This window comes from Protopterus annectens, chromosome 14.part0, assembly GCF_019279795.1.
Source record: "Protopterus annectens isolate FY-2018-M chromosome 14.part0, PAN1.0, whole genome shotgun sequence".
NCBI classification, from domain to species: Eukaryota; Metazoa; Chordata; order Ceratodontiformes; family Protopteridae; genus Protopterus; species Protopterus annectens.
In genome coordinates, this window is record NC_056748.1 from 694,734,356 (window position 1) to 694,806,444 (window position 72,089).

Here is a 72,089-nt window from a genome sequence, read left to right on the forward strand (position 1 = left end):
AGTTCGGGTTTGTAAAAGGCAGATCATGTCTCCTAATCCTGACAGACTTCTTTGAAGCAGTCACCAAAGCTGTAGATGAGGGTAAGGTGGTACACACAGCCTATCTAGATCTCGCCAAGGCTTTCGACACCATCCCCCACTCTGGAAGACTCACTAAACTAGGTATAAATCCCTATGTCACAAGATGGATTGCCAACTGTCTCACTGACCGAACCCACACTGTGAAAGTAGCAGACTCTAAATCCAGCTTCAGACAAGTGGAGTACCACAGGGTTCAGTCCTAGGTCCTCCCCTGTTTGGTATCTACTTCTCTGAAGTACAGGCTAACACAGAAGGGCTTTGGCTAACAAAGTTTGCAGATGACTGCAAACTAGGAGTCTTAATCAAATCCAATGATGTGGACATCCTACAAAAGGGCCTCACTGAGACAGATGCCTGGTGTCAAAACCATGGCCTCAAGCTCTATGCGAAAAAGTGCATTGTCATCCCTTTTGGTAAAAACTCTGTACCCATGAACTTGCCACATAGGCGGTAGTCTACTTAACATGAAGTTTGAGACCTTGGGACACAGGTGGACAGTAGTCTCTCCTTTGATAATCACATCACCACAGTAGTCAGGAAATCCTATGTGGCACACCTCATCACAAAAGGTTTCTCATCCGGGAAAAAGAGGTCATTGCTCCACTCTACTCATCACTCATTAGACCCAGTATAGAGTACAACGGCCCTTTTGATATGTACCTCACAAGACATCTACAACATCTCAGAGGCAATCTCTGCCTAACATACAAAACTGTCAAACCCGGAGCTGTTGGACATGTTCCACATAAAGAAATCCCAATCCCTCCGAGCTACACATTCTAGGGACTTAAACCTTGTCACCACATTAAACAGGACATGCTGGAGGGATAGATTCCTATCTCAGATACTTCCCATACTCTAGAACAAACTACCTATCTATATCAAACAAAGGCTCCTCATTAGCACTCTTCCAAGAACAATCTTGATGATTGGATGGGAGATGGGAAATTCAACCTGGGGATCACTTCTGTGGCTCTGCTTGACAGGGGCACAGGAAAATAATTTTCTTGGGTGGCAAAAGCCAGGGTACCATTTTGGCTAGGCTTATATAGGCCTTAGGGCCAATAGCCTAGTATCCTACCTATGAGTTCTTTAAACCATGGCTTTGACAACAGTCATTTGTCTTTCTGCAAGATGTTTGTGTCTTGTGGGAATTCAGTGACTACACCTAGTTTGCAGTCACCTGCAAACTTGGTCATTCAGAGGCCCTTGGCTTTGCCTTTGACATTCGAGAAGTAGATCCCAAAAAGGAGTGGACCCAGCACAGAGTCCCAAGGGACTCATGGGTGATTGGGTAGACCACCTCCATTAAGAGACCAATCCTAACTTTTTGGAACCTATGAGCCGCTTGGCTAGCCGGCAAGTTATAGTGGCTTATGCCTAATTCTCTGCGTTTAACATGTTAAAAGACTATAATCTCAAGATCCTTCTGGGATTTTACTGCTTTGCCTACTAGCCCTATGTAAACACTTTAAGGGATTATGATGTGCAACTACTCTGAAGTGTCTTCCATGTAGGTAGGATTAAGACTTTAGCTTAGCGTATTCCCAAATATTTCCTTCTTCACGCTACATACAATTTTTCTTGCTGTTGATATCTACAGCTGAGGTACATTATTAGCCGCCGTTCTCCCTTTCAATAGACCTAACTAATTTTAGCCCCCAGACTGTGATTGAAACATATTCCAGCACAATAATCACTTAACTGTAATCAGGAAGTCCACCCAAGAACTTCTTGAGCTTCTGGAATGCATGTTTAAAAGCTGGTGTCTTAATGACTTTACCTGTTCTTTTCTCTTTTAAGGTCTGCAAGTGCAATAGCTACTGTGCTATAGTGAGGGACACATTTCCTGCAATATCCCCATGTCCTTGGGAATGCCCTTTTAACTAGTTAAAAAAAACACCTTTATATATTATTTCTGACACAGGCAAACTTGCATTTATTACAAAAGTAACCAAACCATATTAAGTTCACATTTATAAACATACATCACATATGTTTTATACAGTATAATAAAACATTAAATTGTTCAATTCCTCTGCATGTATTGTTCCAACAATTTTCCATTATTTCTATGTAGTTTATTCCATCCCTTTTCTAATGATCTCCCTTCCTGTTTTTTTTTTTTTCTCTGTTACAATATTCACTGCTTGTAGTGTAGTTGATTTAGATGGTAATCTCCAAGTGTAGTGTAGTACCTCGCAGGTAGTTCTGCGCAGCTTTGGGCTGGCCTAACTGATTGGCAGGGGAAAAACGAGTTTGAGTGACAGGCATGCTAATTTCCACAGTCTTGATACTGTCTAGTCAGTAAATCACTACACAAACGTTCCCAAAACAACCGGAATTACTAATGCAGTTATAAGTCCAAAAGAACACCAGTGATAACTGGCATTCATCGCTAAAATAATGCATATTTCCACATTCTACATACTGTGCAATCACAAACAGGCATCAGCATATGAAACCGGTATTAGTAACGCTCCCAAAACAACATTTATACTGCGTATAATACACAAAGTCCAAAATAATATAAAGTTCCCAAAACACAAGTAATAACTGGCATTAATCGCTAAAATAATAATGGAGATTTCCACATTCTACATACTGTGCAATCACAAAGTCCAAAACCTACTAGGCATGAAAGTGGAAAAATAATAACACTGTAATTTGAGAACTCAGACTGCATCTTTGCGAGTATGTGTATGCATCACTGCATTCTCATTCATAGAGCAGTCAGAATAGATAGTCAGTTACCCATATTCTCTACAAAATTTGTACAAACAGATGAGAGGCTTATTTCTCAACTTGCATATGTTGTACAGTGTTGCTTTTATACTTGGACTCATTAAAGTGTGGCATTCTTCTTAAGACGTTGACAGCTGTTTTTCCCCAAGTAGCTGGCTTAGTTAGCTGTGGCAGAGTCTGATAGAGTTGTCAGTGTATTATTTTTTGAGTATGTGAGTGAAAATGTATGTTTTACTTGATGAATAAATAACTACATTGCGGTTACCACCTGTCCCACTTTGTGAGGGACAGTCCCCCTTTTGGCAGTTGTGTCCTGCAAAGTAGTTGAAAAAATGGCATATATGTCCTATATTTTCTTTAATAGTTGCTTAAAACAGTTATACTGTATCTGAAAGATTTAAATATTATAAGAAACAGAAGAAGGCGATGTGAATATTCATGTGGGTGTGGGTCCGTGCGGCTGGAGGTGTGTTTGGGAAGGGATTTGCTACTGTGCATCCTGCGGGCAACTACACTTGGTGATTACCATTTAGACTTTGATTTGCATTTTAGTTTTGTAGTAACTGCATTTTTGGCAGCCACCAGAATTAAACTTCCCAATCTCATCTGACATCCTCTGATTCTTACAATTCTTGTGCAATGTGTTATATATATCTCCTACTAATTATTCCATCTGAAGTAGTTAACTTCATTTTATCTTCAACCTGTGGGTATTCTGATCCATATCGGATCTGAGCCGGCAACTTTACAAGCATCTGCTCCAAGCTCCTCCCCCTTACCCATAATACACCACCATCTACTGCCTTCCCTCAGATCTTGTCTGCTGCTTCATGCATCAGCATCGTGATCTCTGCAGCTCTGAGCTTTCAGTGGTACTGTAAGTGCTTTTTGGGATTGTTCTACTGAATTTTCACATCTGTCTCTCTGTCTCTCTGTCTCTCTGTCTCTCTGTCTCTCTGTCTCTCTGTCTCTCTGTCTCTCTGTCTCTCTGTCTCTCTGTCTCTCTGTCTCTCTGTCTCTCTGTCTCTCTGTCTCTCTGTCTCTCTGTCTCTCTGTCTCTCTGTCTCTCTGTCTCGTGTGCGTGGTCAGGCTAGTTTTTTATTTGTGATTGGGTAGGGTTATTTTTGCTTTGTTGGGATGTCTGATCAACCAAAACCCACCTTTAAAAAATGCACAGAGTGTGGCCATAAGCTTTCACCAGCAGATGGCCACACTCTTTGTGTGTTGTTTGCTTGGGTGTTGCACATTGTTCCGTCCAGTGCAGCATTTGTGCAGCATTTGTGCAGGGTTCGTCAACGGCCTCGGCTTCTTCTACTGCAACTCCCACCCACCCCCGGCTGGGACTCCCCCTCTCGCTAGACCTGCTGAAGGGGATGTTGTCAAAAGGAGAGAGAAGGACAAAAAGGACAGACACAAGGATTCAGAGAGAGGGAGAGATGAGAAGAAAGGGGATAGGCCCCATAAGGTCTCCTGATCGGGAGGCCTTCCCTAGCCCGCCTACTAAAGTTTCGAGAACTGTTTCTCCTTGGCTCAGCTCCCCTAGATTTTCCCCGGAGTAGAGGCCTTCTTCCAGATCCTCCCAGCGACCAGCCAGATCTGAGTTGTTTGCTTCCTCACGCTCGACTCGGAGTCTTTCTGAAATGGACAGGATGATGAGATTCATTTGGACCCAAATCCAGATGGAGTCTTGCCAGGCCCCTCTCCCTCTGGCGGGGGGACCTCCATGCCTTTCTGATTTCTCCTTCCCTGATCCGGCCTTCGGTTTTGGGGTACATGGATCCGAGGATCTTCTGAGCTGGAGATTCGGCATCTATGGTTCCACCATCCTCCTCTCCGGTGTTAAAGTTTCTCAGATCTGAGCAGCTCTCTGGGCCGAGGATGGGGAGACAGACCCAAGGGGATGGATGTGTCTTCGGCTCAGACCTTGTCGGATCCAGGCCATTCCTTTGGAGCTCTGGCTACCCTAGCCTCTGCTCTGATCCTCACGACGGACCCGGGGAGAGCTTCCTTCTTGTTGGGCTCTAAAGAGGTACGCTCTCCCTCAGCGTTCAACGTGGTGGAGAGGGTTCTCTCCCAAGGATCAAGATATCAACCTATTCCCTTGGATTCTGCCCAGACTCCCTCTGATTCGGTTGCGACTCCCTTCATCTTGTCTCGGGGACAGCCTGTGCTAGAGGAGCCCCAGGCAGTTCCCCTGGAGGAACCCCCCTGCTGCTCACAAGCCCTCTTCAGAGTCCCACTGAGGAGGGGCACCATAAGCACATGTGCAAAAGGAGGCACTTGGACTCCCCTGAGTCCCTTACCAAGGACAATGATTGGGATGGAGAAGGTTCCCCCAGGTCACCTTTTGAGGATGTCTCCTTTGGAGACATCATGGAGATCCTCCGCCAGAGGGGAGGTTGGTCAGCCCCAAAACCTTCTACGGATGAATCTGTGTTCCTGGAGGCTTTTGGCATGGACCCATCTACTTCCTGGGTGTCCCCGCCGGCGGATCCTTTAGTGGATCTTATCACCACGCGGGCATGGAAGGAGCCTGATACCATAGAGCCGATACCAAAGCACACGGACAAATTTCTCTCTCCACCCTCTGACAGACCGGCATGATATAAAAGATCCCCTGTGGATGCTATGGTGGTTGCAGTAGCCATCAAGAGAGAATTGGCTTGAGAGTTCCTCTGTCCACCCTCCGGGTAAGGAATCCAGGACGGTGGATCGATTTGGGAAGCGAGTGTATTCTTCAGCGACACTTTCCATCAGAGTGCTGAACTACTTGGCACACGTCATACGACTGCAGTGAGAACTAGTCATGGAGTTAGCTGAGTCGCCTCCAGAGTCTTTGTCGCAGGAGGACAAGCATCTGTTCTCCGCGAAGATGTCTACTCTGAAATCAGTGTCGAACACGTCCATGCGCCTCCTTTCTCATGCTATAGAAGGATCAGCTAGGGTGGCTGGGACTGGCGTTGCTATGAGGCGACTCGCTAGGCTCAGACTGTGTAGGTTTGCGGACCCCTTCAAGGAGTCTCTTATGAATGCTCCCTTCGATGGTTCTTCTCTCTTTGAGAAGACAGTCTGTGACACCCCTGTTCCAGAGTGAGAAAGATGGGAAGACCTTGTCTGCCTTCTGAATCTGCTTCTCTAACCCTCAAAGATCCTTTTCCCGGAATTTAAGAGGGGAAAAGAAGATCTGGTTCTGGAAATCTGTTTTCCCGGGACTCTTCGGACAACTCGTCCCCTAGAGGCAGAGGGGACATGAGACGCTGGCCCAGAGGCAGAGGGGGTTCGAGGAACTTTGGATCTAGGGAGCCCTTCTCGGACAGGCCTGTGCAGCAGCCCTGAGGGGTTGCCCAACTGTCCTACTCTGGAGGCAGTCGGGGGAAGATTATCATTTCACCCAACGGCATGGGAGTCGATAACTGCAGATCGTTGGGTGCTTCAAATCATATCCAGAGGTTACACCATCCCGTTTGTTGCCCCTCCCAATCCAACCAAAGTGCCTCCCAGATGTCCCACCTGCTCAGAGGGAGACGGCAGTGCTAGAGGTTTCTAAGCTGCTTCAAAAACGAGCCATTGAACCGGTTTCCCCCGGTCAGTCCGGGTCGGGCATTTACTCCAGGTTCTTTTTAGTGCCAAAAAAGACGGGGGACCTCAGGCCCATTTTGGACCCATCAACCTTAAACCTGGCTGTTGCCAAACACATTCCGGATGGTCACCCTGCAGTCCATTCTACCTTATCTTCGAGAATGCGACTGGATGTACTCTATAGATCTCCAGGACGCTTACTACCATATCAAGATACACAGAAGCTCCAGGAGATTCCTTTGCTTCCGTCTGGGAGCCAGTCATTTTCAGTTCCGAGCCCTACCCTTTGGTCTCGCCACAGCCGCCAGGGTGTTCACCAAGGTAATGGCAGTAGTAGCGGCTCACCTGAGGCTTTAGGGGATTCGGGTATTCCCTTACCTAGACGATTGGCTCCTTGCTGCTTCCACTAAGCGTCGTCTTTGCCAAGCCAGAGACTTCTTCCTACATCTTGCAGCCTTGTTGGGGATTACGGTCAACATTCCCAAGTCACTTTTTTGAATCCTGTACAGATCTTGGACTTTGGGCACTGCTGGACACCCTTCAATTGAAAGTCTTCCTAACTCCAGACAGGGTCCAGAGTCTTAAGGGCTCATGTATCACTGATTCTTGGTCCCAGGTTGCTGAAGGCGGCGGATGTTCTCTAGAGCCTTGGGCTCTATGGCTGCCGCAATTTTATCCTCCCCTGCGCGTGTCTTCACATGCGTGTTCTACAATGGACTCTAGCCGTACAGTGGTCTTGGCTGGATCTCCCCATGGAATACCCAGTTCATATCAGCAAAGCCTGCAGGGCATCAGTTCTCTGGTGGGTCCAGTCTCCAGAGATTGTAGTGGGACGCCCCTTTGTTCCATCCACAGCCCAAGCCACAGTGACAATGGATGCCTCCCAGCTAGGGTGGGGGGGGGGTATTATCTGGGGAGGACGGTCCAAGGCACGTGGTCCCAGATTGAGACCAGATTGCACATCACTGTACTGGAGATGAGAGCAGTGTTTTTATTTATTTATTTAAATTTGTTGACCGGGAGTGTCCGACTGGACGTAGGTCCATTTTCAGCGGAGGCCCAGGGAGAAAAGCTCCACAGTTAAAATAAACAGACAGTATATACATTAGATTACATAGTGAATAACAATTTACATAGCAATTACTTACAACATATTTACAGATGAACACAGTACATCAGTAGACAACTAGAATCTTTGTCTGTGAAGTGCATACCAGACATTAACAAATGTTACAAGAAGAAGTTGTTCGTGCTGTATAATAAGTACTGGCTTATGAGCATCTGAGCTTGCTATAATCAAGGTAGTTAGTGGAATGGAAAGAAAGGTAGTGGTTGGATGGGGTGGATGAGAGTGGGAGTTGCAAGGGCATAGCCAGCATGTTTTTAGTTGCGCTTTTAGTGAAGTTTTGAAGTGGGTGCATGATGGTATGGAGGTAATTGTGGGTGGGAGTGAGTTCCATAATTTGGCTATGGCGCAAGAGAATAGTGCTTCACCAGCAGAGTTATTGGCTTTAGTGATCTGCAAGTGATTTTTGCTGCTGGATCTTAGTGGTCTGGTGGTGCGATAGGGTTGGAGTAGATTCTGGAGGGATGGGACATTTAGTGGATGGTTTACTAGTTTGTGGGCGAGTGAGAGTTGATACCACTGAAGGAGGTGAGGGAGTTCAAGCCAGCGCAGTTCAGCAAGTGAGAGACAGTGGTGACTATGGTAGGATGCCCCTGTGGCAAATTTGGCGATTTTGTTGTAGCAGGTCTCTAGCTTGTTTAGATCACATTGCCTTTGGTTGGTATATATTGGAGAGGCATAAAGTAGGGTGTAGATAAGGTGGGAATTTGCTATTGAAATCTTTGCTGCTTTGGTGAGAAATTGCTTAGTTCTGTATAATGCTCCTAGTTTTTTGTGGACTTTTTTTATAGTCATGGATATGTGAATGTCAAATTTTAATTTATTGTCTTTTTCCACTCCTAGCAATTTGGTGTGTTCAGTTGGGTATATAGTGGTGTTGTCTTTTGCCGTGATGTTAAAGTGAGTTGTTTTGAGTATGTTTGGTGGGTTGGAAGATGAGTAATTTAATTTTGTTTGGGTTGAGTATTAATCTGGCATCGGATAACCATGTTTCAGCAGAGGAAAAGGCTTCCTGTGTGACTTTTTGCAGTTTTGGTAGGGACTGGGCTGTGCAGATGATGGTCGAGTCATCTGCGTATTGTAGGAGTGTGCCATGTTTGGTGGCAGAGGCTAGATTATTGGTGTAAACAGAGAAGAGTAGGGGTCCAAGGATGGATCCTTGGGGAACCCCTATGGAGACAGACAGTTGGGGAGATGTGTAATTCTGCCATACAATGGATTGTTGGCGGTCAGACGGGTAACTCTGAAACCAGTTGGTGACCGATTGTGAGAAGGATAGGTTAGTGACGACTGAGATAAGTTGTTTGTGTGGGACCATGTCAAATGCTTTAGATAGGTCTAGGAAAGCAGCAGAGGCGAGAGAGCCATTGTTTTTATGCTGAAGGATAGTGTTAGTAAAGGAGAGTAAGGCAGTGGTGGTGCTATGGTTTGGTCGGAAACCGTGCTGAGTACTGGAAAGGAGGTTGTTAGTAAGGAGGTAGTCTGAGACCTGAGAGTGTATGCATCTCTCTAGTGTTTTGGAGAGTGGAGAGAGAATAGCTATGGGGCGGTAATTGGTTAGTTCTGTGGAGGGTCCGCCTTTGTGGAGGGGAATTATATGCGATACTTTCCACAGTGTGGGAACGTAGCTTTCTGACAGAGATCGGTTAATAAAGATGGATACTGGGTAGGCCAGAGCATCAGCTGCGATTTGTAGGTATTCACTTGGGAGGCTGTCTGCTGCTAATTTGGTGGGTTTAAGTTTAGTTAAGAGTTTTTTATGTTGGAGGTAGGTACAGGAGAAAAACAGAAGGCAGTGGAGAGATTACTAGTTGGAGGGGAGGGGGTTGTGTTTAGCTAGTGATAGTATGGTTTGGGTGAAGTGTGTGTTGAATGAGGTAGCAATATTTTCTGAGGAGTGAGGGATGTTAGGAGGAGGGGTACTGACTTTTTACCTGGATGGAGGATGGAGTTTATGGAGGACCAGAATTGTTTGGGGCTGTGTTGTGAGGAGACTAGGGCAGACTGGTAGTATTGGGATTTGTCCTGTTTTATTAGCTTTTTGACTCTATTGCGTAGTTCTAGGAATTTCTGTCTAGCTGAGGGGGTTTTGGTTTTGCGCCAGTGCTCCCAGGCTTTATCCCTGTTTTTAATTTCTGACTTAGTGGTTTTCTGTAGCCATGGGGAGGGTTGTGCTTTTGGTTCTGGAGAATCTTATGGGGGGCATGGTAATTAAGGATGTTCAGGAAGGTAGTATTAAAAATTTCAACTGAGGTACTTTAGAGGATGCCAGTTACATTCTTTGAGGGATGAGATGAATGTGAGTGGGTTAAAGTTGTTTTTTACGTATTTGACAGTAGATTACAGGTTTAGCTTGGTATAGGTATTTTTTGAGTAGGAATGTTGGGGAGTGATCACTGAGGCTATCTGATAAGCAGCCTGTTATATATGACTGGGGGTTCTTACTGACTAGTATCCAATCCAGGGTAGTGTGCTTGGTGGAGTTTTTATTTATCCTGGTTGGTGACTGGACTTGTTGAGTGAAGCCATGGAGGTGTACATGATGGGTTGGATTGTTGCTAGAACAGGATTGCCAATCAATATTGAAATCACCTAATATGATAGTTTCTTGGGGGAGATGGTGGGTAGACCAGCTGAGGAGGTTTTCTAGGGGAGGGATGTTTTGGCCAGGTGGGAAGTAGCATCCAATTATGTTGATGGTTTTGTTTTGGTTGGTATATATTTCTTCATTGCCTATTTGTGGAGCTGATGATTTTAAGATCTGGATGTTTAGATGCTGTTTAAATATTATAGCTACACCACCTCCTTTTTTGTTTAGCCGGTCTATTCTTAGTATGCCGTAACCTGTAGGGAGTATTTGCTCACTGGTAATGAGGCTTTAGCCAGGTTTCTGTCAGGATGACTATATCTGAGGAGTACAAGTCTATGGTGGCATGGAGTTCATGTACTTTGTTGGATATACTTCTAATATTTAGGCATAGTATGAAGGAAGTCACTTGGCTTTCTATTGGCTGCAATATGGGAGAAGTGGTTTCTAGTCTGATTATGAAGATTGGGGTTGGAGATGGTAGGTCCAGGGTTGGGGTGGATGTCTCCACTTAGGGCTAGTTTTGATAAGCATGAGATTATTAGTTTTCTCAGTTTTTGAATGTGTTTGTTTATAAGGGAATCTTTATGATCTGAAGTAGGATATTCATTTGTCTGCAACCTGTGGGTTATGGATCCGATATCGGATCCGAACCGGCATGGTTTTCCAGCTATGGATCCAAGCTCTCAGCTCCTCCCCTCACCCATAATGCCCTGCTCTGCCCTCATGACCTCAAATCTCGTTTGCCGCGCTGGTGACTGGATTTGCATTCATAGCTCTCAGCTAAGTGGTGATTTATTACCTGTTAAAACAGAAAATTTTAAGTTTTTTGTGTAATTCTGTGTGAAAGTTTAGGTTTCCCTCTTTGATAGTTTTATTTTGAGTTAAATTAAGTAATTTTTTTCCCTCCCCTCGCTGTTGCGTAGAGTGTGTGTGTTGGGCCTGTGTGTCTTTTTGTTTAAGTTACTTTTAGTAGCTTTATAGATTATGGCTGATCAGCCTAAATCTATTTTCTCCAAATGCTCCGAGTGTGGCCATAAGCTCTCACCGGCTGATGGCCACACTCGGTGTGTTAAGTGTCTCGGGTTGAACACCTCACATCTGGTTGTTCCATTTGTGCAGGGTTCAACCCCAGGGCACTGAGGAGCGGAGGTCCAAGCTTGTCTTGGCGGGTCTTTACCGCCAGACTCTGCTCCGCCTCCGCTCCTTCGGGAACAACTGTGGCTACGGTTGTTCCCCTGTGGCACCCCTCCTGCTCCTGGGACTCAACCTCCCGCTTCTGGAGAGGAGAGGGATGCTAGTAAAGGACCGGAGGGAGAAGCACCAAGCGGCGGGCCGAGACCTCTGTTTCGCCCCGCCAGCCAAGTGGGCTTCTCCCGCCCTGTCGGTTCGGTCTCCTCCTTCGCCCGGTCCCCTGTGTGCTTTTCACCGGGTCCTGAGGAGGAGGAGACCCGATCTCCGCCGAGGCTATCGAGGAGGCACTCCAGGCCTACCTCGGTAGCCTCGCCGAGATCTACATAGCCTTTCTGATGCTGATCTGGACCGGATGATGAGAAGGTTCATCCAGGCCCAGATGCAGATGGGAGTGCTCTTGCCTCCCCTCCGGGGAGCTCAACACCCTTTTAAGCCTATTGCTCCTTCTCCGACCCGCTATCCGGGTTCGGAGCAGCTGGAGCCGAGCAGCTTCGAGCCGGGGTGGGTCGGCGCCGATAGTACTGGTACCGGATCCGACCCTGCCCTCGAGTGCGTCGGATCCGACCTCTCGGAGCCTGGATCCGAGCCTCGGATCCGGGGGGATCAGTGCTCCTTCGGCACCGTCTGTGTCGGAGCGCACTGTCCTTCGGATCCGAGCGCCGGCTCGTCCACTCGGATCCGAGGGGAGCCGATTGTCGGATCCTTTGGTCGAGGTCGGCTCCTTCGGCTTTGATGTAGTGGAGAGGGCTCTGTTGAGGGTCTCCGGACCCCGGCACTTGTTCCGCTCCGCCCGCTCCCTCTGCACTGGGCCAGGCTTCCACCATCCGGCCCCTGGGACAGCCCGCTTGTGCCCCAAGTTGCTCCTATGGAGCAATTGCTGCTGCGAGGACTCCTCTGACAGCCCCCAGAGGAGGTCCCTCGCAAGCATACGCAAAAGGAGGCACATTGACTCCCGAGTCTCTCACAGAAGACACGGACTTGGAGGAAGGGAAGGCTCCCCACGGTCACCCCGAGGATGTCTCCTTTGGAGACATCATGGAAATGCTCCGTATAAGGGGGGGGTGGTCTGCCCCCAAGTCTTCCTCGGACGAGTCCGTGTTCTTGGAGGCATTTGAAACGGGCCAGTCTACCTCTTGGGTGTCCCCCCCTGCCGACCCCCTGGTGGACCTTATTACCACCAGGGCGTGGAAGGAACCGGACACCGTGGAGCCAATTCCCAAAAGACCGGATAGGATCCTTAGTCCGCCATCCGACCGGGCCCATTGGAGTAAGGGGCCTCCGTAGATGCCATGTTGACGGTGGCGGCCACAAAGAGGGAACTGGCTCAGGAGAGTCCCTCAGTCCACCCACCGAGCAAGGAGTCTCGGATGATGGACCGCTTGGGGAAGCGGATGTTCAGTTCGGCGACCTTCTCGGTAAGGGCGCTGAACTATTTGGCACATGTCATTAGGATGCAGCGAGATCTTATTAAGGAATACGCTGCATCCCCAGAGTCCATTTCGGAGGAGGACAGAGTTCTGCACTCCACCCGTATGGCCACTCTTAGGTCAGTTACAAATACTTCTATGCGGCTACTCTCCCATGCAACGGAAGGCGCCGCTAGAGCTGCGGGGACAGGACTGGTCACTAGACGCCAGGCCTGGCTCCACTGCGATTTTTCTGAGCCCTTCAAAGCGCCGCTTTAACGCCTTTGATGGTTCTGCTCTGTTTGGCAAGACCGCTCACAGACGTTGACCCAGAGCGAAAAGGACGGGAAGACGCTGTCTGCCGTCGAATCCGCTTCTCTGCACCCCAGAGGCCCTATTCTAGGAACCAAAAGGGTCAGAAGAAGATGTGGTTCCGGAAGTCGCAGCAGTCCCAGCCTGCTCCGGACAACCAGTCCTTCCGTGGCAGAGGAGGACAGGGAGGACGCCGCCCTAGAGGCAGAGGGGCTCCCAGAAACTTCGGGTCCAGGGAACCTTTCTCTGAACGGCCCGCGCAGCAACCCTGAGGGGTTGCCCGACTGCTCTACTCTGGAGGCAGTCGGGGGACGTTTTTGGGGGCACCTAGCGGCATGGGAGTCCATAACATCGGACCGCTGGGTTCTCCAAATCATATCCAGGGGATATCGCATTCCTTTCCTTCACCTTCCAAAGTTGAAGTCCCTCCCAGACGCCCCACCCGGTCAACGGGAGGCCGCTTTGGCAGAAATTGGCCATCTGCTAAAGAAAAGAGCCATCCAGCCCGCTCCCCAGACCAGATCGGATCAGGGTTCTACTCCAGATTCTTTTAGTGCCAAAAAGACGGGGAACTAAGACCAATCCTAGACCTCTCTCTCTTGAATCTGGCAGTCCCCAAAGAAAAATTCGAATGGTCACTCTGCAATCTATTCTCCCCTTCTGGGAGAAAATCACTGGATGTGCTCGATAGACCTCAAGGACGCTGCACTACCACATCCTGATGGGACAGGCGCCCAGGAGGTTTCTCCGCTTCGGCTGGGAGCCAGTCACTACCAGTTCCGGGTCCTTCCCTTTGGTCTCACCACAGCCCCAGGGTGTTCACCAAAGTATTAGCAGTGGTAGCGCCCACCTGAGGCTTCAGGGGTGCAGGTCTTTCCCTACCTGGACGACTGGCTTCTTACCGCCCCAACAAGGCATCTACTTCTATTGGCGAGACTCCTTTCTCCATCTTGCTCCCTTTCTGGGCATCACAATAAATACAAAGAAATCCAACCTGGCCCACACAGCTCTTAGATTTTATAGGGGCCAGGCTAGACACAAGGAGTTTACGAGCCTTCCTCACTGCGGACAGAGTTCTAAATCTGCAGCTCCAGGTGCGGGCCATTCTCCATTCAAGTTCTGTTCCAGCGGAGTTGGTCCTGAGGGCTCTAGGGTCCATGGCATCGGCTATAGCACTTCTTCCTCTTGCCAGGCTCAATATGCGATTCTACAGTGGACGCTCTTAGTACAGTGGTCATACCTTGCTCTCCCATGCATCATCCCATAGCGATCAGCAAGGCTTGCAAGCGGTCCCTCTTGTGGTGGCTCCACTCCCGGATCTCCACAAAGGCCACCCATTTTGTGCTTCTCCCCTCTCGCCACGGTGACCACGGACGCCTCCGCCTCGGGTGGGGGCACTTTGGGCCGGACCCTCCCAGGCACGTGGAACGGGTCAGAGACCTTACTGCCTATCAATGTTCTAGAGATGAGAGCAGTGCTCTTAGCGTTGCTAGCACTTCAGGACTTTCTTCCCTTGGGAACAATTGCGATTCAATCGGACAACATGTCTGTTGTCTGGTACATCAACAAGCAAGGGGAACAAGGTCTTACCCTCTTTGTCGAGAGGCCATGAGAGTTTGGGAATGGGCAATCTCCACCAATCGCTTTCTAATAGCAACGCACATTCCGGTCGGTCCAACATCCTAGCGGACAAGCGCAGTCGCAGCATTCTGACCCCTTAGGAGTGGCCTCTCAATTGTCAAGTAGCCGAACGCATATTCGCACGGTGGGGAACCCTTCATGCGATCTTTTGCTTCTCCCTCAAACACCAAGTGCGACAGTTTTTCGCCTAATACCTCCTCCCGGAGGTACCCCAAGAGACGCTCTGGTGCATGCTTGGCCACCCGGTCTTCTGTATGCCTATCCACCCTTGCCTCTGATGCTCCAAGTTCTTCAGAAAGCCTCTGCGGTGGGTTGCAGAATGATTCTCATTGCTCCATTCTGGCCTCGACAGATCTGGTTCCCCTTCCTAAGGTCTCACTCGGTGAATCCTCCTTGGATTCTAGATCCCATCCCGGATCTGATATCCCATCCATCCTGCATTCCTCCTCCGAATCTGGACAACCTGAAGCTGACCGCTTGGCTGCTCCAGTTCCACTCTTGATAAGGACTCCCGGTATTTCATCACCGGTAAAGGCAATTTTGGTGGCGGCTCATAAACCATCCACTAGAAAGGTTTACCGGAGCAAGGGGAAACGTTTCTCTTGTGGGCGGAGCGGCAAGGCCTGAATCCTTCACGGTTCCTCTCCCTTTAGTGCTTGACTTTCTAACCACTCTCTTTAACGATGGTGCCAGCAGTTCCACAGTCAAAGTACAACTGGCGGCAATTTCTCACTATCACATTGGCCATGACTCTAATCCTCTTATGTCAGCCAAATTGTGTAAAATTTTTCTTAAAGGTACTTTTCTTCTCAGGCCCCTATAAAACAAGCAGTTCCTCCTTGGGACCTTTCTCTGGTCCTACAGGCCTTGACCGCCTCCTTTCGAGCCAGCGGCTACGGTGGATCTCAAATTCTTGTCCTACAAGACAGCCTTTTGGTAGCCATTACATCAGCCAAGAGAGTTTCTGAACTTTAAGCATTATCAGCTAAACCTCCTTACTTGGTATTTCATCCGGACCGTGTCTCCCTCAGGACCAACCCGTCCTTTCTTCCTAAAATCGCTTCTGAAGCAAACATCAATCAATCCATTAACCTCCTGTTTTCTTCCTAAATATGAAAACAAAGGTGAATATAAGCTACATTCACTAGATGTTCACAGGCAACTTAGATTTTATCTGAACAGGACAGCTGGTCATAGGCAATCCGACCAGCTGTTTATTTCCTTTGCAAAATTCAATTTGGGCAAGCCAATCTCTAAAGTTTCTCTGTCCCGCTGGATTTCACAGTGCATTTTATTGGCTTATCAAGCTTCAGGAAGGCCCGCACCGGAGGGTGTTCATGCCCATTCAACCCGGTCAGTATCTACCTCGGCAGCCTTCAAGGCTAGGATTCCTCTAGATGATATTTGTGCAGCAGCCACGTGGGCTTCATCTCATACGCTTTATTTCCCACTATAAGTTGGATCTTGCATCTAGGGGTAGAGCATCCTTTGGCTCGCGGTGCTCCGGAATATCCTTCCATGATGGCCGCCCAAGATTCAGATAGCTGGGGACTCTGTCCCACAGGTTGCAGACAAATGAATATCCTACTTCAGATTTAGAAGTTATGTACTCACCATAACGTTCCATCTGAGTAGGTGTATTCATTTGTCTGCAACCATCCCGCCCTCCTATCCCCCTGGCCTATCAGTTTCCTGCATATTCTATGTTACCCTTTTTAGGGTGTTGTTGCTTTGGCAAACTCGATCTGAGGTCATGAGGGTAGAGCAGGGCATTATGGGTGAGGGGAGGAGCTGAGAGCTTGGATCCATAGCTGGAAAACCATGCCGGTTCGGATCCGATATCGGATCCATAACCCACAGGTTGCAGACAAATGAATACACCTACTCAGATGGAACGTTATGGTGAGTACATAACTTCTAAATTGTGCTCTGTGGGTAATAGGTATGGTGGGAGGGTTACTATGTTAAGTTGTAGGGATGCTTTATGTTTGAGTGATATAGTTGGTAGAATATGTGGGGGGTGCATAGGGATGGTTCTTGAGCTGGTGGGAGGGGAGCCGAGTGTGGGTGAGACATGAGTGGTGGTGTGAGTAGTAGTACAGTGGTAGTGGTTGAGTGGGGGAATGATGGAGCTTTGGTAGTTTGTAAGATATGCAAGGAGAGTGCATGCAGTGAGCATAGGAAAGGTATGCTTGTACATGTTAGTTGAGGAGGTGTGATAGTGTTGGGTTAGTGCTGTGGTTGGCTATTAGAAAGACGGGAGAGGTTTGAGTGCAATAAAGGTGGGACCACCAGGGGCGGGAGGAAATAGGGGGCAGGGTGGGGAGCGAAGCGGGTAGAGACCGTGTTAGTTGCTCGTATGAGGGGCTGGAAACAATCACAATTGACCAAGTACTGCTCTGAAACTGTAAGTCATTCCTTAATTTCTTAATTTCTCAGGTGGAAAAACAGGGTAATCTTGTATCAGTAGGCTACTGTGGTCATAGTTTAAATTTACAAACACAGTATTGATCAGTTATGGATACTGTTTGCTAACAGAAAGGAATAAGAGAAAGTGGAGTGTGTGTGTGTGTGTGTGTGTGTGTGTGTGTGTGTGTGTGTGTGTGTGTGTGTGTGTGTGTGTGTGTGTGTGTGTGTGTGTGTGTGTGTGTGTGTGTGTGTGTGTGTGTGTGTGTTGAGGGGGGGGGGGCTGCTTACAACCAAAGTAGAGTGCTCTCCAGGGGAAAATTAATATTGGCTCAAACAGGTAGACACATACTCTAAGTTAACTGTAGCTGTTTGCAGACAGTTCAGACCCAGACTGCGCTTTTCTTACAAGACTGTTAAAGGTGGTACCGCAGTTGAAAACTTAAGAGTGGTGTTAGGTCTAGAAAAGAAGAGTACAGAGAGGAGTAAGTACTTTTGACATGGTAAAATTATATTATAAAGATTATAAAAAACACACTGAGCAAATAGCTACCGCATGCAGGACAGTGCCATGCACCAACTACTTAGTATATGCAGATACTGAGCCAATTGGAAGAACATTAGAAAAGAAACCCCAAACAGTTATGCAGTTACAGATAAAAATATAGCGAGCAGCAATCTGTCGTGGTTCTCTAATGTGATTCTATCCACCAGTAACAGCGCAGTTATATAGAAATAATTAGACACTAGTATGAGATGTCTACACACAACACAATTACATGAATAACATTAGTGAACAAGGTGCAGCTATGAAAATAGACCATACATACTATTATATTAAAAACAAATTGGTGCATACAAATGCTAGCATGCCATAGTAACATCTAATAATAAAGCATAAATCATATTGGATGTCTAACAATTCAACATAAACATATACAGTTGTAAAATGTCTAATACAATTCAACAAAAATAGGCATTTACAGTTGTAAAACACTTACTGGAGAGACACTGAGCCTTCATATGCATAGCGTTGCAGGCCTTCCATACTGTTCTTCCTCTGGGAACTATTGCAATTCAGTCAGACATGTCTGGTATATCAACAAACAGGGAGGAACCAGATCTTTACCCTGTGTCGTGAGGCCATGAGAGTTTGTGAGTGGGCGATCTCCGCCAGTCGGTTTCTGATTGCAACGCACATCCCGGACTGATCCAATATTTTAGCGGACAAATTGAGTCAGGCTATTCTGATGCCATACGAGTGGTCTCTGAAGCAGTCTGTAGCGGAGGAGATCTTCCTTGCATGGGGTCAGCCTCTCTGCGATCTCTTTGCATCTCCTTCCAACGTGAAGTGCAGCGAATTCTTCGCTCTGATTCCCTCACCAGGGACCCCCCCCAGAGACACTCTAGTCCATGCTTGGCCTCCCGGGCTTCTGTACTCTTATCCCCTGTTACCACTCATTCCGAAGTTTCTTCAGAAGGCTTGCTGACTGGGGTGCAAGGTGATCCTCTGCCCCATTCTGGCCTCGTCAGATTTGGTTCCCCTTCCTTTGGTCTCATCTTCTAGCTCCTCCTTGGATTCTAGATCCCTGCCCGGATCTCCTTTTTCATCCTTCGGGCTTCTGTCTGCCCAACCTTAACGGCCTCAAGCTGAGAGCTTGGTTGCACCAGTTCCCTTAATTGCCAGGACTCCCGGTCTTTCATATTCTGTAAAAACTATTCTAGTGGCTGCTCATAAGTAAATGGAAACAATTTTCTATTTGGGCATCTCCGAGAAAGCTGGATCCTTTTACGGCCCCTGTTTCCGTGGTATTGGATTTTTTAGCCAGCATTTTTCAACAAGGGGCCAGTTCTTCCACTGTGAAAGTTCAACTGGCAGCTGTTACAAATTTTCATGTCGGCGAGAACATGAATGCCCTGTCCTCTTCTAGATTGTATAAGGCTATTTTTAAAGGCACTTTTCTTTTAGCCCCCCCCCCCCCCAGTTAAGAACCCTGCTCCTCCTTGGGACCTTACTTTGGTTCTTTGGGCCTTAGTTGCTCCCCCTTTGAACCTGAGCTTCATCGGATTTAAAGTTTCTATCCTGGAAGACAGCCTTCCTAGTGGCTATTACTTTGGCTAGGAGGGTTTCTGAGCTTCAGGCCTAGTCTGTTGTGCCCCCTTATTTGATCTTCCTTAAGGATAGGGTTTCCCTCTGCACAAACCCTTCCTTCTTTCTTACTGAAAGTGGCATCTGAATCAATTAACCTGACTGTTTTTTCCCAAATTTTTAGAACAAAGGTGAATATAAACTGCATTTACTAGATGTTCATAGACAACTTTGTTTTTATTTACACAGAACAAAGCCCTTCCATAAGTCTGACCAGTTATTTATGTCCTTTTCTAAGCCCTTTTTGGGTAAGGCCATCTCTGTTTCTTTAGCTAGATGGATTACGCTATGTATTTTGCAGATTTACAAAGGATTGTCTCCACCCGGTCCGATTAAAGCTCACTCTGCCAGATCTATGGTGACGTCTGCTGCTTTCTGGTCTAGGGTGTCATTGGATGACATTTGTGGGGCAGCAACTTGGGCTAAGTCGCATACCTTCATTTCTCATAAGTTGGATTTAATCTCTAGAGGGAGAGCACCCATCGGCTCTGTGGTGCTCAGGAATATCCTTCCATGAGGGCCTCCCAGGGGCTTGAGTAGCTGGGGACTCTGTCCCACAGGTTGAAGATAACATGAAGTTAACTACTTCAGATAAAGAAGTTGTGTACTCACCATAACGTTCCATCGGAGTAGTTATACTTCATTTTTCTGCATCCATCCAACCCTCCTTCCCCCGAAACTTCTCATGTTATGATCATGTATGGTTTCTTTGTAGTTTGAGTTGCTGATTGGTTTGGTTTGCAACAAAATCGATCTGAGGGAAGGCAGTAGATGGTGTATTATGGATAAGGGGGAGGAGCTTGGAGCAGATGCTTGTAAAGTTACCGGCTCGGATCTGACTTGGATCCGAATACCCACAGTTTGCAGAAAAATGAGTACAACTACTCCGATAGAACGTTATGGTGAGTACATAACTTCTTTTTTTTTTAACAGCTGATTCTGTTCTGTTCTAGATTCAACTAAGAGCTCAACCAGTGTATGTTTCTCATTAAGGATTCCCCTATCTCTTTCTCTTTGCCTGTACTCCAATGCCAGTCCCTGACAGGAGAAGCAATTTCTAGCCTAGTGAAGGTGAACCTTTTGGGTTCAGCATGTTAACAAATTTGAAAAATGCCTAACTTGACTGTGCTTGCGTGTCACCCCCCCAACAAAAAATAAGTGAAATGAATAAAGCACTATGGTTGTCAGTACATCAGGGATAAATCTCAACAGAATCATTGGTAAATCTAGAAATAAGAGATGTGGACAGTTTTAAACTACTAGTACTATTAATTTGAGACACTGACAGAAGAAACTGAATGTGAATTAATATATATTTTCTGAAGGAAATTGGTCTATAAATCTAATTATTGTAGCTGCCAGTTTTAGGAGGGATTTAGAGGGACCGTTGTGAGGAATGTAAAACTACAAACTCCTAGAAATGCAGACTACTTGGCCTTTGCATAAGTGTAACCACGAAAAGAAAACAGTCAGCACTGCCCTTTGTGGACTCTGTCGAGAAAGTATATTGAAATAGTCTTTGAGGTTAATAACCTTACTTCTGCAGTAGTGTTGTCGAACTGGCTCCTGGCACAAAATAATTCAGTGCACTTAACACAAGCAACAAATGCAAAATCAGTTTCTTTAGTAACTCTGGTGTTGAACGCTGGTGTGTCACCCAAAATGTCTTGGCGTGTCACCTTTGACATGCATGTCAGAGGTTCGCCATCACTGCTCTAGCCCATTTAAAAAAAGGAATAATCATTAAGGGTTTTGCATCCAGGAAGAAAGAGGTTATTGTCTCCCTCTACTCTTCCCTCATTAAGCCAATCATTGAGTACAATGCCCCATTTGGCATGTACCTCACTAAACACCTGCAACAACTGAAGAGGCTGTAAAAGTACCTCACAAAGAGGATCCAGGCCTTAAACATTTGTCCTATATGGATAGACTTAAAAAACAAAAAAAAACCTCCTATTCTCTGTCTCATATTGCCTCCTTAGAGGCAATCTCTGCTTGACTTGTGTCTGACCCAGCTGTTTTAGAAATGCTACATGTAAAGAAATCCCAATCCCTCCGCACCACATGCTCCAGAGACCTCAACCTCATTAACACAATCCACAAAATATGCTGGAGGCACAGGTTCATAACCCAGAGACTGCCTTGCTATGGAATAGAAATCCCATACTTGTCAAGCATAGCACCTCACTGGCCCTCTTCGAGAAATCTTGATGAGTGGATAGGAAATATAAAATTCACCCAGGGATCAGTCCAGTGGCTTTACTTGAGAGGCACGATGCCAGGGTAATCCTATGATCTAGGCATGTAAAGGCTTTATGGCCATTAGTCTAGTACACACCTATGAACCTATTCGTAGACCATATAAAATATTGCATGATAACTATAAGATTCAATCAGATGAGCTTAGAAAGGATTGGGAAGAGAGATTGGATAAGCAATTCACAAAGAAACAATGGGGGGATGGATACCAAATATGCAACAGAATCTAGGTGATTTAGTAGTTTTGTTTGGAAATGTTTACATAGATATTTCTATACCCCAAATAGACTCCAGAGAGGTTTTCCTCATGTAGACGGCAAATGTTGGAGGTGTGATGGGGAAGAAAGAGATACTTGGGAATATATTTTCTGGGAGTGCGGTGGGTTGGGGAACTTTAAGGATTCCCTGCAGGATGCACTGTCAGAGGTGCTGGGTGGGTGGATTTGTGTGACGAGGGAGATGATTTTTCTGAGCTATGATACAGAATTGGAATTGCCTAGACATGGTAAGGCCTTGCTGTGTCTAATTATGGTTGCTGCCAAAAAAAGCAATTACTCTAAAATGGAAATCAAAATCTAAACCAGCTATATTAGAAGCAGTCAATATAGTAACAGCAGTAAAGCTGGCATTGCTGGAATTGAGATCTTTAGAAAAGGGTAGGTGAAAAGTAGATTTTTTTTTTTAATTTTGTACATTTACGGCTTCTTAGTTTCATAGCCTTTTTATTATCTTTCACTCTCTAGTTATTTGCTCCCGATACATTGATTCCTTTGGCAGTTTTCTCCAATAAATTCCAACCCCCTCTTGCCTAGTGTCTATATCCCTAATTGTAGTCATACCTATTGGGAAAATCTCCTTTATCCATTCCCATGTTGGCTTAGTTCTTAGGATACTTTCTCCTACTTTATAGATATAATATTCTGTATGGTTATTGTGATTCTTCTTAAAGACCTGCATTCAAAATCCAAGTCTCTCCGATTTTCTTGAGCCCCCCCCATTTCATCATCATCATCATCCCTTTCCACTTTGAATGATAGTTTTCTGCTTGTGCTGTGTACAAGAGCCTCAGCTGTGTAGTTCTGAAATACTCCTTCAAATTGGATAATCCCAGTCCGCCCTATTCTACTGGAAGAATTCGCTTATCCCACTTAACTCTTGCTGTCTTCCCCTCACAGTCCTTCAGTTCTTTAATTGTTGTCCACAACTTCTTCTCTGGTGGATAAAAATATGCCTGACCTGTGTGTAAGACTAATGGGACTAAACATTTTAACTGCTTGTATTTTACTATTCATATAACAAAGCTTCCATTTTTCTCAGCTTTTGTATTATCTTTTGATTAATGTCTTCCCACATATCCTTAGCTGCAACACCCGAATCATTTTGAATCCATACTTCTAAATACTTCATTTTATCATGTCTCCATAAATATGGCTATTGCTGAACCAATTCATATGTGGGTACATAATTTACTGCTGTTGCCTTTGTTTTAGTTTCATTCGTTTTGTATCTGAAAATTTGAAACGTCTCAAAATGTTCCACAGCACTGTAATGTCTCTCTCTGGTTTTGTCAGATATAAAATAATATCATCTGCAAACAGAGCCAGCTTTTCTTGGCTACCATACGAATTATATCCTTGAATTTCTGAGCACCTTATTTTTTTTGCCAGTGGTGCTAAATATAATGCAATTAACAAAGGGAAAGAGGACACCCCTGTCTAGTTCCTGTACTCGAGCAGAAATTATCAGAGAGTACCCCGCCTACTTAAATTTTCACCTCCGATCCCTCATGTATCCTCCTAATCAACCTTGTAATTTTTTTCAGGAAATGCAAATGCTTTAATTTCCCTATTCTTAAAGTCCCAGCTCTCTGTCAAATGATTTTTCTCTGCATAAAGACCCACCAACAACAGTGGTATTTTCTTGCATTCTGCTTCCCTCTGGATCATCAGTGTTCTGTTAATGTTGTCAAATGTTTACCTTTCTCCAGAAAAGCACATTGATCCATATCTATCAGTTTTGGCATTACTTTTGCCATTCTTTTAGCCATTGCAGACATGAATATTTTATAATCATGGTTTAGTATTGAAATGGGCCTGAATGAAGCTGGGTCTGATGGATTTTTACCCTCTTTAGTATTACAGCTAACACTGCTTTCTTCCAGGATGTTGATCCCGCTCTCCTCTTTTGCTAAACAAAACCTTCCAGATCTTTACCATTTTTTCCCTCTTAGCTTCCAAACCTTCAAAAGGAATACCATCTATTTCTGGGGACTTCCCTGTGTAGATTGGTTATACATCACAATTTTTATCTCATCTCCTCCTATCCTAACTGTTAGTAATTGAGCCTTATCATGTTAAGTTGTCAATCTCGCCTTCATTCTTGCTGGATGGGTTCGGAGCCGATCCTCGGCTCCGACTCGGCACTAGCTTTAGCTCGAGAACTCCTTTTACCAGCTCGAGGCAACCCTATATCCCATGATGCAAGGCGGAACTACCTCAGATCTCGTTTGCCGCTTAGCGAAAGAGGTCTCCTTTGCCAGCTGAGGTAAGTTTTTCTTGTTAAATAAGAAAATAGTTAGTTAGGGGTTTAATTTCCCTTCAGTGTCAGGTTAGCCTGTATTTAGTACAGCCCACCCTATTCCCTTCCTTTTTTAACTTTTAATATAGTTTTTCAGTGAAAGTTTTAGTCAGGCCTAGTTCCCCAAGTTATTCCCTTCCTGTGTGTCTGTGTAGGGATTAAGTTGTGTGTTTGTGGGGACTGTGTGTGTATATCCTGTTAGGATGTCTAAGGAAGGCAAGGTCTCAGGCTTCAAGAAGTGTGACCAGTGCTGTCAGAAAATGTCCCTGACAGACGGTCACACTTCTTGTGTGTATTGCCTGGGGCCTTTGCACCTGCAGGACTCCTGTGCGTTGTGTCATGCCTTTAGCCAGCGAGTCCTGCAGGAAAGGAGGAACAAACTGATCCTCCGAGGTTTGTTGAATCCTGAAGGTTCTCCTCCTAAGCAAGGGGCAGGAAAACCTCTTAAGCCACCGAAGGCTCAGGCTACAGTGTCTAAGCCTCCTTCGGTGGCTCGCCCGTCGAGCCGATATCGCCGCTGGAACCGATGCTTCTTCTGCCAGAGTAGTGGGTTCGGTGCCGGCCGGCTCCGATACCCTGACTACTGTTGCCTTGTCGGCTCCGGCTGGAGCCGACACTTTATCAGCATCGGGCCGAGATCCTCGGCTCCATCTGGGGTTCAAGGGACTTAGGCTCCGGTGGCTCCGGCCCGCAAGAGATCCCGGTCCCTTCGATACTAAGTATCCACTGCCCGGGGTCTCCTCTTTTGTCGGAGCGGAGCCATCGGAGCCGATCTTGAGATCTTCCAGGCTGTCTGACCACGATTTGGAGAGGGTGGTAAGCAGGCTGTTGAAGTCTCAGGCACTGGCCCAAATGCTCCATAGCCCGTCTCAACAGACTTCGGCTACAGCCCCAATTCTTGAGATTCCTCCTCCGACTCCACACCAGAGTTCGGAGCCGGAGCTTCTTGGGACAGCGACTGTTTCGATGCCGGAGCCGATACATCCTTCGGCTCCGTCATCCTCGGCTCCGATCTCCTCCTTGAGACTTTCCTTGGAGGGATCCGGTCGCCGGGTTTCCACTGTCGGCCCGAGGGGCTAGTGGCATCGGACCCTTGTCCGACCCCGCTCTCCCTCTCGGAGCTTCGGCTTTGGTAAGCTCGGCACCATCTGCCTCGGAGCCTTCTCTCTCCTTGGAGCCGACCATTCCTGTTTCTTCGGAGCGGGTGTGTTCAGGTCTCCCGGGGAGAGGAGCCTTTGAGGTGATGAGGAGTGTCCTGGCCTCTGAGCCTGGTCAACGGTCTATCCTCTAGCTCCTCCCTCATCAGTGCCTGCAGAAGCCTCTTGCCAGCCTCTTGCTCTCAGGCCCAGGGATCCATCGCCCCAGGTTTCCCCACTGGGAATTTCCTCCTCTTCCGAGGTTTCTCCTGACCCTGCAGGTGAACCCCCTCGGAAGAGGACGTGTAAGAGGAAACACACAGACTCCCCTGAGTCTACTACATCTGATACCGACTTAGATGAGTCGGAGGGTTCCCCACGGTCCCCTCTGAGGATGTCTCATTTTCAGACATCCTTGAGCTCCTCAAACAGAGGGGAATTGGCCTCCATTGACCCCTCCGAGGATGAGTCGGTATACCTGGAGGCTTTGGATCCCGACCCTCCACCTCCTGGGTGTCTCCGCCTTCGACCCACTCATGCAGGTAGTGGCTCGGAAGGCGGGCGGCTCCAGATTCTGTGGAACCTGTCCCCAGGAGACCATCAAAATTCATCACGGCCCCTTCGGACAAACAGTTCCTGTCCAAAGGTGTCTCTGTGGATGCTATGGTGGTGGCGGCCACTAAGAAGGAACTGGCGGATCCTTCAGTACCTGTCCATCCTCCTAATAAGGATTCTAGGACCATGGACAGGTATGGAAAGCGGATGTTTTCTTCAGCGACCTTTGCAATGCGTCGCTGAATTACCTTTGTCACTTCACCAGGCTTCAACGAGATATTCTCAAGGAACTGGGGGAAGTGGTCCAGGATCCTTCAGCTGCTGGGGCTCAGGAAAAGATTGCCTCTCAGCTAGCTATCCTGAATTCGATATCTAACTCCTCCATGCGGCTCATATCTTATGCAGCCGATGGAACGAGCAGGGCCGCAGGCACAGGTGTTGCTCTTAGACGCCAAGCCTGGATGCGGCTGTGTAATTTTGCGGACCCCTTTAAGGCTTCCTTCACCAACACCCCCTTTGACGGTTCGGCTTTGTTCGGACCTCAGGTGAAGGATACTTTGACCAGATGTGAACAAGACGGTAAAACTCTTTCTGCCGTTGGAGTCCAGTTTTCCACTCCTTCTAGACCATATCCCAAGGGTCAGAAGGGGAAGATGTGGTTCCGTAAAGCCCAAGGAGCTACACCGGACACACGTGGTCAGTTTACCCCTAGAGGCAGAGGGGTAACAATAATAGACGCCCTAGAGGCAGGGGGTCCTCAGAACCAGGGCAACAGGGAGCCTCTTCCTGAGAAGCCCTTTCAGCATCCCTGAGGTGTTGCCCGACTGTCCACCCTTGGAGGCAGTCGGGAAGGATTTCGCTGTACCCAGTAGCCTGGCAATCCCTATCACAAGAGAAGTGGGTACAGTCGATTATATCCGAGGGTTACAAAATCCCTTCAAAGGTTTCCCGTACCTCTACAATCCCTTCCAGACATCTCACCCGGTCAAAGGGATTTGGCAAAACAGGAAGTTTTAAAACTCCTGGGAAAAGAGCCATCCAAACAGTGCCGGCAGACCAAGTAGGATCCGGCTTCTACTCAAGATTCTTTTGGTCCCCAAAAGGACGGGAGATTGGAGACCAATACTAGACCTAAGCAGACTAAACAAGTCTGTCAAAAGGCAAGATTCGGATGGTCACGCTGCAATCCATTCTGCCCTTTCTGGGCAAGGACAACTGGATGTGCTCGATAGACCTTCAGGATGCGTACTATCACATAAAGATTCACAGACGCTCCAGAAGGTTTCTCCGCCGGCTGGGAGCCAGTCATTACCAATTCAGAGCACTGCCCTTTGGCCTCACTTCAGCCCCCAGAGTGTTCACCAAATGCATGGCGGTGGTCACAGCTCACCTGAGACGCCGAGGATTCCAAGTGTTTCCTTATTTGGACGACTGGCTCCTCTCCGCCACCTCCAGGGATCAGCTTCTTCGGTCCAGAGATTACACCTTACAGCTTTGCAAGAGTCTAGGAGTTTCGGTGAATTTGAAAAATCCTCTCTGCTGCCTTGCCAATCTATCACCTTTATAGGCAGAGTTAAATACCGTCAAAATGTTAGCCACACTAACAAATCAAAGGATTCTGGACATCCAGAAATTTGTTCAGCTTCTGTTACAAAGCAACAAGGTCAAAGCCAGGTTTGTCTTGAAGGTTCTAGGCCTAATGGCTGCAGCCATTGTTCTTCTTCCACTAGCTCGCTTCCACATGCGTCTCCTGCAGTGGATGTTGTTCACGCAGTGGTCGTACCACGATCTGCCCATGAGACACGAGATCTTAGTGACACAGTCTTGCAGGGCTCATCTACGATGGTGGGTATCTTCCCCTCTTCTTCAGCAGGGCCGACCATTTGTTCCCCCTCCTCCAGTTGCCACAGTCACCACGGATGCCTCTCTGATCGGGTGGGGGGGGCATTATCAAGGCAGGATGGTCCACGGACGTGGCAACCCATAGAATACCACCTGCACATAAATGTCCTGGAGATGAGAGCAGTGCTTTTAACGTTGCAAGCCCTCGTCGACTTTCTTCCCACAGGGACTATTGCAGTACAGACGGACAACATGTCCGTGGTCTGGTACATCAACAAACAGGGCGGAACCAGGTCCTATCCCTTATGTCGAGAAGCTCTCAGACTTTGGCAATGGGCGATCTCTTCTCAGCGGTTTCTGATAGCAACGCACATCCCGGCAGGTCCAACCTATTGGCGGACAGGCTAAGCAGATCTATTCTGATGCCTCACGAGTGGTCTCTCAATCAGTCTGTAGTGGATCAGATTTTTCTGAAGTGGGGCACCCTTGTTGCGATCTTTTCGCTACCCTCAAAACAGCAAGTGCCCAGACTACTTCACACTATTTCCTCTTCCAGGCCAACCCTTGAGAGACTCTCTAACCCAGGATTGGCCTCGGGACTTCTTTATGCTTTTCCTCCCTTTCCATTGATTCCACAAGTCATTCAGAAAGCCACCGCTTTGAGAGCCAAATTGATCCTCATTGCTCCATATTGGCCTCGACAAATTTGGTTTCCGTCTCTACATCGTCACCTTCTGGTGCAGCCCTGGCATCTGGACCCAGTTCCGGATCTTTTGATCCACCGGTCGGGTCAGCAGCACCGAGCCATTCATTCTCTCAACCTCACTGCTTGGTTGCTCCACTTCCTTCCCTAGCCAGGCTACCAATGATTTCTGACTCAGTCAGAGACATTTTAGTGTCTTCTTTAAAGTCGTCCACTAGAACGGTTTATGCTAGCAAGTGGCGGCGTTTTCTATTTGGGCAAACGCCAGAAATATTGATCCCTTCACCGCTCCTATACATTCTGTTTTGGATTTCCTGGCGGAGGTTTTTCATTCAGGATCGTCATCATCTACAGTCAAAGTACAAATGGCTGCTATTTCCAAATTTCATGTTGGCTTGCAGGACAATAACATCATGTCTCATAGGTTATGCAAAGCCTTTTGAGAGGAGTTTTTCTCCTAAAACCGCCTGTGAAACATCCTCCTCCGCAATGGGATCTGAACTTAATGTTGGCATCCCTAATTCTACCTCCTTCGAACCGTCTGCTACGTGTTCTTTAAAGTTGTTGACATGGAAAACTATATTTTTGCTGGCTGTTACTTCTGCAAGAAGAGTTTCTGAGATTCAGGCCCTCTGTATTCGTTCACCTTATATGGTGTTTCATAAGGATAGGGTTTCGCTCAGGACTAACCCTTCCTTTCTTCCCAAGGTTGTATCTCAAGCCAATATTAACCAATCTATTGATCTACCAGTTTTCTTTCCTAACTATTCTGACAGAGCTGAACAGAAGCTGCATTTTTTGGATGTTCATCGTCAGCTCAGGTACTACTTACATAGGACTAAACAACTTAGAAAATCAGAACAATTGTTTGTCTCCTATGCAGGAAGCAGGTTGGGTCTTCCAGTATCTAAAGTGACCTTATCTAGATGGTTGACTTCCACCATTTCCTATGTGTACTCTCTAAGGGGCAAACAACTATCTTCTAAGCCAAAAGCTCATTCGACCAGGAGTCTATCCACTTCTGTAGCCTTTCAGGATAGACTTCCCATTGACACTATTTGTGCAGCAGCTACTTGGGCCACGCCTCATACTTTTGTGTCTCATTACAAGTTGGATTTGGCCTCCAGAGATAGGGCCAGTTTTGGTTCCACTGTTCTCAAGAGTCTGTTCCATTGAGCCACCCGGGATACAGGTGCTAGGACGCTGTCCCATCCAGCAAGAATGAAGGCGAGATTGACAACTTAACATTTAGAAGTTATGTACCTACCATAACGCTCCATGTTAGTTGTCTTCATCTCGCCTTCTTCTTAAGGCCCCACCCTCCTTCCCCTGGCCTGGACAGATCTTGGAGAGTTCCTATTAGATTGCTTCCTCTGGAGCATTGTTATGAGGACTTCTTTTAGGAACCATGGTTCCTAATTATATTAGGATAAGTCTTTAGCAGGGTTAGTTAGCTGCCAAACGAGATCTGAGGTAGTTCCGCCTTGCATCATGGGATATAGGGTTGCCTCGAGCTGGTAAAAGGAGTTCTCGAGCTAAAGCTAGTGCCGAGTCGGAGCCGAGGATCGGCTCCGAACCCATCCAGCAAGAAGAAGGCGAGATGAAGACAACTAACATGGAACGTTATGGTAGGTACATAACTTCTAATTCTCTAACATTGGTATATTTGATTCTTCAATAAACATTTCTATTTGTATATTTTATTGATTTCCACAGTTCTTTGCTTTATACAGACTTTCATAGAATTTCTGAAATATTTCTAATCTCTACATGATCTCTTGTTACCTTCCTTTTTATAGACCCCCCCCCCCCCAAGCTTGGCGACAGCCCCTTCTACTTTCTGTTGCCTGAGTCATCAAGCTAAAAGTTTCTGTGCTCTAGTGTTATCTAAAAAAACAGTTGCTTAACAGTAGTCTTTCTAAACTCTTGTGTATATTATCGAGGTAATCCCTTAATTTCTACTTAGCATTCTGTAGTTGATCGGCTTCTTGTTCTGTGAGATTCCCCCTATTTTGCAATATTTGTCAGACCCTCTAAATAATTGATCTGAAGTAGGATATTCATTTGTCTGCAACCTGTGGGTTATGGATCCGATATCGGATCCGAACCGGCATAGTTTTCCAGCTATGGATCCAAGCTCTCAGCTCCTCCCCTCACCCATAATGCCCTGCTCTACCCTCATGACCTCAGATCTTGTTTGCCGCGCTGGTAACTAGATGTGGATTTCATAGCTCTCAGCTAAGTGGATTTTTCTTGTTAAAAAATAGAGAATTTTTTCCTTCTTTAACAATTTTTGTGTGAAAGTTGTAGGTTTCCTATTATTATTGACTGTTTTTAGTTTAATTTAATTTTCAGTAGTAATTTTTATTCCCTCCCCTCGCTGGTACGTAGTGTGTGTGTGAGGCCTGTGTGCTTCTTTATTGTTTAAGTTACTTTCTGTAACTTTAGGTTAAATTTAGTGACTATGGCTGAACAGCCTAAGTCCATATTTTCTAAATGCTCCGAGTGTGGCCATAAGCTCTCACCGGCTGATGGCCACACTCGTGTGTTAGTGTCTTGGGGTTGAACACCTCACATCTGGTTGTTCCATTTGTGCAGGGTTCAACCCCAGGGCACTGAGGGAGCGGAGGTCCAAGCTGGTCTTGGCGGGTCTTTACCGCCTGACTCGGCTCCGACCTCCGCTCCTTCGGGACTCCTGCGGCTGCAGTTGTTCCCCTGTGGCACCCCTCCTGCTCCTGGGACTCAAACTCCCGCTTCAGGACAGGAGAGGGATGCATCTAAAAAGGACCGGAGGGAGAAGCACCACAAGCGGCGGGCCGAGACCTCTGTTTCGCCCCGCCAGCCAAGCGGCTTCTCCCCGGCTTCTGTTGGTGCGGTCTCCTCCTTCTCGGCCCGGTCACCTGTGTGCTTCTCACCGGGTCCTGAGGAGGAGGAGACCCGATCTCCGTCGAGGCTATCGAGGAGGCATTCCAGGCCTACCTCGGTAGCCTCGTCGAGATCTACCCATAGCCTTTCGGATGCTGATCTGGACGGATGATGAGAAGGTTCATCCAGGCCCAGATGCAGATGGGAGTGCTCTTGCCTCCCCTCGGGAGCTCAACACCCTTTTAAGCCTATTGCTCCTTCTCCGACCCGCTTCCGGGTTCGAGCAACTGGAGCCGAGCAGCTTCGAGCCGGGGAGGTCGGAGCCGATAGTACTTGGTACCGGATCCGACCATGCCTCGAGTGCGTCGGATCCGATCTCGGAGCCTGGATCCGAGCCGGATCCGGGGATCAGTGCTCCGGCGCCGTCTGTGTCGGAGCGCACTGTCCTTCGGATCCGAGTGCCGCGCCGGCTCCGATCCACTCTTCGGATCCGAGGGGAGCCGATTGTCGGATCCTTTGGTCGAGGTCGGCTCCCTTCGGCTTTTGATGTAGTGGAGAGGGCTCTGTTGAGGGTCTCCGGACCCCGCACTTGCTTCGGCTCCGCCGCTCCCTCTGCACTGGGCCAGGCTTCCACCATCCGGCCCCTGGGACAGCCCGTTTCTGTGCCCCAAGTTGCTCCCATGGAGCAAATTGCTGCTTGAGGACTCCTCTGACAGCCCCCAGAGGAGGCTCTCAAGCATACGCAAAAGGAGGCACATTGACTCCCTGAGTCTCTCACTGAAGACACGGACTTGGAGGAAGGGAAGGCTCCCCACGGTCACCCCGAGGATGTCTCCTTCGGAGACATCATGGAAATACTCCGTATTAGGGGGTGGTCTGCCCCAAGTCTTCCTCGGACGAGTCCGTGTTCTTGGAGGCATTGAACGGGCCCGTCTACCTCTTGGGTGTCCCCCCCTGCCGACCCCCTGGTGGACCTTATTACCACCAGGGCGTGGAAGGAACCGGACACCGTGGAGCCAATTCCCAAAAGACCTGATAGAATCCTTAGCCCGCCTTCTGACAGGACCCATTGGAGTAAGGGGCCTCCTGTAGATGCCATGTTGATGGCGGCGGCCACAAAGAGGGAACTGGCTCAGGAGAGTCCCTCAGTCCACCCACCGAGCAAGGAGTCTCGGATGATGGACCTCTTGGGGAAGCGGATGTTCAGTTCGGCGACCTTCTCGGTAAGGGCTGAACTATTTGGCACATGTTATTCGGATGCAGCGAGACCTTATTAAGGAGTACGCTGCATCCCTCTGAGTCCATTTCGAGGAGGACAGAGCTCTGCACTCCACCAAAATGGCCACTCTTAGGTCAGTCACAAATACTTCTATGCGGCTACTCTCCCATGCTACGGAGGCCGCTAGAGCTCGGGGACAGGACTGGTCACTAGACGTCAGGCCTGGCTCCGCCACTCATTTTCTGAGCCCTTCAAGGCGTCGTTGCGCCCTTTGATGGTTCTGCTCTGTTTGGCAAGACCGTTCACGAGACGTTGACCCAGAGCGAGAAGGACGGAAGACGCTGTCTGCCGTCGAATCCGCTTCTCTGCACCCCAGAGGCCCTATTCTAGGAACCAAAAGGGTCAGAAGAAGATGTGGTTCCGAAGTCGCAGCAGTCCCAGCCTGCTCCGGACAACCAGTCCTTCCGTGGCAGAGGAGGACAGGGAGGACGCCGCCCTAGAGGCAGAGGGGCTCCCAGAAACTTCGGGTCCAGGGAACCTTTCTCTGAACGGCCCGCAGCAACCCTGAGGGTTGCCCGACTGCTCTACTCTGGAGGCAGTCGGGGACGTTCGGGGCACCTAGCGGCATGGGAGTCCATAACATCGGACCGCTGGGTTCTCCAAATCATATCCAGGGATATCGCATTCCTTTCCTTCACCTTCCAAAGTTGAAGTCCCTCCCAGACGTACCACCCGGTCAAAGGGAGGCCGCTTTGGCAGAAATTGGCCATCTGCTAGAGAAAAGAGCCATCCAGCCCGTTCCCCAGACCAGATCGGATCAGGGTTCTACTCCAGGTTCTTTTAGTGCCAAAAAAGACGGGGGAACTAAGACCAATGCTAGACCTCTCTCTCTTGAACCTGGGAGTCCCCAAAGAAAAATTCGCAATGGTGACTCTACAATCTATTCTCCCCTTCTGGGAGAAGGCCACTGGATGTGCTCGATAGATCTCAAGGACGTACTACCACATCCTAATGGACAGACGCTCCAGGAGGTTTCTCCGCTTCGGCTGGGAGCCAGTCACTACCAGTTCGGGTCCTTCCCTTTGGTCTCACCACAGCCCCAGGGTGTTTACCAAAGTACTAGCAGTGGTAGCGGCCCACCTGAGGCTTCAGGGGTGCAGGTCTTTCCCTACCTGGACGACTGGCTCCTTACCCCAACAAGGCATCTACTTCTCTCGGCGAGACTCCTTTCTCCATCTTGCTCCATTTCTGGGCATCACAATAAATACAAACAAGTCCAACCTGGCACCCACTCAGCTCTTAGATTTCATAGGGGCCAGACTAGACACAAGGAGTTTACGAGCCTTCCTCACTGCGGACAGAGTTCTAAATCTGCAGCTCCAGGTGCGGGCCATTCTCCATTCATGTTCTGTTCCAGCGGAGTTGGTCCTGAGGGCTCTAGGGTCCATGGCTTCGTCGATAGCACTTCTTCCTCTTGCCAGGCTCAATATGCATTCTACAGTGGACGCTCTTAGTACAGTGGTCATACCTTGCTCTCCCATGCATCATCCCATAGCGATCAGCAAGGCTTGCAAGCGGTCCCTCTTGTGGTGGCTCCACTCCCCGGATCTCCACGAGGGTCGCCCATTTTGTGCTTCTCCCGCCCTCGCCACGGTGACCACGGACGCCTCCCGGCGCGGGTGGGGGCACTTTATGGGCGGACAGTCCAAGGCACGTGGAGCGATTCAGAGACCTTACTGCATATCAATGTTCTAGAGATGAGAGCAGTGCTCTTAGCGTTGCTAGCACTTCAGGACTTTCTTCCCTTGGGAACAATTGCGATTCAATCGGACAATATGTCTGTTGTCTGGTACATCAACAAGCAAGGGGAACAAGGTCTTACCCTCTTTGTCGAGAGGCCATGAGAGTTTGGGAATGGGCAACCTCCACCAATCGCTTTCTCATAGCAACGCACATTCGGTCGGTCCAACATCCTAGCGGACAAGCTCAGTCGCACCATTCTGACCCCTTATGAGTGGTCTCTCAATTGTCAAGTAGCGGAACGCATATTCGCACGGTGGGGAACCCTTCATGCGATCTTTTGCTTCTCCCTCAAACACCAAGTGCGACAGTTTTTCGCTCTAATACCTCCTCCCGGAGGTACCCCAAGAGACGCTCTGGTGCATGCTTGGCCACCCGGTCTTCTGTATGCCTATCCACCCTTGCCTCTGATGCTGCAAGTTCTTCAGAAAGCCTCTCGGGTGGGTTGCAGAATGATTCTCATTGCTCCATTCTGGCCTCGACAGATCTGGTTCCCCTTCCTAAGGTCTCACTCGGTGAATCCTCCTTGGATTCTAGATCCCATTCGGATCTGATATCCCATCCTTCCTGCATTCCTCCTCCGAACCTGGACAACCTGAAGCTGACCGCTTGGCTGCTCCAGTTCCACTCTTGATAAGGACTCGGTATTTCTTCTCCGGTAAAGGCTATTTTAGTGGCGGCTCATAAACCATCCACTAGAAAGGTTTACGAAGCAAATGGAAACGTTTCTCTGTGTGGGCGGGGCAAGGGCTAGATCCCTTCACGGTTCCTCTCCCTGTAGTGCTTGATTTTCTAACCTCTCTCTTTAATCATGGTGCCAGCAGTTCCACAGTCAAAGTTCAACTGGCGGCTATTTCTCACTATCACATTGGTCAAGAGTCTAATCCTCTTATGTCAGCCAAATTGTGCAAAACTTTTCTTAAGGGTACTTTCCTTCTCAGGCCCCTATAAAGCAAGCAGTTCCTCCTTGGGACCTTTCTTTGGTCCTACAGGCCTTGACCGCTCCCCCTTTCGAGCCAGCGGCTACAGTGGATCTCAAATTCTTGTCTTACAAGACAGCCTTTTGGTAGCCATTACATCAGCCAAGAGAGTTTCTGAACTTCAAGCTTTATCAGCTAAACCTCCTTACTTGGTTCTTTATCCGGACCGTGTCTCCCTCAGGACCAACCCGTCCTTCCTTCCCAAAATCGCTTCTGAAGCAAACATCAATCAATCCATTAACCTCCGTGTTTTCTTCCCTAAGTATGAAAACAAAGGTGAATATAGGCTACACTCACTAGATGTTCACAGGCAACTAAGATTTTATCTCAACAGGACAGCTGGTCATAGGCAATCCGACCAGCTGTTTATTTCCTTTGCAAAATTCAATTTGGGCAAGCCAATTTCTAAAGTTTCTCTGTCCCGCTGGATTTCACAGTGCATTTTATTGGCTTATCAAGCGTCAGGAAGGCCCGCGGAGGGTGTTCATGCCCATTCAACCCGGTCAGTATCTACCTCGGCAGCCTTCAAGGCTAGGATTCCTCTAGATGATATTTGTGCAGCAGCCACGTGGGCTTCATCTCATACATTTATTTCTCACTATAAGTTGGATCTTGCATCTAGGGGTAGAGCATCCTTTGGCTCCGGTGCTCGAATATCCTTCCATGATGGCCCAAGATTCAGGTAGCTGGGGACTCTGTCCCACAGGTTGCAGACAAATGAATATCCTACTTCAGATTTAGAAGTTATGTACTCACCATAACGTTCCATCTGAGTAGGTGTATTCATTTGTCTGCAACCATCCCGCCCTCCTATCCCCCTGGCCTTTCAGTTTCCTGCATATTACTTGTTACCCTTTTGAGGGTATTGTTGCTTTGGCAAACTCGATCTGAGGTCATGAGGGTAGAGCAGGGCATTATGGGTGAGGGGAGGAGCTGAGAGCTTGGATCCATAGCTGGAAAACTATGCCGGTTCGGATCCGATATCGGATCCATAACCCACAGGTTGCAGACAAATGAATACACCTACTCAGATGGAACGTTATGGTGAGTACATAACTTCTAATTACTACTTAGCCATAGCTGCCTTTCATTTCCATCCTTTTAAACTCCACCTTTAATTTTATCCCACTCCCTAGCTATATTTTCAGAAGTAATTTCTATCCTCTCGAATAGCTCCTAAATAATCTCCACTAACATTCCTTGAATTCCTCTCTTCTCAACAGGTCGGAAAGCGCTAATGTCTCATTTTTATTTCATTAGCCTGCATTTTTAATTTAGTTATTATTGGCGCATCATCTGAAATAGTTAGTGGGTGCGTATCAAGACCTTCAATTAAATGCACATATTCCTGTAAAATGTCAATTCTGTCTAGCCTAGCAGAGTTTTTCTTTGGGAATAATATGCAAATTTACTCTAAACTCCTATTATTGAATTCACATCTTCCATGCCAAATATTTTCATAAATTTCTTCAAAAATCTAACCTTTGTTATATTTTCCCTTTTGGGCCCCCAAACACATCTTCAGTGCTGCAAATCAAATTCCAGTCCCTATTGCAGTTATCCCTATCAGCAAAATCTTTCTTTTTACATAATGGTGTTAGCTTAGTTCTTAGTATACTTTCTGCTGCTTTGTGAATATAATATTCTGTATAACAGCAGTCGTACATAATATATTTTGTATAACAGCAGTCGTACAGAATATTATATTTTATATAACAGCAGTCATACAGAATATTATATTTTGTGCAATAGCAGTCATACAGAATATTATAGTCTTTGTAATAGCATTCATACAGAATATAATGTTCTGTATGGCTGCTGTTATTCTCCCTAAGGATCTGCATCCAAAATAATTCTCTTTCCTTATTTATTGAATTATTCCCTTGCTTCATCATAATCACTTTCTACTAGAACAGCTTTAACTGTATAGCTCTAAAATATCCCTTCAAATTAGGTAATTCTAAACCTCCTTGTTCTATTGAAAGGATCACTTTATTCCACAGTACTCTTGCCCTCTTTCCCTATTAGATATAATCCTTCAACTCTTTATTACTATCCATAACTCTCCTCTAGTTGATAAAAATATGCCTGACCGTGTATAAAATTGAGACTAAAAGCATTTTACTTGTATCTTGCTATACATGACCATAAGCAAGAGCTTCCAGTTGCTCAGTTTTTGTATTATCTTTTGTTTAGTCTCTTCCCGCATATCCCTAGCTGCTATAACATAATCCTTTCTTAAACCATACTTCTAAATATTTTTTTATCATGTCCTCATAAATGTGCATTCCTGATCCAATTTATGTGTGGGTATATGGTTTACAGCAGTAGTCTTTGCTTTATCTTCATTACTTTTATCCATCCCCCCCCCCCCCCAAAAAAAAAAATGTCTCGATGTTCCACAACACATGGAGACGTCATTCTCTCTGGTTCTGGTTCTATCGGGTACAAAATAATATCTGCAGATAAAGCCAACATTTCTTGAATGTCATATCAATTATATCCTTGAATACTTGTCCATTATTTTCTTTGCCATTGGTTCTAAATGTAATGGAAGTAATAAAAGGGAAAGAGATCAACCGGCCCAATTTCATCTGTTCAGACGCAACTTATTAGAGAGGAACTCTCCCACTTTGATTTTTGCCTTCAGTCCCTCGTACATCCCCCTAACCAATCTTATTACTGAATCAGGAAATGCAAATGCTTCCATTGTCCTACTCATAAAATCCCTATGTATATTGGCAGATCAAGACCCACCATAAACTGCAATATTTTCTTACATTCTGCTTCTCTCTGTATCATCACAGTTCTGTTAAAAATTAAAAGAGAATTATAAATAAATAAAAACAGTGCTCTATGAAGTGTCAAACATTAATACTGTTATTGTCATTTAAATGTACATAGGAAGAATTAGTATGGGGAAAAAAATGTATTTATGATTTTTTATGATATTTTATTCAATGTACACAAACATATAAATGTTAAGTTGTCAATCTCGCCTTCATTCTTGCTTGATGGGTTCGGAGCCGATCCCTCGGCTCCGACTCGGCACTTGCTTTAGCTCGAGAACTCCTTTTACCAGCTCGAGGCAGCCCCATATCCCATGATGCAAGGCAGGAAGTACCCAGATCTCGTTTGCCGCTTCGCTTGGGAGGTCTTCTCTTTACCAGCTCCTGGTAAGTAATTCACATTTGTGACTTTTAAGCCCCTTTTTAGTTAAAAACTTTTTGTTTTGATAGTTTAACTTTAAATTTAACTTTTCTGACAGAAATCCCTGTCTCTTTTAATTTTTTAGTCAGTTAATTTCCTGTCCCATCCCCCCCACTGTTAGGGTGTGTGTGTTGGTATTTTTTACTAAATACCTTTTTGGTATTAGTTTAATTTAATTGGACTGGTGTGTGTGTGTTTTGTTAGGCACCATGTCTAAAGAGAGGGTTTCAGGTTTTAAGAAGTGTGACTCGTGCTGTCAGAAGATGTCTCTGACAGACGGTCACACTTCTTGCCTGTACTGTTTAGGCCCTCTTCACCTGCAGGACTCCTGTGCTATTTGTCACTCCTTCAGCCAGAGAGTCCTGCAGGAGAGAATAAGTTGATTCTCAGGGGTCTTCTTAAGCCGGAGGGCTCTCCGGCTAAGTCGGCCCCACAAAAATCAACTAAATCTGCCAAGACCCAGGCTTCTGTTTCTAAGCCTGTGGCCTCGGCTCCGACTTGTATAGAGTGGAGATCGGCTCGGCTGGAGCCGATTCTGGATCCACTAAGCTTTCGGCCGATGGCTATCGGTGCCGAATCTGCTTTGACCACTGTGGTGTCGGTTCCGACCGGCTCCGACACCCACGCAGCATCGGTGTCGGCTCCGATCGGCTCCGACACCCATGTGGCACAGGCATCGGGGTCGGCTTCGCTCGGGTCCGCCACCGTGTCTTTGGTGGCGGTGTCGGCTGCGGCTGGAGCCGATACATCGGCGTTCTGCGGCTCCGAAATCGGTGCCGACAGGATCAGTAATATCGGCTCCGATGACCCATTCCAGGAAGAGGTCGAGGTCTCCTTCCTTGGAGCCGATACTTTCGGCTCCGGCCTCGCCTCTTCTATCGGAACGGAGCCATCGGAGCCGATCTTCAAGGTCATCCAGGTTGTCAGACCATGACCTAGAGAGAGTGGTCAGTAGATTGCTCAAGTCACAGGTACTGGCCCAAATGCTACACAGTCCGTCTCAGCAGACGACTGTTGGTCCACACCCTGTTACAGTTCCTCCTTCAACTCTACCCCAGAGCTTGGAGTTGGAGTCTTTGGGCATGGTTACTGCTACGGCTGGAGGACGGATACCCCTTCTGTTCCTTCAGCCCTACTCTTATCTCCTCTTCCTTAGAGGGATTCGGTGGTCGGGCTTCCATGGTCTCCTCCGAGGGGTGAGTGGCATCGGACCCTTGTCCGAACCCGCTCTTCCCCTTGGAGCCTCGGCCTTGGTGAGCTCGGCTCCGACATCTGCCTCGGTGACTTCCCTTTCGGTGGCCCCCGGAGTTCCTAGCTCTTCGGCGGGGCCTCTCGGACCTGCCTGGGAGGGAGCATTCGAGGTGATGAAGAGTGTACTGGCCACTGGTACCAGTCAGCAGTCTCTTCCCGTAGCTCCTCCCTCTATTGTACCTGTTGACATCTCTGCCACTTCTCTTGCTACAGGACCCAGAGATCCTCCGCCTCAGGTTTCCCCATTGGGAATTTCCCCCTCTTCCGAGGACTCTCCTGATGTTTCGGGAGATCCTCCTAGGAAGAGGACTTGTAAGAGGAAGCATGTAGACTCCCCCCGAGTCTGTCACTTTGGATACTGACTTTGATGAGTCAGAGGGATCCCCTAGATCCCCCTCTGAGGATGTCTCCTTCTCAGACATCCTAGAACTTCTGAAACAGAGGGGAACTGGCCCACCAACAATCCCTCTGTGGTTGAGTCAGTATACCTAGCGGCGTCTGGATCTCGGCCCTCCACCTCCTGGGGGTCTCCGCCTTCGACCCCTTATGCAGGTTATTGCACGAAGGCGTGGACAGCTCCTGACTCTGTAGAGCCAGTCCCTAGGAGGCCTTCTAAATTTATAACTGCCCCTAGTGACAAACAATTCCTTACCAAGGGTGTCCCCGCTGATGCCATGGTGGTGGCTGCGGCCACCAAAAAGGAACTTGCAGATCCTTCCGTGCCCGTCCATCCTCCTAATAAGGACTCTAGGACCATGGATAGGTGCGGCAAGCGGATGTTTTCCTCAGCGACCTTTGCTATGCGTTCGCTGAATTATCTTTGTCACTTCACCAGACTCCAGAGAGATATCCTGAAGGAGCTGGGAGAAGTAGTTCAGGATCCTACAGCTGCAGGGGCCCAAGAAAAGATTGCTTCGCAGCTAGGAACCCTCAATTCCATTGCTAACTCCTCCATGCGGCTAATATCTTATGCTGCTGATGGAGCAGTAGAGCCGCAGGCACAGGTGTGGCTCTTAGACGCCAAGCCTGGATGCGGTTATGTGATTTTATGGATCCCTTTAAGGCGTCCTTCACAAATTCTCCCTTTGATGGGTCAGCTTTGTTTGGCCCTCAGGTGAAGGAAACCTTGACCAGGTGTGAGCAGGACGGCAATACTCTTTCTGCTGTTGGAGTCCGTTTTCCACCCCTTCTAGGCCTTATCCCAAAGGACAGAAGGGTGGGAAGATGTGGTTCCGTAAATCCCAAGGAGTCATGCCGGATTCACGTGGTCAGTTTACCCCTAGAGGCAGAGGGGTAACAACAACAGACGCCGCTCTAGAGGCAGAGGGGTCCAAGAATCAGGGCAACAGGGAGTCTCTTCCTGAGAAGCCCTTTCAGCATCCCTGAGGTGTTGCCCGGCTGTCCCTCCTTGGAGGCAGTCTGGGGAAGATTATCACTGTACCCAGAAGCCTGGCATTCCCTCACTCAAGACAGATGGGTACAGTCGATCATATCCAAGGGTTACATAATTCCTTTCGAGGTAAGTCCCTTCCCTCAAGTTCCCTTCCAGATGTACCACCCGGTCTAAGGGACATTGCAGAGTTAGAGATCGCAAAACTACTGCAAAAAGAGCCATTCAGCCAGTCACAATAGACCATTCAGAGCCGGAATCTACTCAAGGTTCTTTTGGTCCCCAAAAGACGGGAGACTGGAGACCAATATTGGATCTCAGCAGACTCAACAAGTCTGTCAGGAAGACAAGATTCGAATGGTCACTCTTCAGTCAATTCTGCCCTTCTTACAGAAGGACAACTGGATGTGCTCAATAGATCTTCAGGATGCGTACTATCACATCAAAATTCACAGACGCTCCAGGAGATTTCTCCGCTTCGGCTGGGGTCCAGTCATTTCCAGTTCAGAGCCCTGCCCTTTGGTCTCACTACAGCCCCAGAGTGTTCACCAAATGCATGGCAGTGGTCACGGCTCACCTGAGACGTCAAGGATTCCAGGTGTTTCCGTATCTCGACGACTGGCTCCTGTCAGCCACCACCAGGCATCAGCTTATACAAGCCAGGGATTACACAATAGACCTTTGTTCTCATTTGGGCATCTCAGTCAACTACGAAAAGTCATCCTTATCGCCCTGCCAGTCTATTACCTTCATAGGCAAACTTAAACACTGTTCGGATGTCAGCGACCCTTACAGAACAAAGAGTTTCAGACATTCAGACTCATGTCAGGATCATTCTGGCCAGCAAGAAGGTACAGGCCAGAATGGTTCTAAAGGTATTAGGTCTTATGGCTGCGGCCATCACTCTTCTTCCCTGGCTCGATTCTACATGCGCCTCCTTCAGTGGATGCTGTTCACACAGTGGTCATACCAGCAACTCCCAATCGTCACCAGATTCTGGTGACACAAACATGCAAAGAACATCTTGCTTGGTGGATCACATCGTCTCAGGTTCACCAAGGCAGGTGCTTTGTACCTCCGTCCCGATAGCCACTGTCACCACGGATGCCTCCCTGATCGGGTGGGGGTCATTATCAGGGCAGGATGGTTCATGGGGCGTGGCAACCGTTCGAGTACCATCTGCACATAAATGTCCTGGAGATGAGAGCAGTGCTTTTAACGTTGCAAGCCCTCAGCGACTTTCTTCCCGTAGGGACAATTGCAGTCCACACAGACAACATGTCTGTAGTTTGGTATATCAACAAACAGGGCGGAACCAAGTCCTACCCTTGTGTCGAAGCGCTCAGACTATGGCAATGGGCGATCTCCTCTCATCGGTTTCTGGTAGCAACGCATATCCCTGGGAAAACCAACATTATAGCGGACAGATTGAGCAGAGCTATTCTCATGCCTCACGAGTGGTCTCTCAAGCAATCCATAGCGGAAGAGATTTTTCTGGAATGGGGTCGTCCATGTTGCGATCTTTTGCTACTCCCCAAAACAGCAAATGTCCAGACTTCTTCAGCCTCTTCCTCTATCAGGCCATCCCCAGAGACGCTCTGACCCAGGATTGGCCCCAGGGACTTCTTTATGCCTTCCTCCATTTCCTCTGATCCCTCAGGTGATCCAGAAAGCTACCGCTTTGAGAGCCAAATTGATTCTCATTGCCCCTTACTGGCCTCGACAAGTTTGGTTCCCGTTCCTCCATCATCACCTTTTGGTGCAGCCGTGGCATCTGGACCCAGTGCCAGATCTACTGATTCACCAATCCGGTCAGCTGCACCGGTCAATCCCTTCTCTCAACCTCACAGCATGGTTGCTCCACTTCCTTCCTTAGCCAGGCTTCCTTTGATCTCTAACCCAGTTAGAGATATCATAGTAACTTCACTAAAATCCTCTACCAGGAGGATTTACACAAGCAAATGGAACGTTTCTCTTATTGGGCTAAGGCCCAAAATATTGATCCTTTTACTGCCCCTGTTCAGGCAGTTCTGGACTTCTTAGCAGAGATTTTCCATGCAGGCTCCTCTTCTTCCACAGTCAGAGTTCAGCTGGCTGCTATTTCTAATTTTCATGTCGGGATAGCAGATCATAATATTATGTCCCATAGGCTCTGCAGGGCCTTTTTGAAAGGAATTTTCCTACTAAAGCCTCCAATCAGGAATCCTCCTCCTCAGTGGGATTTAAATTTAGTGCTGACATCCTTGATTCTTCCCCTTCGAGCCAGCTGTTTCTTGTTCCCTGAAATATCTTTCTTGGAAAACTTTATTCCTAGTGGCTATTACATCTGCCAGGAGGGTGTCTGAACTTCATGCTCTTTCGGTTCGACCCCCCCTATTTGATTTTTCACAAAGACAGAGTATCTTTGAGAACTAATCCATCCTTTTTACCTAAGGTCGCTTCGAAAAACAATCTGAATCAATCTATTGATCTCCCTGTATTTTTTCCTAACTATTCAGATAGAGCTGAACAAAAGCTACATTATCTTGACGTCCACCGTCAGCTTAGATATTATTTGGACAGAACAAAAAAATTTAGAAAATCTGATCAACTTTTTGTTTCCTATGCGGATAATAAAAAAGGCCTTCCTGTTTCTAAAGTGACTTTGTCCAGATGGCTTTCTTCGGTCATCACTGAAATTTATACGATCAGGGGAAAACAGCTGTGCTCAAAACCTAAAGCACATTCAACTAGGAGTTTAGCTACTTCTACAGCTTTTCAAGCTAGACTGCCTTTAGACACTATTTGTGCAGCGGCCACTTGGGCCACTCCTCACACTTTTGTTTCCCATTACAAATTGGACTTGGCCTCCAGGGACAGAGCCAGTTTTGGCTCTACAGTCCTCAAGAGTTTGTTCCATTGAGCCACCCAGGATAGAGGTGCTAGGACGGTCCCATCAAGCAAGAATGAAGGCGAGATTGACAACTTAACATTAAGAAGTTATGTACCTACCATAACGCGTTCCATGTTAGTTGTCTTCTCTGCCTTCTTTCTTCGACCCTCCCTCCTTCCCCTGGCCTGGACAGACCTTGTATAAGAAACTATAATGCTAAAGACCATTCAGACCTGGTCCTTTTTCCATTTGTAAGTTTCTTCTTCCTTTGGGAAGTATTGTTTATGCTTGGTGTTATTGCCCTTTTGTCAACAAACGAGATCTGGGTACTTCCTGCCTTGCATCATGGGATATGGGGCTGCCTCGAGCTGGTAAAAGGAGTTCTCGAGCTAAAGCAAGTGCCGAGTCGGAGCCGAGGGATCGGCTCCGAACCCATCAAGCAAGAAAGAAGGCGAGAGAAGACAACTAACATGGAACGTTATGGTAGGTACATAACTTCTTATTCATCACACATACTTTAAAGTATATTTGTAATATTTGGTCAGTACTATAAGGGAAGGTATTTGATGTATGCAATGTGTTATTTTTAGCAGAATTAACAAGTATTATTTTACAGTAAGAACAACTTATTTAATTATTCATTAATTTTATTTAATGAATTAAAGTTGTATTGATGTCTTTAAGAATGTAGTATGAATTGGCGCCAAATTATGTTTAAATACTGTGGAATGTATTAGTTAATTGATTCTGATGAAGTCCACGTTATGTGGATGAAAGCGCTTGATCCGTTTTTGTGTTTTACGTATATATTAAAGAAATTTTTTGGTTATTGCCTGACGTGTGGTGTGGATTGTTACAGCTTTCAAGAACAAGGAAGGACGTATTATTGCTGCCTGTGACTGGAGACTCTTGTAACTGTTTCTTTAATTGTCGAGCTTTACTTGGTTTATTCCTAATAGAAACATTTGTCCACAGATAAAAAGCTGCAAAAACAGGCCTTAACTAACCTAAAATTGAAGTTATCCATGCTAAAATGCACGTTGTTGCCTGTCCTTCTATTTTCACTAATTGGTGTCTTTTTTTTTTTTTTTTTTTTTTTTAATCCCCTCCCAGATCTGAAAAACAATTTGCATGCCTTTAGGAAACTAACTTTTTTAGCCTTGAAGATAAGAGTGTTCTGGCTTTTTATTGTCCTATTATCAGGTTGTCTGCATGGAAATGTAGGAGAAAATAGTTCTCCGCTGCAGGCTTCTAAAGACAGTCTGAAACGTTTATTGCTAAAGGAAATTTTTTATTTGTATACAGTTATCTTATTTGTTTCCATTTGAAACTTTTTTTAGATTAAGCCAATGGTATTAATCCCTATGCAAAAGTGAGAGAAAACAGATGAGCTCTACATAAGTTATGGTGCATGTACTTTTGTACCTCACCCCCCACCTCAATAACCCGAGAGTACAGCCTCTTAACTTAGACATGCTTTTCTCTAGCCTTTTTTCTGTCTCTGCATTATAATGCCTACATTTCTTAATACTAAAAAAGAAAGAAATATCTGTTTGCTTTAGTATCTTTATCATATACAACTAAAAATGGTTTGTTATAAAACATGCAATTTATATTTAACAGTTTCATAGAAATACTGTTAAAAACGGAGATTGTTTTACTTAGTCACTACCTTTATCCTTCCTCTCCCCTTCCCCTCAGTGTCCTTCCAGTCGTTAATATCAAGTGAGGCAACGTTAATAATATGAAGTGAGGCAAATGCCTTTCAGTTCTCAAGTTTAACAAAATTAAAAAAAGTCCACTCTTTCCATTTTTCCTTCTTTCGGCTGCTCCCATTAGGGGTCGCCACAGCAGATCAACAGTTTCCATTTCTTCCTGTCCTCTGCATCTTGCTCTGTCACACCAACCACCTGCATGTCCTGTCTCACCACATCCATAAACCTTATCTTAGGCCTTCCTCTTTTCCTGTTACCTGGCAGCTTCATCCTTAGCATATTTTTCCAATATACTCTGCATCCCTCCTCAGCACATGTCCAAACCAACGTAATCTTGCCTCTCCGGCTTGGTCTCCAAGCCTTCCAACCTGGGCTGACCCTCTAATATACTTATTCCTAACTGTTGATAATATACCAAAATGAACCAGGAATCCAGGACACCAAAGAAAAATACCAAAACAAAAGTCCGTGTGTTGTAGCCAAAAGTTTAAACAAAAGTCCATTTATTGTGAACAAAAGTTTAAGCGCTTTCATCAATCAAGTTTATTCCCACCCATGCGGGTGACCTTGTAGAAAGTATAGAAGCTCTCAAGCTTTATGTAAGAAAATTAAATCTAAAGCTACTTTTTGAACCTACACAGGACAATGTTACAAACTACGCAGAAACTACTGACAAAATAAAAAGAAGAGTATTTACAACCCACCCTTACACCCTTTATTAGAAACCTATGAAAAATTAGTAATGGAAGATTTATACAATGAATTCAAACAGAATAAGAGGTTTGAGCACTACAACCTCACTAAAAATGAATTCCGTCTTCTAGGTGATCTTAGGAATGACCATAGCATCCGCATTATGGTTCCAGATAAAGGTGGGGGCATTGCTATTTTTAAAAGTGAGAACTATTCTAATGCCATGAAAACTCTCTTGGCAGATGAAAATACATACTGTCAAACTTCTATAAATCAAATAAATATTTCATACTCCAGAATTAATAGTCATTTGGAGGAATACGTAGTAGAGGAGAGAATTAGTCCTAGCGAATATGACTTTCTTTTTACAAAATTTCCCAAAATTCCGGTATTTTTTGGGATACCAAAAATACACAAGGACATTTACAGGCCTCCTTTCAGACCTATTGTGGCAGCAAAGGGATCGAAAATACATTCATTATCTGTATATATTGATTTTCACATACAACATGTGGTACAAAAGACCCCACATTTGTTAAAAGACTCCTGGGAATTTTTGAAAAGTATCAAGCAAGATTTATTTGATGACGACGTTTTATTCTTAACTATTGATGTAAGAGACCTATTTACATGTATTCCTAAAAATGAAGGAATGAACTTGTTTGAAGAAGTACTTTTTAAACATTCAGATTTGGAAAATGATAAAATTTTATTAATATGTGAATTAATGAATATAGTTCTTGAAAATAATTTCTTAAGTTTCGAAGGGGAATTTTACCAACAAGTCACTGGTGTCCCTATGGGTGCTAATTGTTCACCAGTGTATTCTAATTTGGTGTTATTAGGTTGGGAAACACAGTTTGTATTTAATGGACCTTTTTGGCCCCATATTAAATTATATCTCCGATATTTGGATGATATTTTTATTATATGGGGGGGGGGGTGTAAAGAGGACATTATCAATTTTATAAATTATATTAACAACAGCACAACCTTTCTCTCTTTTACTTTTCAGTATAACAACATGAATATTAATTACCTTGATACCTGTTTATACAAGGATATATCTAAAAGACAGTTCAAATCTAAAATATTCAGGAAGAAAACATTCTGCAATGCTTATTTACATTTTGATAGTTGTCATCCTATGTCACAAAAAGTTAGTATTATAAAAGGGCAAGCTATTAGAATTGCCAGGATGACTTCGCATATAGAAGATTTGGAATCAGAATTTATTGTGTTAAGGGAAATGTTTCTAGAGAGAGGATACCCTTCAGATTTGATTAACACTACTTTGCACAATATACACCAACAATGGGGTAAAAAATACATTCCCCTATTAGGCTCTGATGAAAGCAATATAGTAGATTGGGCAAATAGTAAAAATTTTCACACTACTTGTGTTTTAACATACAACACAAGAACCCCTGTTATTAAGAACATTTTCCAAAGAAATTGGAACATTTTTAGATCAAATGATGGTATACACAAAAAGTTGGGCAAAACACCGGATTTTGTTAACAGAGTGGGCTTTAACATGAAACAACTTTTGGAATACAAAAGACCTTGTATCCTTCCAAATAAACGGGGTACAAAAAAATGTGGAATGTGTAACTATTGCCCCTACATTTGTGTTGAACCCATCATTAGGTTAAACAATGTTATGAAAAGTAAAGTTTATTTACAAAATGGTAATTGCAACACCAAGGGAGTGGTCTATCTTGCTATATGTTGTACTTGCCAACAATTTTATGTAGGGAAGACCGAAAGATTATTTAAGAACAGGATATATGAACATTTAAATGATATAAAGAATGAAAAGAACACTAATTCTTTATATAAACATAGTACATCCTGTTCAGAATTTAGGAAATTTGGTATTTTGGACACTGTTACAATAGATACCAGAGGGGGGGACTGGAAAAATTTATTAAAAAAGGAGAGCCAGTGGCAGTACAGATTGGCTTCTATGTTTCCCCCAGGACTGAATGAAACAGTGTCATTAACACCTTTACTTATTGAAAGGGCAAATAATATTTGATGTATTCAAAGTCTAGGTTTGTGACATTTATACATATTGATATATAATAAAAAAAAAGTATATATTTTTTTGCTATTTAAGAAATTTAACAAAATGTTTTTAAAAATTAAACACATATGTATATATTCAATCTACAGAACACTGTTAGAACTAAATCAGTAGTGTACAATGAATTCATTTATGAGTTTTTAAATAGACTTAATGTTCTTATTTATATCTTTTGTATCAATATTTATTAAATATATTTATTCGATCAACATATAACACAATATATATTTTTGGCAAATGTACAAACATGTATGCATTTAATACATTTGGGTTGAGACAAATTTTAAGTTTTCATTTGTAGGGTTATGTTTGTTTAAAAAGTTTTTAATTGAAGGTGTGATGTCATTCATTAAGGAGCTATATAAAATGTAATTAAAAGTAATTCATTGTTTCTGATGAAGTCTCTACAATGAGATGAAAGCGCTTAAACTTTTGTTCACAATAAATGGACTTTTGTTTAAACTTTTGGCTACAACACACGGACTTTTGTTTTGGTATTTTTCTTTGGTGTCCTGGATTCCTGGTTCATTTTGGTATATTATCAACAGTTTGGCTGGTTATTTTTTGTCTTTCGTTTTTTGGTGTTATACTTATTCCTAATCCTGTCCTTCCTCGTCACACCCAGTGCAAACCTTAACATCTTCAACTTTGCCACGTCAAGCTCTTGACTCCTGCCTTTTTGTCAATGCCACTGTCTCCAACCCATGTAATACAGCTGGTCTCACTACCCTCTTGTAGACCTTTCCTTTCACTCTTACTGGTACTCGTCTGTCACAAATCACTCCTGACACACTCTTCTCCACCCACTCCATCCTGCATGTACTCTCTTCTTCCTCTCTTCCACACTCACCATTACTCTGAACTGTTCATCCCAAGTATTTAAACTCATCCACCTTTGCCACCTCTACTCCCTGCATCCTCACCATTCCTCTATCCTCCCTCTCATTTACACACACATATTCTGTCTTAGTCCTGCTGACCTTCATTCCTCTTCTCTCTAGAGCATATCTCCACCTCTCCAGGGTCGTCTCCACCTGTTCCCTAATCTCACTACAGATCACAATGTCATCTGCAAACATCATAGTCCACGGGGAGTCCTGTCTGATCTCGTCTGTCAACCTGTCCATCACCATTGCAAATAAGAAAGGGCTCAGAGCTGATCATTGATGTAATCCCACCTCCACCTTAAACGCATCCATCACTCCCACTGCAGACCTCACCGCTGTTGCACTACCCTCGTACATATCCTGTACCACTCTTACATACTTCCCTGACACTCCCGACTTCCTCATACAATACCACAACTCCTCTCTAGGCACCCTGTCATATGCTTTCTCTAAATCCACAAAGACACAATGCAACTCCTTCTGACCACCTCTGTACTTCTCCATCAACACTCTCAGAGCAAACATCGCGTCTGTAGTGCTCTTTCCTGGCATGAAACCATACTGCTAACCATACTGCTGATCACTAATCATCAACTCCCTTCTTAACCTAGCTTCCACTACTCTTTCCCATAACTTCATGCTGTGACTGATCAATTTAATCCCGCTGTAGTTACTACAGCTCTGCACATCACCCTTATTCTTAACAAATCTGTACCAAAACACTTTTTCTCCATTCCTCAGGCATCCTCTCACTTTCCAAGATTTCATTAAACAAAAAAACTGTCTTTCGGCTTTTCCCGGTTAGGGGTCGCCACAGCGGAAATCCGATCCGCTAATGATTGGCAGTTTTACATGCTGCTTGCCGGGCCTAACGCACAACCTTCAGCGAAGGAATGCCCATTCACGCATGTCGACGCACAGAAGACGCTCTAACTGAGAATCGAAAGTGCAACGTCTAACTGTGAGGTGACAACGCTACCATTAAACAATCTAGTTAAAAACCTCACTGCCATTTCACCTAAACACCTCCATGCTTCCACAGATATGTCATCTGGACCAACAGCCTTTCCATTCTTCATCCTCTTCATAGCCATCCTTACTTCCTCCTTGCTAATCCACTGCACTTCATGATTCACTATCCGCACATCATCCAAACTTCTCTCTCATTCTCTTCATTCATCAGCCCCTCAAAGTACTCTTTCCATCTGCTCAACACACTCTCCTCGCTTGTGAGTACGTTTCCCTCATTATCATTTAAAATCCTTACCTGCTGCACATCTTTACTAGCTCTGTACCTCTGTCTAGCCAATCGGTACACGTCCTTTTTTCTCCCTCTTTAGTGTCCAACCATTTATACAACACTTCATACGCCTTATCCTTCGCCACCTCTCTCTTTGCCATGCACTTCATCTCCTTATTCTCTTGTCTACTTTCTTCATCTCTCTGACAATCTCACTTCTTCGCCAACCTCTTTCTCTGTATACTCTCCTGTTCTACTTCATTCCACCACCAGGTCTCCTTGTCCTCCTTCCTCTTTCCAGATGTCACACCAAGCACCTTTCTAGCTATCTCTTACTAGCTCTCCTGTAGTTACCCAGCTATTCGGTAATTCTTCACTGCCACCTAGTGCCTGCCTTAACTCTTCCCTGAACATCACCTCACAATTGCCCTTTTTCAATTTCCATCATTTGATCCTTGGTGCTGCCCTCACATTCGTCCTCTTCTTGATCACCAGTGTCATCCTACAAACCACCATCCTATACTGCCTAACTACACTTTCCCCCTGCCACCACTTTACAGTCTCATCTCCTTCAGACTGGCCCTTCTACATAAGATATAATCCACCTGTGTGCATATTCCTCCACTCTTGTATGTCACTCTATGCTTCTCCCTCTTGTTAAAATATGTATTCATCACAGCCATGTCCATCCTTTTCACAAAATCCACTACAATCTGACTTTCTGCATTCCTTTGCTTAACACCATACCTACCCATCATTTCCTCATCCCCTCTGTTCCCTTCACCAACATGCCCATTAAAATCTGCTCCAATCTCCAGTCTCTCACCCTTGGGTACAGTCATCACCACTTCATCCAACTCATTCCAAAATTTTTCTTTCTCATCCATCGCACAACCAACTTGTGGAGCATATGCACTAACATTCATCATTACACCATCAATTTCCAGCTTCATAAACATCACTCTATCCAACACTTTTTCACCTCCAAAACACTTTTAGCATGCCTATGCCATTTCTCCTCCCATCCACACCATGATAAAATGATTTGAAACCGCCTCCAATACACCTAACCTTGCTCCCCTTCCAGCTGGTCTCTTGCGCACACACACTGTACCAACTTTCCTTCAGTCCATCATATCAGCTAGCTCTCTCCCTATACCAGTCATACTGCCAACATTCAAAGTACGGCCCTCACTATCCCAGTCCTAGCCTTTACCTGCCTTCGGGCATGACTTCCCCCTCTTCTCCTTCTTTGGCCAACAGTATCCCAATTTCCGCCAGCACCCTGTTGGCCAGCAGTACTGGTGGCGGTCGTTGTTAACCCGGGCCTTGACCGATCCGGTATGTATATCTGTACTGTTGTCTCCATGCATGATTTGGCAAAATTTTACACCGGATGCCCTTCCTGACGCAGCCCTCCCCATTTATCCAGGCTTGGGACCGGCACAAAGAAATGCACTGGCTTGTGCATCCCCAGTGGCTGGGGTACTCTTTCCATTTTTCCTGATACAGCCATATTTCTCAAATGTGATTCTTTGCAGTTTCATTTATTCACAAATTTCCATGTTGCTGGTATTCTCCATCTCCCAACTCCAGATTCCAGTTCAGTTCCAAACTACTACTGATTCTTCTAGTCAAATCCTGTGTTTTTTCTCTGGGCTTTCAAGCATTTTCTTTTGGAACAGTGGAAAAAATTTCACAGGCAAAGTCTCTGTTTGGTTTCTTAGAATGAGAAGCATAGTTCCCTTCTAGTTCATTGCTCACTTTTTGTTGAACAAACTTTTGTATTTCTTCCCTAGCCTGTTCTGCATCAAAATGTTTTGATCCTCCAGAAAAAAAATATTCTTAAGACAGCTGGATATAGCAGTTTGAATCTCGCACCTGCCTATTGACATTTTATGAATGCTGGAATAAATTTGTTTCTCTCCTGCTGGGTGTAGAGTGAATAATCATTTTCCACAAACCTACTACTGTCTCCAGCTTTAAAAATGCTTTGCCTTTTTGCCACAGTTTTGTCAGGATCTACTCTTTCTTGCTGGTAGGTTTTCATCTTTACTAATACGAGTCTTTGCTGCTTTCTCATGGCCAGATTTGGAATATACACACAATGTGTCCTTTCAATTAACTTCCTGCTGCGGAATACCAGTCCACTTGCTTATTTGTGTTTTCATAAAATGAATGCAGTCTGTTCCTTCTAGTTTCTCTGGTACAGCAGAAAATCACAGATTTTTCCTACATGCTTTGTCCTCTAATTCTACCCATAGCTCTCAACCTCTTGGAGGAAGAAATCTGGACAAAACCTCAAATAATGGGGACAAAGGCCCAAAAATAGTGACTCTTTTTAAATATTGCTCTTACAGTCTTAGGTGATGAAACAACCGGTTTTGCATTAACATGAATTTCTGAAGGATATTAAGTATGAAATATCAAATGTCTGCCATGATTTTCTGACCTCAGTAATTTGCCAGAAAACTGCAATTTTACAAGAAATGGACCAAAAATGAGTCAAAATCTGGACATTCTGCAAAAATCTGGACAGTTGAACTGTGATTCTACCAGTTTAAAAACCTCTCTTGAACAATCTCATACTTTGCCAGCTTATTTCAACCTCTTATTTTGCAGTTTTATCATTTGAATTTCTGTTTAAAGCTTCTTCCATTTTTCCAGCCTTTAGTTATTTGAAATAATATACTCCTTAAATGTCTCATTTACTTTAATCAGCTTTGAGCACATTTTTACTAATTTGTTTCTATATATTACTGGAAGCCATATCTTGCATCAGAGAACTATACCTCAATAATAAAGTGCTCATGTACTAAAATGAGCAAACCACCTTAATTGTAATTTGCTACATACCCTAACAATGTCCTTTTTTGCTCTTATCTCATGATCCTCTGTCCTTGCTGAAAGTATCTGTTTTCCCTCTGCTTACTTTTTAATTAATCTTTTACTGTCCATAAAATAGTTTAATGTTTCACATAAATTCTTAGTCCAAAGCATACAGATTGTAAAGCTGTAACTGATGTATGACAGACTTGTGTTTCATTGTTTTTCCCCTCAGCAGTGATTGTTACAATTTAATAATGTCTGTTTCCATATTTATGAATGTAAATAAGTGTTTGGACTGTCACAATTTATAATGTTCTCCAAAATGTAATGTCTGATTCCAAAATTTAAGTATGTCGACTGTTTTGGAGCTTTTACTGGTTAATCTTTTCTTTTTATTTCTAATACATTTTCTAATAGGTTCATAGGTAGGTACTAGGCTATCTGCCCAAGGGCTACATAAGCCTAGCCAATAAGGTTCCCTGGCTTACACCACCCAAGAAAGTTATTTTCCTGTGCCACTGTCGAGCAGAGACACAGAAGTGATCTTCGGGGTGTATTTCCTATTTCCCATCCACTCATCAAGATTTTTCTTGAAGACTACTAATGAAGGACTTTGCTTGACATAGATGGGTAGCCTGGTCCAGAGTATGGGAAGTCTCCTAGGACTGGAATCTATCCCTCCAGCATGTCCTGTTTATTGTGGTCACAAGGTTTAGGTCCGTAGAGCGTGTAGCTCGAAGGGATTGGGATTTCTTTAGGTGTAGCATGTCCACAGCTCTGGGTTTGACACAGCTTTATATGTTAGGCAGAGATCACCTCGGAGTAGCCAATATGCTACGGAGTAAAGCTGGAGTTTTTTGAGACCGTCAGTGTAGGGCATTTGTTTGAGGCCAGTAATCCTCTTTGTGAGGTACTTCTGTGGCCTTTCCACCTGCTGCAGATGTCTTGTGAGGTACATTCCAAAAGGGGCGTTTTACTCTATAATGGGTCTGAGTGTTGAGTAGAGGGGAACAATGACCTCTTTTTTTTTTTTTTTTTTTTTCGTGGATGAAAACCCTTTTATGATGTGTACCATGTAGAAGGACTTCCTGACTATTGTGGCGATGTGACTATCAAAGGAGAGACTAAGTATACTACCGCTTATGTTGTAGTTCATGGGTACAGAGTTTTTACCAAAGGGGATGACACTGCATTTTTTGGCATTGAGCTTGAGGCCATGGCTCTGACACCAGGCATCTGTCTCAGCGAGGCCCTTCGGTAGGATGCCCACATCATTTGGGGACTTGACTATGGCTCCTAGTTTGCAGTCATCTGCGAACTTCATTAGCCAGAGGCCTTCTGTGTTGGCCTGTACTTCAGAAAAGTAGATACCAAACAGGAGAGGTCCCAGGACGGAACCCTGTGGTACTCCACTTGTCACTGCGTTGAGGTCAGATTTGGAGTCTGGAACTTTTACAGTGTGGTTTCTGTCAGTGAGCCAGTTTGCAACCCATCTTGTGACGTAGGGATTTATATCTAGTTTAGTGAGTTTAGCAATGATTCCAGAATGGGGGATGGTGTCGAAAGCCTTGGCAAGGTCAAGATAGGCTGTGTGAACCACCTTACTCTCATCTATGGCTTTGGTGACTGCCTCAAAGAAGTCGATCAGGTTCAGGAGGCATGATCTGCCTTTCACAAACCTAGATTCCTGTCCCAGAGACTTCCCGTACTCTGGAATAAACTACCTATCTATATCAAAGCTCCTCATTAGCACTCTTCAAGAAAAATCTTGATGATTGGATGGGAAATGGGAAATTCACCCCGGGGATCACCTTTGTGGCTCTGCTCAACAGTGGCACATGAAAATAATTTTTTTGGGTGGCAAAAGCCAGGGTACCTTTTTGGCTGGGCTTGTATAGGCCCCAGGGCCGATAGCCTAGTACCTGCCTATGAACTGGGTGGGATCCAGAGTTTGGAGGTTACCAGTGTCTTTGTTTGAGTTCCATGATACGTTCCATGGCCTTGCAGACCAGGCTCGTCAGGCTAATAGGTCGATACTTCCCGGGATCAGTGGTGGCTCCCCCTTTGTGGAGTGGGATAACTGTTGCTGTGCGCCATTCAGTGGGCACAAAGCCTGTGCGCCATTCAGTGGGCACAAAGCCTGATGCGAGGCTATTATTGAACATGGTGCTTAAGTGGGGAGCCAGTTTGTTCTGAAGTTCGTGTAAAACACAGCCTGGGATGTTGTCCAGTCCCATGGATGCTGTGTTTGTGGCTTTAGAGAGTGCAGCTTTTACCTGCATAGTTGTGATTACAGGGACTCTGCATTCTTCCTGTATAGATATGGGCCCTTTAGGGGATGGGTGGGGGGGAGGGTAAAGTTAGCACTGAACCTGTCTGCCAGGATGTTGGCAATATCAGTTGGTTCTGTAATTTTCGTGCTGTTGTGCTGTAACTCGGAGCAGATCTGGGTGTTTCCATCAGGATTCTTGACACCGCTATAGAATGCTTTGTGGTTGTCCTTAGAATGAGTGACTGTTTTGTTTTCGTTGCTAGCTTTGAAGGATCTTATAAAGGATCTCAGCTTCTTACTGAGGCTGACCAGGGAGCTCCTCCACTCTCTTTAGCAACAGTTTCTTCCTTCTCTTGTACAGTTTATGGCAGGGGACCACCAGATTGACTTCTTTTTTTTGGAGGATAGCGTCTCTGTTCTGTTTGTGATAGCACGATCCATGCACTTGTGTAAGTGCTTATAGAGTGCATTTGTGTAGGATTCAGCAGTTGTAACTGTATTGTCCATCTGCATGGGTGTCATGAAGTTCACCACTTCTGTCTTAAGAAGCATGAAGTTGGCTTTGGAGAAATTTTTTTACCATGGTTTCCTTAATGGGGGCGGGATGTGGATATCAAGGGTGATTAGCTTATGGTCTGATCGGACCAACGAGGAGTTGATTTCAGGTGTGGAACATCGGTCACTCATGTTGGTAATGAGTAGGTCTAGGATATTGTTGCCCCTGGTGGGGGTGTGGATAAGTTGATCCAGGGCATTGGATGGAGTTGATGAATTCCAGAAAGTGTTGAGCTAAGGAGTTGGTACATGGGTAGTTTTCCCAGTTAATGGTGGGGTAGTTGAAGTCGGCCATTTATTAGGGTGTTTGGTTGAATCCTAATATTTTCCAGTACATCAAGAAAAGCGGAGTGGGAATCCTGGGGCATGGTAGGGGATCTGTAGCAAGCTACAGTTTGGATTGCAGTTTTGCCCAGAGTTGGTTGTACTTGGATAACCTCTGATGCATTATTCTGAGCAACTAGCCTGGATGTGTGGATATCCTTAATGAATATGGACACATCTCCGCCTTTGGTGTTTCGGTCCAGGTTACATGGCCGAAAAGTGTGGTATGAGTTATAGCCTGGTGGTGCAGGGGTGCTCTCTGGAGCGTTGAGCCAGGTCTCAGTCACTGCACAGATACCCATGTTCTCCATTTTAAGGAGTGCCTCAAGTGAGTGCATTTTGAGATTTGGACTTCTAGCATTGAGTAGCATTACCCACAGTTTTTGCTTGCCTGTTCTGTTACTGTGGTGAATTTATTTGAACCTTGCCTTAGAAAGGCACTATAGGGGCAGCAAGAGCCTTGGCCAGTATCCGGAATCCCAGGGGCGACAGGTGCAGGCCATCTGTGGCAAAGCATCGTGGTCTGTCGACCATCTCATCCCAAGCAGACAGATACTGGATCCCCTTAGAATGACACCAGAAGCTTAGCCAATTGTTGAAGTCAATAATTTTGTCCTTGTACTGCGGTATCATTCTGGACAATGGCAGAATGCTACTCATGGCTAGGGTCATACCTGCCTGGGCTACAAGATCAAAGAGCTCTTCTATGTCTCCATGTAGTCCAGGGAGGTATGTCTTGGGTCATTCACACCAACATGGACAATGACAGAGTCCTATTTGTACTTGTGGAGTGACCTGAGTGCATGGGTTATGTGACGGATCCCGGCACCCGACAGGCAGCTGACAGTAACCTTCTCCTTGTTTAGCCTGGTGAGTGGGACATCAGTGTGCCTGACTATAGAGTCACCTATGACTAGTGTGTTGGGTACGTTGATTTGCCTTATTGGCTGTGGTTGAGTGGCACACTGAGTGTCTGGGCTGTGTCTCATGTGGGTTGTGTTGGGGGTTGGAGGTTGCTTGTGTTTCTGCTTTGGAGGTCTCTGTTGCTTAGATTATTATTGAGAGCCGCAGCGAATGTTTTTGTATTACTGTGTGTGGATTTTGGTGGTATAGATTTAGTGAGATTATGTGAGTGTGGTGTGGTGCAAATGTTTACCTTCTCCTCATGACTGTCAAGTTCAGTCTTGGTTGGAGAGAGCTTCACTTCCAGTTTGGCTAGATAAGTGCATCTCTCCGAGGTTGTAGTGTTGGGTGGTAGGAGGAGAGGGTTGCCTTTGTACATGAGGCAATTTCTACATTGCCTCAAGATGCCCAGATTTATCAGATACAGAGAACACTGGGAGCTGTCCCATTTGACACGCCTGAATAAAAAACTATTTGCCTCTAGGTAAGTGAGGAAAGTGAGTAAAAGAGCTGTTTTTCTCTAAGCAAGTGAAAAAAGTAAGTACAAAAACTGTTTTCCTCTAGGTAATGAGGGAGGCTGAGTGATATAGTAATTAGTAGCTTATTTAGTGCTTACAAGTTCTGAACAAGTGCTGAGCATGAATAAACAAATTTAAGTGCTAAAACTAAGAATCTGTATCTGCACTAAACGAGTTACAGGACAGAAACAAGTGCAAATGCAGGCTTACAAATCAGAAAGTTGAGAGAGATGGAAGAGTTTGCCCAAACGGCCAATAACTACAATTTCTGGGCCAGAACCACTCCTTATGTGGTAGACAGGTTAACTAGTGCTTACCACTCCCACTGATGAGCTAGAAGGCTTCCCTTCCCTCCAACACAGAAAGGCTTGGGGGGCTCAGAAGCTTACATACAGTCCTGGATACAGCAAATCTGTATCTGGAACACTAGTTACAGGAAAGGTTAGGGTTACCACCTGTCCCTCTTTGCGAGGGACAGTCCCACTTTGGGCAGTTGTGTCCTGTGAAAAAACCTAAACGGCAAATGTCCTGAAGTTTTTAATAGTTGCATGAAACAGTTATTTTGTATCTGAAACACAAATGTATGAAGTAGCACAAGCAACTCATATGCTACAAAATAAGCTTTTATTTTGACAAAAAAGTGAAGTTCTGTCCTTTGTACTGGCTGTGTGGGTATAGTATGCCGTGCAATATTTCACATTTCTACAAAAAATGTCCCATGTTGGGCATTTGAAAAGGTGGCAAGCCTAGGAAAGGTAGGAAACAAGCTTACAATTTTTTTTTTTTTTTTACAGAAAAGTAGCAAAAACAGTAGTAAAAAAAATTCACATGCAGTGCAAGCTAGCACACTTGAGTATGTAGCAATGTTAGACCAAACACAGTTTTAAAAAATGCAATTAAATTAAAAAGGACTAAAAGCAAGTGCAGAAAGAGTTTATTAGGTAGAATGTGGTAAAGCAATGGGACTGGGGGAGTGTCCCATATCAAATCTACAGTGGGGCAGGCAACTGCAAAAGCCACCAAATTTAAACTACAGTCCAAAAATACGGAGGGTGGGTGGGACAAAACAGTTTCAACAGAGGTCTAAGCAACAACTAACAGTACAAACTCTAAAAACCAAAAATATATACTCAGCTCTCTATATTTGCAGATAGATTGGAAAGCAGTCTCTCAGAACACAGGTTCCAGCAGTTAAATGCAGGCTGTTACTAACAGGTCTAAGTTTATGCACGTGATCCTCGAGTTAGATAACACACAAGCTGTAAAAAAAACAGTTATACCAACTGAAGACACAGCAGAAAATAGGGGTGGGGGTGGGGAAAACAGTTTCAACAGAGATATAAGCAACAACTAACAGTACAAACTCTAAAACCAAAAAAATATATACTCAGCTGTGTATATTTGCAGATAGATTGGAAAGCAGTCTCTCAGAACACAGGTTCCAGCAATTAAACTGAATGATAAAATTGTAATTGTGGAGCTTTTCTCCCCGGGCCTCCACAAAAAATGGGACTTTCTGGCCCAGTGGACTTTCCCGGTCACAAATGTCAATAAATAAAGCTGAAGCTTGAAAGGGACTTCCAAGATGGCTGCATGTTGAGTAACCGCTTAATTCTAGCTCTCCCAGTGTGAAAACAGAAACTCACCAGACAAAGCTGGTAGACTTATATTTCTGGGGAAATTTCAGTAACTAGCTAGTAAGTGTACTGTCTAGATGCCAGGAAAAAAACAAGTACCGGGTACCTGAAAGAAAGTCTGCTACAAAAGGTGAGGAAACAGCACCGACTGTGAAGAGTACTGCAGCTGTTCAGCAAAAAGCAATGCAAGTTCCAGACTAAAGTTTTCATGCAACTATTAAAAACCTAGAGGAAATTGTAAGACAACTGCACACAGATCTCATTAAAATAAAACACTGATGGAGTATATCAACTCAAATAAAATGGAAGAAGCTTTAAACAGATATTCAGATGCGGTGATAAAACTGCAAAAATCAGAGGTCGAAATGAAGAAAAGGCTGGCTGAATATGAAATTGCTCGAGGAGATGTTAACAGAATTACAGGACAGAGCACATAAGCAGAACCTGAGATTTTCTGCTGTACCAGAGAAGCTGGAAGGAACAGACTGTGTATAAATTTTATGAAAGCACAAATAAAGAACCGGACTGGTATTCCACAGCAGTTGTTAATTGAAAGGGCACATTGTGTGCATGTGCTAAACCTGGCTATAATGGTAAAGATGCAATCCTACTAACAGGAGGAGTTGATTTGGCAAAACTGTGGCAGAAGGACAAAGTACTTAAAAGTTATTCAGGGAATGTTGAGAAGAAGGCATGATATTCAAATTGCTGTAACTGGCTATCTTCAAAGTATTTTTCCTGGAGGGGCAAAATCATTTTTTAATGCAGTACATGCTAAAGGGGAAGTTTGCCCAACAAAAAGTGAGCTGTGAAACCGAAGGTGATTCTGCTTCTTGTTCCTCTGGTAATAAAGACCACAGAGAGACTGTGCCATTAAACCATTTCCAGTGTTTGAATGGAAATGCTTGAGAAAAGGACAAAAGCACATGAGTTGACTAGAATAATTGAGAGTACGATGGAATTGAAGCAGAGACAGGTGTTGGGAGATGATGAACAGGAATAAAACCATTAACTTGGAAACTGACAAATATGGAATTACAAAACAGTCATATTTGTAAAACATGACAGAACAAGAACATTTTGAAATATTGGACTTTTTTTTTACTTTGTTAAACATGTAGGGGACTCTAAAGCATATCTTCATGCCATTAGTGAAGCATATCTTCATGTCATTAGTGTTAGGAAAAATACTTAGAGAGGGGGGAAGTGGAGGGGAAAGTTAAGTGTAATGGGGATACTAATATAAACAGGTGTTTCTGTTTTTTTTTTTTTATTTCTCACTTCTAAATGAAAAAGAACACAATGTTATAAAGTTTTTTTTTTTTCTAGCAAATGTATGCTTAGTAGAAACTCTATCTGGTTCTCATGTCTCCATAGAGACAATCTGAGAGAAAGTAATGGAGAGGAGATAATGTTTACTGAAAGCAAACCAGACGGCACTTGGTAGAAGCACAGGCTGTACCATGCGTCTTAGCATGGATAACCTTTAATTTAGGTTAACCCAAGTTTGTCAGTGTGGCTGCTGGTTTGAAGGACACATTCCTATTGGGAGAGTGTACATGGTTGTGTTTATTGGTATTAAGTTAATAGATTTTAGGGGGTATTTGGATTGTCTTTTTTGAGGGCTTTCAATAATCTTTTGTAAGATGTGTGACATAGGTTATGACAATAAAGAACTGTATAAAAGATCAACTTGCCAAACTGTGTGCATGTAGCACAAAAGCTGGAACTAGACACTTAAAAAAGCTGTTAAACATAAAATGTGGGAATAATAACTTTCTGACACTGTGCAGTGATTCTTTCTGTAATGTCTTTAAATGACAGTGGTCTCACAGATAACTGCAAAAAATAAAAACTAGTAACAAGTGCAAATAGCTGTGCTGCAGGAGACACTTGGAAAGAACTGAACATGAGAATTTGATAGTTTTTCAGAATGGTTATTCAGAGGAATACCTGGGACAAAGGAAAATAGTACTTGTATTAATTGCAAGATGAACTCTGGTAGTGAATGAAGAGGATAAAAAAGATAATGCTAGATTTGTAGTACTGAGGGGCTACTGGCAAGGGAGGAGGATTACACTGGCATGTATTTATATTCCTCCCAAAACTGTTGTAATGGAGCTTAAGAAAATTCTGGAAGAAATAAATCTGCTTTTATCAAGGAATATTACTTGTAGGTGGGGACTGGAATTTGATTTGCAGCAGTGAAGATGTATCTGGGGGCCAGAAGGAAAAAATATAACACAGGAGGGTGGATTTTTGAAGAAATTTATGAAAATGTTTGGCATGGAAGATGAGAATTCAGTACTGGGAGTCTGGAGTGAATTTACATATTTCTCCAAGATACAAAAACTGGGCTAGGCTCGACAGAAATTACGTTTCACATGAACATGTGCATTTAATTGAAGGTTTTGATATGCACCCAATAAGTACTTAAGATCATGCAGCAATAATAACTAAGCTAAAAACAAAGGGTAATGAAATAAAAATGAGACACTGGGGCTTTCCCACCTATCTGCTGAAAAGAGGAATTTAAGGAGTCTGTAGTGGAAATTATTTAGGAGCTATTGGAGAAGATAGCAGTTTCTTCTGAAAAATATAGCTAGGGAGTCTGATATGATTAAATTGGAGTTTAAAAAGAGGGTGGAAATGAAAGGGAGATACGGTTAAGAAGTAAGAATTGTGTAGAGGGACTGACATGTTAATAGTATTGCAGATTGGGGGGGATCTTGCAGAACAAGAAGAGTATCAACTGCAGAATGCTAAACCGAAAATAAGAGATACCTCAATAATATGCATGAGTTTAGAAAGATTGCTGTTAAGCAACTTTTTTTTTTTAATAACTAGAGCACAGAATCTTATCACAATGACCCAGGCAACAAAGTAGAAAGGGCAGTCTCCATGCTTAGGGAGCCTATAACAAGTAAGATAAGAGATCCTGTAGAGGTATTAGAAATGTTTTGGAAATTCTATGAAAGTGTATAAAGCAGAGAAGTACAAATGAAAATGTTTATGGAAGAATTACATATGCTAAGGTTAGAGATAGATGAGGCTGAATTACTAACATGATAGGAGGAGATGAGATAAAAATGGTGACGTCTAATGCTTCTGCCCCCTCACAGTACATCTAGTCAGAGTATTTCTCTGATCAAGAGGTTAGACAATAACTTAAATTCCACACACACGCTACCACTTCCTTTATTTGCACCCTCAACCTTCCACGCATTTAATTTACCATTACCACCTGTATCAGTTGCTAACAATTTCTACATGAGGTGTCTCTACATCAGTGATAAAGACTTCTCCATGCAGCTGACAGCTTCCAACCTGAATACCTAAAGATTGTGAATGATGCCATAGCATTCCCAGTCTATCCTTATCAGTACATCAGTAGCTGAATTCTACATAACCTCATAGAAAAAAAACATCTCTTCATAACTGTGGCATCTCTGTTGATGTCTCCAGCTTCTGACCTATTGCGATATGATAACCTCCCTCAAAATTTTTGAAAGCTGGATTCATAAAAAAACTCGTCTACTATACAAGAACAGCCCTTAACATCCACCCAACATGGCTTTCCCAAAATGCACAGTAAAACTACTGCCCTATTGCCATTTACTGGCACCATAAATAAATACAGGAGCTCATACAAACATTTTTCTTCCATTTTTCTAGCTCTATCTAAAGCTTTTGATAACAGGTTTTCACCCAAAACTCATGTACAAAATGTCTCATCATGGACTGTCCCCTTCTACATTACAGTAGTTCAACAGCTATTTATCTGACAGGCTGCCACCTGTAAAATGGTCGAATACTCCCTCTCTCTTCCAACCTGAATGTCTCCACTGGTATACTAACACTCTCTGTTCTTGGACCCCTCCTCTTTAATATCTTTATCAATGACCTCTATAACTTCACAGGTCCAGCCACTCTTGTACATTATGCTGATGATTCCATTCATATATGTGCATCTAATTGTCTGCCTGACCCCTCCATATTATACAATAAGCTTTTTACTCCGTTTAGGAATGGTTCGATAATGCCCACTTAATACTCAACCCTAAAAAATAGTTACTGCTATTTTTCCCCAAATCACACATGCCCGACAAAGCAAATTCCAAAATCTTTTCACTAAACAAAACTGAAATTGAAGTAGCCTCCCATACAAAACTTCTTAGAGATAATTTAGATATTGATAACCTTAAATTAGACCTGCATGTTCAAAATAACATGAAAATATCCACCAAAAATAGGAATGCTCTGCAGACATAAAAACTTTATCCACCAAAAATAGGAATGCTCTGCAGACATAAAAACTTCCTTAGCAACACTACAAAACCACTCTTGTTACTGCCTACCTCATGTCTTTTATACCATGCACCCATCCTAACCAACCTTTAGATTACTTATAAATAAGCTGGAAGTAAGGTATCAAAATTTTCTACCAACAAACAATACCACATCCACCACCACTGTACTGCCCTTAAGGCACTGAATTAGCTCAAACTGCCTCACAACTTAGATTATGTATAGCTTATCTCCACATACAGCATTATTCACAAAGCCAATGATTGTCCTGCTTTTTAGTCCTACTCACCATTTTTACCCCCCAAGAGACAACATCGATCTAATGAACATCATCTCGGCATATATAAACCCCATAAATCCTCTGGCCAAAGTCTCTACTCGTCCTAGTTTGCTAAAAAAATGAAATTCTATCCCTCCAAGTTAGATCCACATCTAACCTCTCCAACTTTAAATGCCTACTACAAGAATACCTAAATAAGACTTGGCTCTGCATCTGCACTACTCCGGCTGAACTAGTCCCCCTCTCACCAGCATACTTCTTTCTTATTCTTTCTCTCTGAAGATAGTCGGTCTATTTCTTAGATAAAGGACAAATATAATTTTGTCTATGTTATGTTATTTAGTCATCTTTGTTCCAAAGTATGTGTACAGTGTGCGTAAAGTAGTCTCTGTGAACTGCAAATTGAATTTTTTAACTAATGACAATGCTGTCTTTTTTCCAACTCATCTTTGTCTAAATATTTGTAGTTAGTAGGTTCATAGGTGTTTATAAGGCTAATGACCACAAGGGCCTTTTTAGGCCTAGCTGTGCATCCCAAATTTGTGAAAAGTTCTGGCACCCTTGATAAGTGTTAAAAGAGGCTTGGGAGGTGAAGCATTTACAAGCAGGGACCTGGAAGATTAACCATTTGTCCATTAGAGACATAGGTGTCAAACCATGGAAGGCATTCCTGTTCACCATCCATCTACCCAATTTGCACTTTAATTGGGTTATGGAGAAACTCTGCTTCATGTGGATGAGGAGCCTGTTCCAGAGAAGGGACAGTCTCTGGGATAAATACCCATCTCTCCTGCATGTCTTATATCACAAGCAAGGTTTCAGTCTTTAGAATGGGTAATTCTGGTGCTGTTTGTTTTGTGGATATGCAGGAGGTCCATCAAAGCGTGGTCTGACAATGCCTTGTATGCCAGGCTTAGATTTCCCCTCAACAACCTGAAGGAGACAGTCCCACAAGCATAGGACCTTGAGGTGGTCTGCACAGGACCTGTTACTTATGCCTTGTATTCTTTTAGTGGGGAACCTCTGTGGACTTGTCAGTTTTTGGATATGCCTTTGTTTATAAGTTGCACAATATAGAACGATTTTCTCACTACCACAGACACGTGATGGTCAAAGGCTAGATTACTGCGTATGCGTGTCCCCAAGTCCCTGACTACTGGGTCAACTCTTGGGGTTAGGGGTATGTTGTCACTATAGTTTTCAGGGGTGGATGACTTCACGAAGGGCAGTGTTATGCATTTCTTGGCATTTAGTTTTAGTCCATGGCTGGATGACTTCACGAAGGGCAGTGTTATGCATTTCTTGGCATTTAGTTTTAGTCCATGGCTGTGACACCAGTTGTTTATCTGTCATACCTTCCTGGAGAACATTTGTTGGTGAATGATTCAATGACTGCTCCTGATTTGCAATCATCAGCAAATGTAGTTAGCCAGAGGCCACTGTCATTGGCCTTGACTTCAGAGAAGTAAATTCCAAAAAGGAGCAGTCCCAAGACCGATTCCTGAGGACTCTACTTGTGACTGGCCTCTTTGTAGAGGTGGACTCACTAATTCTAACTTCCTGAGTCCTTTCTGAGCCAGCTGGCTATCCACCAGGTGACAGAGGTTTGTACCTAAAGTCTTTTTTGTCAATGCCCAAGTAGGATATTGTGTCAAATACATTGACCTGGTCAAAGTAAGACAGTGTGAGCCATTTTGCCTTCATCCATTGCTTTGGTGACTTTCTCAAAGAAGTCCACCAAGTTGAGTAGGCATGACCTCCTCATGATAAAACCAAACTGAGTTGGGTCCAGAGTCTGGAGGTTTCCTATATCATTATTGATCATTTTCATGATAATTCTTCCATTGCTTTAAACATGAAACTAGGGAGACTTATGGGTCTGTAGATTGCACACCTTTGTGCAGAGGGATGACTGATGTTCATCGTGTTTCACTGTTGTAGTCCTTACAAATGGGTTATCCAGCTCCCAGTAGCCCGCAGTCGGCCGGAATACCAAAGTCCTTGGTATATGACGTTGGCTGCCTCCGGATTAAGCTTGACGCCAGGACGTCTGGTACAAATGCAGGCAGCCAATGTCATTTCCTCAGTCTTTCTTGCTACTGAGCCCGAAGCAGAAGCAATTTGCACGAGTGCCGGTCAGCCGATTACCTTCTTTTTGTATTCCGACTTATAAAGTTGAAAACATCCTCAGATAAGTACTTCATCGGGGACCCTTTTTTCTTGCTTTAACAAATGTCAGAGAAAATTAACAACCGTCTTGCCTGTGGAAAACGGATTCCGCATAGTGATTTTTATTCTTACTGTATTACTTGTTTGGGCCTTGGGCACGATGTCCCAAATTGTGATCTCTGTGCCTCTTTCAACCCGCGTACCATTCGTCATAGAGCTAGGATTTTGTATAAGCACTTCGGAGTTTGGCCGGAGTTTGTCAGTATGGCATCCTCTGGTTTCCCGACTTCGGATGTTCCCAAGAAGCGAAAGGATAAGGACCGCGACAGGCCTAGGGTTAAATTAACCGACAACATCTTTTTTAAATTGGTTGTCAGTTCACCGGTAGCCAGTGAGGTGCTTCCTTTGCCCCTGCAGTCCACGGATGTTCAGCAGGTGTCTTTGGAGGCCTTGGTTGAGCCCTCCATTTCGGAGGCTTCTTCTTTGCCTTCGGACCCTCCGCCTGTCACCACCTCTGGATCTGGGGCCGCTAAGCAGGCGTCTGCTTCGGAGGCCTCTTTTCTCCGCCCGGAGACCAGATCCAGACTGACTACCTCTGTTCACACTTCGGCGGTGGGTAGGCCTCCAGAGTCCTTCCGGCTTTCCAGCAGGCCTCCCAGCCAAAAATCAACCCCAAACAGGTGCCGGCCTCCCCTCAGTTGCCTCAGGCTCAAATGGTGAAGATGGCTAGTGATCTCTTGACTCTTATCAGGGGCTCTCGGCCACCTCCTAAGAGGGCTAGGGAATTGTCCATGGTTCTTCTGTCTCAGACTCTGAGGTTTCCAGCGCCTCTGCTGATGAAGAGGGACACTCTGCTTTTTTCTGGTTTTGAGGATTCTGATGCTGAAGACTCTATCCCTTCAGCCTCTCCCCCTGAAGATTTCTCATTTGGGGATACTCTGAATACCTTCAGGGAGCATTTCACATGGGGAAAGTCAAGACTACCCTCCGTGTAAGAAGCTAACTAGGGAGCCTCAGCATAAGCCTTTGTCTATTCCTCCAGTATTGGAAGTTGTTAATGATGTCTTCATGGAAAATTCTTTGACTCCTAATTCTGTTCCTCCTGCTCCCAGAAAGTCTGAGGGGTATTATGGAGATGTTCTTCGTGTTTCACTGTTGCAGTCCTTACACTTGGGTTATCCTGCTGGCAGGCTACCCTCAGTCTGCCTGAGTTCCAAAGTCTAGGTCCGGCGTCGGTTGCTGTCGCCTCTTCCCTGACGTCAGAGTGCCAGGGGTATAAAAGATGCAGCCGACGCCATTTTCTTCAATCTTTCTTGCCACGCAGTGCCTGAAGCAGAAGCAGTTTGCAAGTGCCAGTCGGCCGACTCCTGAGATTTTCGTGTTCGAATTTCAGATCCGAAGTCTTCATTAGTACCCCATTGGGGAAACCTTTTTTCTAGCTCCAGACCGATGTCAGAAAAAGTTAATTGTATTTCTTGTGGGAAGCAAATACCTCATAAGGACTTTCATTCTTACTGTATTCTTTGCCTAGACCCGGACCACGACGTTGCTAGTTGTCGGTTTTGTGCTAGATTTAACCAACGCACTAAGCGTCGGTACGATTTTACATTTCACTATTTTGGCAGAAGATTTAATTACACGATGTTGTCGGATAGCCATCTGACTACCGGAATTCACAAGAAACACAAAGAAAAGGACAAGCATCTGCGGTCCAAAACCGACTAGGCTTCCTTTAAGCCAGTCTCCGGTTCTCAGTGAGGCGCCTTCGCAGCCCCTGATGCCCACTACTTTGGACCTGCAGGCCACTACAGACTCCCACGTGGAGCCGGCTAGGCTGCTGGAAGCTCAAGGTATTGGACCTTCGGAGACTATTCCCTCAGATGGGTCCAGAGCCGCTGAGCAGACATCTGCTTCTGAGGGTGTTTTCAGACCTACTCAGTTATACATTAAATCAACTCCAGCTACAAAGGCAAAGACTAAAGCACCTTTAAAGACAGATACAAGTACAACAGCCTCATGGTCAGGCTTCCATGCCCAAAAGACAGATGCTCAAAATGGCCGAAGACTTGATTACTTTGATCAGGGGTTCCCATCCTCCTCCTGAAGGCCTAGGCAAGAGACAGAATATCAATCTTCAGATCAGGTTTCCATTTCATCTGATTCCTCTTCTGATCAGGAATACTTTCTTCCTCCCTATGTGGATTCTGATGCTGAAGAATCTATCCCTTCAGCCTCTCCTCCTGAGGATTACTCTTTTGGGGAAACCTTGCATACCATGAGGGAACATTTCCACTGGGAGAGCCAAGATTATTCAGAATCTAAGAAAAGGCTCGGAGACTTCCTTTTACTACCACAACACAGTCCCCTAGCTATTCCACCTGTGTTAGACATTGTAGATGTATTTTCAGTCTAGTCTGACCCCTGACTCCTTACCTCCAGCTCCTGTTAAGCCGGACAGGTACTACAGGGTTCCTGACTCTCATAAATTCCTTTTCAAAAACCCTGCTGCTGACCCAGAAACTATCTCTCAGGGTCCCAAAGGGGTCAAGGCATCCACTGCAAAAAACCCTACCCCCTCTGATGGGGATTTTAGGGCATTGGACAGATGGGGGAAGAAAATTTACACTTCTGCCACCGTGGCTACAAGGGCTTTAAATTGTCAGTTTTATATGCTCAAATATCAGCAATATATTATTTCACTGCTTAAACAGAAAATGTTGATAAATTCTGAATGTGCAGAAAACAAAGAAATGCAGGATTTATTGCATGCAGTTGAGCAAAGAAATGCAGGATTTATTGCATGCAGTTGAGCAAGTTGGAAAGCATACTTTGCAATGTGGTTTTGATTCTTTGGAGGCCTCCTGCAGGGCCGCTGTTACGGGTTCTGTCATCAGGAGACATGCTTGGTTAAAGGAACAAAATCTGCCTGATCATGTCAAAACAAAATTATTAGATGCTTCATTACAGCATGATACCTTGTTTGGTGTTAAAGCAGAAGAGGTGTTAAAGAAAATGGAGGACAAAGCTAAATCTATGCAAACGGTTAAGGATTTTTTTACAGGTACAACCTCCACGATTTAGCAGGCACTGGCCTACAAAAAAATTGGTCCTTTCCAGTGTCAGACAGACCACAAAGGGGCAGATCCTAGCCCCAAGGTTCGTACAGGTCTAAACAGTGGGGTGCTTCTACCTCCAAAAGTGGAGAAGACAAATCACAGCCATACAGGAAACAGTTCCAATGACTTCCCTCTGCCTGCACCAAGCACTTATCTTCTGGCAGCACCTTTAGGGGGAAAACTAGCACTTTCTTCTCAAAATTGGCACATAACCCAGGACAAATGGGTCCTAGACAGTGTCACAAGGCTACAAGTTTCAGACCTGCCAAAACATCAATGGGCAGAGGCACAAAAACAAGTCTTATCCCTCCTGGACATGAGGGCCATTCAACAAGTACCACAGCAAGATTAGGGACAAGGATTTTATTCAAGACTGTTCTTGGTACCAAGAAAGGACAAGACCTGGAGACCAGTACTGGACCTATCTATTCTAAACACATATCTGGATATACCAAAATTCAAAATGTTGACTCCAGCAGCTTCTGCCCATGCTGGGCAAGAAGGCTTGGCTTGTGACTTTACACCTAAAAGAGGCATACCTGCATGTCCCAATCAGACAAACATGCAGAAGATGCCTCAGATTCAAAGCTGGCTTAATGCACTACCAATTCTCTGCACTGCCCTTTGGCTTATCTACTGCACCCAGGGTCTTCACAAAGTGCCTGGCACCAGTTATTGCATTCTACAGACAGAGGAATACAAATATATCCTTACTTGGACGACTGCCTCATTCAAGCAGAGAACAACGACATTCTACTACAGCATCTGGCATTTATAAAGAGATTTCTAACAGGCCTAGGGTACACAGTCAGTGAAAAGAAATCAAAACTAGTGCCCTCTCAAGAGATAATACTCCTGGGTGCAAGCTTAAATACAACTGCCCAGATGGCTTATCTCACGCCAGACAAATAAAGGCAACTCGCAACATATTTCAAACAGTTGGCGACAAAGGCCCAGTTATCTGCAAGAAAAATTCTGCAAGCTTTGGGCTTCATGGCATCCTGCATTCTACTAATTCCATATGCGAGAGTGCATATGAGGAAGCTTCAGTGGTACCTAAAAAGTGTTTGGGCTCAACATTGCCACAGCCTGGAAACAATAAATGTTAAGTTGTCAATCTCGCCATCATTCTTGCTGGATGGGTTCGGAGCCAACCCTCGGCTCCGACTCTGCCTATACTAAAGCTCGAGAGCTATTTTTACCGGCTTGAGGCTACCCTATATCCCACAATGCTAGGCGCTAACTACCCAGATCTCGTTTGCCGCTTACAACTGCGAGGTGCGTTTCTTACCGGCTCTGCAGGTTGGATTTTATAATTCTTAAATTTCTCCTTTTTAGTCAGTTTTTCAGTTTTTGTCAGCGTCCATCCCATTAGCTTCCCTTCTTAGCTAAACTTCCTTCCGGTCCCCCTTAATCCCTTAATTCTTAACCCCCTTGTTTGGTTAAATGGTTAGGCCTTTGGGCCCATTCCCCTTTTCTGTAAATTGTCAGGTAAAAAATTGTTGTGTGACTGACTGTTTGTGTTAAGGGGTGTCTGCGTGTCTGTGTGTATTTTTTTTGTCCTTTTTTAGGATGTCTAAAGACACCAGGGTCTCAGGCCTCAAGAAGTGTGACTCGTGCTGTCAGAAAATGTCACTGACAGACTGCCACACTTGTGTTTATTGCATGGGCCCTCTGCACCTGCAGGACTCTTGTTCTGTCTGTCATGCGTTCAGTCCAAGAGTCCTGCAGGAACGCAGAAATAAGTTAATTTTGAGGGGCTTATTAAAGCCTGAAGGTTCCCTGGCCAAGTCATCGTCGGGGAAGCCTTCGAAGCCATCCAAGCCGTCGGCTCCGTGGTCAGAGCCTTCGACTGGGGGTGCTCTGACTGCTTCTACATCGGCTCCGGCTGGAGCCGATGTTTCTAAGACCCAGTCTTCTTCATCGGCTCCGGCTGGAGTCGACGTTTCTCAAACTCAGTCTTCTACGTCGGCTCAAGCCGGAGCCGATGTTTCTGGGACTCGGTCAGCGCCGATAGTTGTGTCGGTGCCATCTGCCAGCCGTAAATGGTCCAGGTCTCCGTCCTTGGAATCTGTTCACTCTGCTCCGAGGTCTCCCTTACTCTCGGAGCGGAGCCATCGAACCCATTCCTCTAGGTCTTCCAGGCTCTCTAACCATGACCTTGAGAGGGTGGTTAGTAGACTTCTTAAGTCTCAGGCACTAGCCCAGATGCTCCATAGCCTTGGCCGTCGACGCATTGGAGCCGATACCTCACCTTTCGGCTCCGGTCTCTTACATGGTCTCATCCTTGGAGGGATCCGGGCGCATGGACTTCCTCCTCTGCTCCGAGGGGGCGAGTGGCATCGGACCATTGTCCGACCCCGTTCTCCCTCTCGGAGCTTCAGCGCTGGTAAGTTCGGCCCCAACATCGGCTTCGGAGCCATCCCTTTCGGTGCCGGGAGGGGTCCTTATCTCTTCGGAGCGGGGACCTTCTACCCTGCCTGATGGGGGCGCCTTCGAAGTCATGAGGAGCGTGCTGGCCCCTGTGCCTGCTCCACGGTCGGCTCCCTCAGCTCCTCCCTCTGTAGTGCCTGCAGCAGTCTCTACCCACCCTCTCATTCCTGACCGTAGAGATCCAACGCCTTAGGTTTCCCCATTGGGAATTTCCTCCTCTTCCAAGGTTTCCCCTG